General features: G+C 45.6%; 1 long non-coding RNA gene across 1 annotated transcript; it reads right to left on the reverse strand.

Annotated features, from left to right (window-relative positions):
* Nucleotides 1-8,990: 8,990 nt before the first annotated feature.
* On the reverse strand, nucleotides 8,991-57,638 carry LOC148139521 (uncharacterized). The gene is made up of 3 exons (XR_015753671.1): nucleotides 57,511-57,638; nucleotides 37,387-37,486; nucleotides 8,991-9,118 (listed from the first exon to the last, which is right to left on the reverse strand). It is a non-coding gene; the product is annotated as an uncharacterized LOC148139521 (long non-coding RNA).
* Between the last annotated feature and the right edge of the window lie 14,451 nt (nucleotides 57,639-72,089).

Below are 72,089 nucleotides of genomic sequence, written 5' to 3' on the forward strand. Positions count from 1 at the left end.
TGAGATTGATTAAAGTTATATGGAGAGTTACAGAAACTGATGGGGTTACAAATTGAAAAAGGGAGAGATTTTAAGTGATCAGAAGTTTAAACAAGAATAAAGAAGTTTGAGACATTTCTAACACAGAGGGAATGGAGGAGGCAAGATATTGGGAGGAACTAAAAGAGTTATAAGTCGGGGAGGATGTGAGGTATAAAAGGGAGAGCTGCATTATATGTATGCAGTTATAGACGTGAAAAGTGTTGTAGCACCTGCTGGAGGGGACACAGATAACAACAGTTATCTGGTGCAGTGGCTCAGGAAGGCAGCTCACTACCACCTTCTCAGGGACAACTCCAAATCACCAATAAATGCTGGCTCAGCCAACAAAGCTCATGTTCATGAATGAATGAAGGAATAAAAGATCTACAAGTAGCACTGAGGTCACTCAGGAAGGCCCTTTCAGCAGCCCTTCACAACCCCGGAACCACTATAACCTGGAAAGACAGGAGCTCCAGGTGCACGGGAACACCAGCGTTTCCAAGGTGCCCTTCAAGCCACGCTCCATCCTCCCAGCACTGTGTCTGTCCCTACACCCAAAGGACTGCAATGGGTCAGGAAGGCAGCTCACCACCACCTTCTCCAGGGAATTACAGATGGGAAGGTAATGGTGAAACTCTGCTGTTTACAACCAGACAGAAAAATAAATCCAGCAGTGTGTGATAAATGAAATGTCCCTGTCAGAACAACATGCTGAACATGGATAGAGGATTTGTCTGATTGGCACAAGGTTGAGAGTGTGAAGACAGGGGTCTTTTTCACGGTGGGAACTGGTGATGAGGGGAGCTCTACAAGGGTCAGTGTTGGGACTACACGCTACATGTTATTCATTCAGAGTCTGGACAAAGGATGTGAAGGGGAACGAGAAATGGGCTTCCAAGAAAGATCCCAGGGATGAATTTTGTGTCATATGAGGAGCAGGTGAAGTCTCTGGGTCTGCACCTGATGAAGTTTAGGTGGCTGTGGCAGAATCTCATTCAAACTTTCAGAATACTGAGGGGCCTGGATTGAGTGGACGGGGGGAAGATGTTTCCACGAGCAAGAGAGACTAGGGACCAAGGGCACAGCTTCAGACATAAGAGATGTGAATAGAGATGTGGAGGAAGTTATTCAGCCAGAGGATGATGGATCAGTGGAACTCACTGCATCATGGGCTGTGGATGCTATGTAATTCAATGTATCTAACTCAGAGATAGCTAGGTTCTTGATGAGTAAGGAGTAAGTGAGAGATTGGGGTTGAGAAACAAATCAGCCATAATCAAATAGTGGAATAGACCCGATGGACCGACTGGCCTAATTCTGCTCCTATACATGACGGTCTTATGAGCTGCCTTTTTCTGTAGGTTTCCAAGTGTGCAGTTATCATTTCTGGCATATTGTTTGCCATACAGCACTTTCCTGATTATTGCTGTCACCTCTTGATTTCAGATCAACTGCAAAAAGCTACACCACGGAGAAACTTGAGAATCATTGTGTATAAATCTCAGGAAGGTGGCAAACAGGGCCAGCAGGACATAGAGAAGGCAAATGGAATGCTGGCATTGATTCCAAAGGGAATGGAGAATAAAAATAGGGAAGGCTTGTAACAACTATAGAGGACTCCTGTCAGCTCAGATTGAGAATACAGTGAACAGGATTGGTCCCCTATCTGGAGGGAAAATGCCCAGAGAAGGTTCACCTTGCTGGTCTTCAAAATGGAGGGTTATTGATGAGAAGAGGTGGAGAAAGTTGAACTTGCAGTCGTTAAAATTTAGAAAATGAGGCAAATTTATTGATACACCGAAGATTCTTGTGTTCCTACAGATTCGTTGTTTCCCTGAGCAAGGATCTGTAACTGGAGATAAAGGGGAATATAGACACAAGAGAAGTTAATAGAGAAAAGTTGGATTGTAGAAACTGGAGAATGTTACAGAGTTCGGGTGGTTTGAGATCACTGTTGGTGGTTAGAGATCAGATGGTTGTCGGGCTGAAAGATGTCAAGGATAGTTACAGGATTACCAGTCCTGAAGGAGTTATGGAGATCAGGAGGAATATAGGGACTAGAGATTACTCAGATAGGGGTGGTCGTTGGAGCTTCAGGAGATACAGAGACTGGGAAGGTTTTCGGGACTGGAGATTACACAGATATTGGTGGTAGTTTGAGCTAAAGAAGCTTTTAAAGAAAGGGAAGGTTATAGGCACTGGAGATTAGACAGATTGGGTGGTATTTGGAGCTACAGGATTTTACAGAGAAAGGGAGGTTTGGACGGACTGGATATTACACAGATAGGGGTGGTAGTTGGAGCTGCAGGAGTTTATAGAGACCGGGAGGATTGTTGGTGCCGGGAATTACACTAACATTGGCAATAGTTGGAGTTGCAGGAGTGAGTGAGATAGGGAGGATTGAAGGGGCTGGATCAGTTTCCACAGCCAGGGAGAAGTGTAGGGATTGGAGGAGCTAGAGATACTGAGGGTTGTAGGGCTTCAGGAGTTCAGAGATTAGTGAGGACTGTGAAGGCAGGTTTGCAGCATTCCCATCAGTTACACAGAGATGTGGAGTGCTGTTCTGGAGGAGGTTACAGAAATCAATAGAGTTGCAGACACTGGAAGATATTACAAAGACAGTGAGCTGTCGTAATTGAGGAGGTTACAGCAACAGAATGCATTGAGGAGTTGGAGGCTGCTACAAGTGTTAAACATGCTGCAAGGGATCAATAACCTAACATCGATCAGGGGAATTTGAAACTCTGGAGATAAAGAATGAGAATTGCAGCGACTGAAGAATATCACAGAGATGGGGAGTAACATATGAGTTAGAAGAGTTATAACAGATGAGCTGCAGGCAATGGAGTCGCGGGAGATACAGGTAGATCTGAATGGACTACAGGTGATCAAAAGGACAGTGAGCCTTCTCAATGTAGGATTTACACAGACAGGGAGTATTTTATGGAATGTTCCTAATTACAGAGATTATGACGTTGTATAGAATTGAGGAACGAACAGAGAGATGGAAGGCTGTAGTTAATGAAGACTTTTATTGATGTCGGATGCTGAGGCTCTGGAAATTATATGGACCAGAAAGCTGGACAATCTGTCAGAGCTGACAGAGCCAGGACCAGCAATAGAGCCTGGAGACACTAACACAGATAGGGAGTATTGCACTCACTGGAGGACGTTTCTGTTTTAGGGATGGTTGTAGGGGAGTGTAACGTTTACACAGATAGGGGTGTAAGAGCTGGAAAAGGTTATGGAGATGATTAGATTATTGGGGAGACTGGAGGAGCTTACCTTGACAGGGTTGGTGATAGTGACGGGAGGATGTTACATAGATAGTAAGTCTTGTAAAAACTGATCGGGAGAGTCACAAGCATTGGAGTTGGTTCCACAGATCAGGGGTGTTGCAGGGACCTGAGAGGATTACGCAGATCAGGAGGATTGTAGGATGTCCACATTTTCAGAGTGTTCCAGGACTGGAAGAGGTTATACAGTTAAGGAGGGATGTTGGAGCTGTGGGAGTTCATAGAGACTCAGAGGTTTGAATGGTTTAGGGTTGTTTATGGATAGAGGGATATATTTAGGGACAGTAATATGGAATGCAGAGGGAGAGTTTAGATTAGATTCCCTAGAGCATTGGAACAGGCTCAACAAGTTCACACCAACTCTCCAAAGAGTAATCCGTTCAACCCCACTTCTCTCCGACAATGCACCTAACACGATGGGCAATTTAGAATGGCCAATTCACCTGACCTGCACAACTTTGGACTGTGGGAGGAAACTGGAACACCCGGAGGAAACCCACGCATAAACAAGGAGAAAGTGCAAACTCCACACAGACAATCACCCAACGCTGGAATCGAACCTGTGTCCCTGGCACTGTGAAATACCATTGCTCACCACTGAGCCACCGTGCTGCCCCAAATTGCAGAATTACACAAGAGACAATGTTTGAGGTGCTGGGAGCACTGTAGGGACTGGAGGAGCAAACCGGAGCTGTTGTGGTTTGAAAAGGATCTCGAGGTGTTTATATAGATAAGGAGCTCGGTAGGAATGGGAGAAGGTTACTGTGGTCGTGTGGTGCTGTAGGTCAGGAACAGGAGTGTGATCGGACCCGCAGAAGGTTACAGTGATATCATGTTCTCCTGGGGCTTGAGGAAGGTACACAGGTGGGTCTTTTGGTCCGGGCTGGAGGATTTTACACAGACGGGGGCACTGTAAGTATTGTGCAAAACGACAGAAATAGGGATAATTGTACTGAGTGCAGGATGGCATTATTGTACTGAGTGCAGGATGGGATTATTGTACTGAGGGCGGGATGGGATTATTGTACTGAGTACGGGATGGGATTATTGTACTGAGTGCGGGATGGGATTATTGTACTGAGTGCGGGATGGGATTATTGTACTGAGTGCGGGATGGGATTATTGTACTGAGGGCAGGATGGGATTATTGTACTGAGTGCGGGATGGGATTATTGTACTGGATGCGGGATGGGATTATTGTACTGAGGGCAGGATGGGATTATTGTACTGAGTACGGGATGGGATTATTGTACTGAGTGCGGGATTGGATTATTGTACTGAGTGCGGGATGGGATTATTGTACTGAGTGCGGGATGGGATTATTGTACTGAGTGCGGGATGGGATTATTGTACTGAGGGCAGGATGGGATTATTGACCTGGGTGCGGGATGGGATTATTGTACTGAGGGCAGGATGGGATTATTGTACTGAGCACGGGATGGGATTATTGTACTGAGGGCAGGGTGGGATTATTGTACTGGGTGCGGGATGGGATTATTGTACAGAGTGCGGGATGGGATTATTGTACTAAGGGCAGGATGGGATTATTGTACTGAGTGTGGGATGGGATTATTGTACTGAGGGCAGGATGGGATTATTGTACTGAGTGCGGGATGGGATTATTGTACTGAGTGCGGGATGGGATTATTGTACTGAGTGCAGGATGGGATTATTGTACAGAGTGCGGGATGGGATTATTGTACTGAGTGCGGGATGGGATTATTGTACTGAGTGCGGGATGGGATTATTGTACTGAGGGCAGGATGGGATTATTGTACTGAGTGCGGGATGGGATTATTGTACTGAGGGCAGGATGGGATTATTGTACTGAGTGCGGGATGGGATTATTGTACTGAGTGCAGGATGAGATTATTGTACTGAGTGCGGGATGGGATTATTGTACTGAGTGCGGGATGGGATTATTGTACTGAGTGCGGGATGAGATTATTGTACTGAGGGCAGGATGGGATTATTGTACTCAGTGCGGGATGGGATTATTGTACTGAGGGCAGGATGGGATTATTGTACTGAGGGCGGGATGGGATTATTGTACTGAGTGCGGGATGGTATTATTGTACTGAGTGCGTGATGGGATTATTGTACTGAGTGCGGGTTGGGATTATTGTACTGAGGGCAGGATGAGATTATTGTACTGAGTGCGGGATGGGATTATTGTACTGAGTGCGGGATGGGATTATTGTACTGAGTGCGGGATGGGATTATTGTACTGAGTGTGGGATGGGATTATTGTACTGAGGGCAGGATGGGATTATTGTACTGAGTGCGGGATGGGATTATTGTACTGAGTGCGGGATGGGATTATTGTACTGAGGGCAGGATGGGATTATTGTACTGAGTGCGGGATGGGATTATTGTACTGAGTGCGGGATGGGATTATTGTACTGAGGGCAGGATGGGATTATTGTACTGAGTGCGGGATGGGATTATTGTACTGAGTGCGGGATGGGATTATTATACTGAGTGCGGGATGGGATTATTGTACTGAGGGCAGGATGGGATTATTGTACTGAGTGCGGGATGGGATTATTGTACTGGGTGCAGGATGGGATTATTGTACTGAGTACGGGATGGGATTATTGTACTGAGTGCGGGATGGGATTATTGTACTGAGTGCGGGATGGGATTACTGTACTGACGGCAGGATGGGATTATTGTACTGGGTGCAGGATGGGATTATTGTACTGAGTGCGGGATGGGATTATTGTACTGAGTGCGGGATGGGATTATTGTACTGAGGGCAGGATGGGATTATTGTACTGAGTGCGGGATGGGATTATTGTACTGAGTGCAGGATGAGATTATTGTACTGAGTGCGGGATGGGATTATTGTACTGAGTGCGGGATGCGATTATTGTACTGAGGGCAGGATGGGATTATTGTACTGAGTGCGGGATGGGATTATTGTACTGAGTGCAGGATGAGATTATTGTACTGAGTGCGGGATGGGATTATTGTACTGAGTGCGGGATGGGATTATTGTACTGAGTGCGGGATGGGATTATTGTACTGAGGGCAGGATGGGATTATTGTACTGAGTGCGGGATGGGATTATTGTACTGAGTGCGGGATGGGATTATTGTACTGAGTGCGGGATGGGATTATTGTACTGAGTGCGGGATGGGATTATTGTACTGAGTGCGGGTTGGGATTATTGTACTGAGGGCAGGATGGGATTATTGTACTGAGTGCGGGATGGGATTATTGTACTGAGTGCGGGATGGGATTATTGTACTGAGGGCGGGATGGGATTATTGTACTGAGTGCGGGATGGGATTATTGTACTGGGTGCAATATGGGATTATTGTACTGCGTGCAGGATGAGATTATTGTACTGAGTGCGGGATGGGATTATTGTACTGAGTGCGGGATGGGATTATTGTACTGAGTGCGGGATGGGATTATTGTACTGAGGGCAGGATGGGATTATTGTACTGAGTGCGGGATGGGATTATTGTACTGAGTGCGGGATGGGATTATTGTACTGAGTGCGGGATGGGATTATTGTACTGAGTGCGGGTTGGGATTATTGTACTGAGGGCAGGATGGGATTATTGTACTGAGTGCGGGATGGGATTATTGTACTGAGTGCGGGATGGGATTATTGTACTGAGGGCGGGATGGGATTATTGTACTGAGTGCGGGATGGGATTATTGTACTGGGTGCAATATGGGATTATTGTACTGCGTGCGGGATGGGATTATTCTACTGAGGGCAGGATGGGTTTATTGTACTGAGTGCGGGATGGGATTATTGTACTCAGTGCGGGATGGGATTATTGTACTGAGGGCAGGATGGGATTATTGTACTGAGTGCTGGATGGGATTATTGTACTGAGTGCGGGATGGGATTATTGTACTGGGTGCGGGATGGGATTATTGTACAGAGGGCAGGATGGGATTATTGTACTGAGTGCGGGATGGGATTATTGTACTGAGTGCGGGATGCGATTATTGTACTGAGTGCGGGATGGGATTATTGTACTGAGGGCAGGATGGGAATATTGTACTGAGTGGAGGATGGGATTATTGTACTGAGTGCGGGATGGGATTATTGTACTGGGTGCGGGATGGGATTATTGTACTGAGTACGGGATGGGATTATTGTACTGAGGGCAGGATGGGATTATTGTACTGAGGGCAGGATGGGATTATTGTACTGAGTGCGGGATGGGATTATTGTACAGAGGGCAGGATGGGATTGTTGTACTGAGGGCAGGATGGGATTGTTGTACTGAGTGCGGGATGGGATTGTTGTACTGAGTGCGGGGTGGGATTATTGTACTGGGTGCGGGATGGGATTATTGTACTGAGTGCAGGATGGGATTATTGTACAGAGGGCAGGATGGGATTATTGTACTGAGTGCGGAATGGGATTATTGTACTGAGGGCGGGATGGGATTATTATACTGGGTGCGGGATGGGATTATTGTACTGAGTGCGGGATGGGATTATTGTACTGAGGGCAGGATGGGATTATTGTACTGAGTGCGGGATGGAATTATTGTATTGAGTGCGGGATGGGATTATTGTACTGAGTGCGGGATGGGATTATTGTACTGAGGGCAGGATGGGATTATTGTACTGAGTGCGGGATGCGATTATTGTACTGAGTGCGGGATGGGATTATTGTACTGAGTGCGGGATGGGATTATTGTACTGAGGGCAGGATGGGATTATTGTACTGAGTGCGGGATGCGATTATTGTACTGAGTGCGGGATGGGATTATTGTACTGGGTGCGGGATGGGATTATTGTACTGAGGGCAGGATGGGATTATTGTACTGAGTGCGGGATGGGATTATTGTACTGAGTGCGGGATGGGATTATTTTACTGAATGCAGGATGGGATTATTGTACTGAGGGCAGGATAGGATTATTGTACTGAGGGCAGGATGGGATTATTGTACTGAGTGCGGGATGGGATTATTGTACTGAGTGCGGGTTGGGATTATTGTACTGAGGGCAGGATGGGATTATTGTACTGAGTGCGGGATGGGACTATTGTACTGAGTGCGGGATGGGATTATTGTACTGAGTGCGGGTTGGGATTATTGTACTGAGGGCAGGATGGGATTATTGTACTGAGGGCAGGATGGGATTATTGTACTGAGGGCAGGATGGGATTATTGAGATTGGGCATGTTATCGACACTGGGGCAATTTACACACAGGGAGAGATGTCAGCATTGGAGTCGGTTTCAAATATCCAGCGGTAATATGGGAGGGGTGGAGGTTAGAGAAACAGGAAATTTTCTGGGAATTACAAGCATTTACTGGCACAAATGAGTTGGACCGAAAGGTATGTCTCCTTGCTGTATAACTGTATCACACGACAAGAGACAGTGTGAGGAGGGACTATAGAACAGAATGATCCCAGGTTTCAATGCAATCTCCTTGAGGGAGACCTGCTTTCCCCTCTGTTGTACTGATCCTCACTAAGACAGCACAGGCCTGGATTGATAACTGTCAACTTCCTATATTGACGTAGAAAGGCTCAGTACAGCAATGATGAATGTAAACAAGAGGGTGGGGATTGAGCCTGGGACCATCATGCTCTGTGTTCGTGCTTCAACACTGTATCGATGTCATGTTTTCTGGACCAATGTTCGCTTCCTTAAATACACTCTGCTCTGTTCACTGTGAGTGATTTTACCTCACTGCAGGATTTACTGAACGCTGCAGATCTCTCTCTCCATCTCTCTGGCTGACCGACCGTCTTCAGTGTGGTGGTGGATGAAACAGGAACTGGGAATTCTGCTGAGTCAGGAGCATCCTGAGTACCTACAGGAGACAGAGAAACAGATAGAATGGGAAACTAGCAATGGGATGCAGCAAGGGTTATACATGGAGAATGGCACTGAGTCCCATAGAGATCTGGAAAATCCCAGTTTCCATCCCTGGCTTGTGCGACTGCGTCTCCCTGGAGTGGAGAATTCTGTTGGCTCAGGACCTTGAGTAGCTGAAAAAGGTGCAGTCACCGACATCAATTAAACCCTCACAGTGACACTTATCACATGGAGAGAGACTGCGTGATATCACCAGTGTCCAGGAAGGTATCAGGATCGAACTACGGTCAGGAGTAAGGTGCACTGGGATCAGTACTCAGGGATGAGTGAGCAATCAATGGGCCAGGCAATGACCTCGTGTTACTCTCACTAGACTGTCAGGGATACTCATCTAACTGCTTAATACTCTCTCAGGCAGGATGTCTGTTATAGGCTGCCGGTCTAGCTTACAAATGAATTCAGACCCAGAGCAATGGGATTGATGCTCAAATGCCCTCTGTAATGATCTGGCAAGCCACTCAGCTCTAAGTCTGGTCAGGGTGGGCCTGAGATGCTGGCCAGCCAGAGACAGCAATATCTCACGAGTGAATTAAAATTAACACTGCTGGGAGCAGTGTCCTGGCCAATCCTGTCGGTAGGTTTATGGACAGGGCTTTAAACTGACAGAGAGGATGCAGGGACAGGGTTCAGCAGAAAGGAGCTTTCCAAATCCAGAGAAAATGTGCAGCCTCGGAACCGCATGGGAATGTGGCTGAAGACAAGCAGAAAGGAACAGGAAGGGACGGAGTTTAACGAAAACTGTTTATCAATGAATCGGTTTGTAACAGGACATTGTGGAAATGAGGAGAAAGTGAGGACTGCAGATGCTGGTATACAGAAGAAGCTAGCTGAAAATGTGTTGCTGGAAAAGCGCAGCAGGTCAGGCAGCATCCAAGGAACAGGAAAATCGACGTTTTGGGCATAAGCCCTCCTTCAGGAATGAGGAAAGCGTGTCCAGCAGGCTAAGATAAAAGGTAGGGAGGAGGGACCTGGGAGAGGGGCGTTGGAAATGCGATCAGTGGAAGGAGGTAAAGGTGAGGGTGATAGGCCGGAGTGGGGGTGGGGGCAGAGAGGTCAGGAAGAAGATTGCAGGTTAGGAAGGCGGTGCTGAGTTCGAGGGATTTGACTGAGACAAGGTGGGGGGAGGGGAAATGAGGAAACTGGAGAAATCAGAGTTTATCCCTTGAGTTTGGAGGATTCCCTGGCGGAAGAAGAGGCGCTCTTCCTCCAACTGTCGTGTTGCCATGGTCTCGTGATGGAGGAGTCAAAGGACCTGCATGTCCTTGGTGGAGTGGGAGTGGGAGTAGAAGTGTTGAGCCACGGGTTGGTTGGTCTGGGTGGCCCAGAGGTGTTCTCTGAAACGTTCCGCAAGTAGACAGTCTATCTCCCCAATATAGAGGAGGCCACATCGGGTGCAGCGGATGCAATAGATGATGTGTGTGGAGGTGCAGGTGAATTTGTGGCGGATATGGAAGTGTCCCTTGGGGCCTTGGAGGGAAGTAAGGGGGGAGGTGTGGGCGCAAGTTTTGCATGAGGAAATTATAATTTTTTTTTTGGAATGGACAAAATATCTACAAAAAAGTAATAGACTTGTGACACAGAGAAAAATGAGATTTAGTTACCGGACAGACGTGATTATAGGGTGAACAAAAGGTGGAATATAAATATTCAACAGTAAACAACCTAGTATGATCTCAGGCAGAATGGAAAAGCAAGATGGGAACCCTGACACTAATGGATAACAAAGGCATTACAGAGAAAGCATTTGGCCTCAGATTATGCAGCTGAATCAGCCTGAATACAAATTCTGGGTGCAATGTGTCAAAAACACAAGCAGGAGAACAGTTTTTTTATGCTGCCCAGCAGGATTCCATTGCTCATCCCTACATTAAACATGAATTCGTTAGAATTTGTAGCAAAGGTGGTGAGATATTTTTTGGAGACTTCAATCTTTGTATAATCTGGGACAGACATATTGGCAAGAGTGGTATTATCCGAGATCCTCCTTGAATGGTTTTGTCAGTGTTTCATTGAATAACACATTGTGCAAAAGCTAGGGAAGAAGATCGACCGTTGGGTGACGAAGCCGAGTGAATGAGTAATATCACACCGAGATACTCCAAGAAATTATACCGGAATTCAAAGAGATTATGACATTTTAAAGTGACCATAAAGCACACCTGAGCATCAGTAACAAAGACCGTTTTTGAGAGAGAACTGACCAAGGTAAACAGGGGAAACAGACTGAAATGTCAGGCTGTAAATGAACAGTGGAAACCATTTAGAGCCAGAGAGACCTAGAGACATACAGCACATAAACGGACCATTCGGTCCAACTCATCCACATCGACCAGATATCCTTTCCTAATCTCGTCCCATCTGCCAGCAGTTGGCCCATATCCCACGAAACCCTTTTTTATTCATATACCAATCCAGATGCTTTTTGTATGCTGCAATTGTACCAGCCTCCACCACTTCCTCTGGCAGTACATTCCATACATAACCACACTCTGCGTGAAAATGTTGTCCCTTAGGTCCCTTTTAAATCTTTCACCTCTCACACTAAATCTATGCCCTCCAGCTCTGGTCTCCACAACCCAGGGAAAATACCTTGCCTGTTTATCCTATCCATGCCCCTCATGATTTTATAAACCACAAGAATGTCACCCCTTAGCCTCTGATGCTCCATGAAAACAGTCGTTTCAGCCTCTCCCGATAGCTCAAATCCTCCAACCCTGGCTACATCCTTGTAAAACTTTTCTAAACACTTTCAAGTTTCACAACATCCTTCCAATAGGAAAAAGACCAGAACTGCACGCAATATTCCAAAAGTGTCATAACCAGTGTGCTGTACAGCTGCAACATGACCTCCAAACTCCTATAATCAATGCTCTGACCAATAGAGGAAAGCATACCAAACACCTTCTTCACTATCCGCTTACCTGCGACTCTACTTTCAATTAGTTATGAACTCCAAGGTCTCCTTGTTCAGCAACATTCCCTAGTACCTTCCCATTAAGTGTACAAGTTATGCTCAGATGTGCTTTCCCAAAATGTAGCACCTCACATTATCTAAATCAAATTCCATCTGTCACTCCTCAGCCCATTTGCACATCTGATCCAGATCCCATTGTAATCTGTGGTAACCGTCTTCACTGTCCACTATATCTCACTTTTTGGCGTCATCTGCAAACTTGTTAACTGTACCTCCTATCTTCACGTCCACATCATTCATATAATGACAAAAAGTAGTGGCACCAGCACCGATCTTTGTGGCACACCATCGGCCTCCAGTGTGAAAAGCAACCCTCCGCCACCACCCTCTGTCTTCTACCTTCGAGCCAGGTCTGTATCCAAACAGCTAGTTCTCCCTGTATTCCATGAGATCTAACCTTGCTAACCAATCTCCCATGAGGAACCATTTCAAACATCTCCCTGAAGTCCATAGAAATCACATCCAAAGATCGGCCCTCATTAATCCTTTTCGGCACTTCTTCAAAAAACGCACTCACTTTCTTGAGGCATGATTTCCCACACACAAAGCCATGCTGTCTATCCCTAGTCACGCCTTGTCTTACCAAATATATGTAAATCCTATCTCGCAGGATTCCCTTCAACAATTTACCCACTACTGATGTCAGGCTCACTGGTCTATAGTTTGCTAGCTTTCCCTCACTACCTTTCTTAAATGGTGAAAACACGTTAGACAACCTCCAGTCTTCTAGCACCTCACCTGTGATGGTCGATGATACAAGTTTCTCAGCAAAGGGCCCATCAATCACTTCCTAGCTTCGCACAGATTCCAAGTTACACCTGATCAGATCCTGGGGATTTATGCGCTTTTATGCATTTCAAGACATCCAGCACCTCCTCCTTTTTAATATGGACGCTTTTCAAGACATCACCATCTATTTCCCCACATTCTGTATCCTCCATTTCCTTCGCCACAGTAAACACTGATGCAAAATACTCATTTAGTATCACCCCCATCTCCTCCAGCTGCACACAAAGGCTGCCTTGCTGATCTTTGAGGGGCCCAATTTTCTCGCTAATTACAATCTTGTCCTTTATGTATTTATAAAAAAATCCTTCCATTCTCCTGAACACTATTTGTCAAAGCTATCTCATGTCCCCTTTTTACCCTCCTGATTTCCCTCTTAAGTATACTCCTCCTGCCTTTATAGTCTAAGGATTCACTTGATTTCTCGTGTCTATACCTGACAAATTTTCCTTCTTTTCTTAAACAAAACCTTCATTCTCTCGTCATCCAGAATACCCTACACCCATCAGCATTTCCTTCCACCCTAACAGGAATACTATATACTGTCGCTGGAAAGCCGTTATCTCATTTTGGAAGGCTTCCCAATCTCCAATGATAAAGGTTTCATTCTCTCAAAATGGAATCACCCCAATTCCTGCATCTCATGAAACTATCACTTGAAAATATTTTGTAAAAAATGAACATTCTAAACGAAAGCTTTGATGAGGTGAGCTCTAGTCAGTCCTGTAGATCTGGCGGTTACCAAATGCACGGAGAGTGCTTTCTACTAGAGCAGCACCAGGTCAGTGTCAGGCACACGGACAGAATGGGCAAACAGATTCACATCTGAACTCACTCGCCCAACGTGGGAATCTGCAGCTGTGTACAGCCAATTCTGGTAAACATCTGCAAAATTAGGTCATCAAGTTCAGCCCAATAGTCTAATCAAAAACAAATGAGCCATTCAGACTCAAATATCCTTCAGGTTCCACAACGCAGTCTCGGTCCCATCCTGCAGGTTCTATGAATCCCGCTACCTCAAACCTCCTGCAGGATCCACGTCCCTTTATACATTTGTACCATCCTCCAGGTTCTGCGGCCCTTCCTACCTCCGTAACATGACCCAGACTCTACAACTCTTCCTTCCTCTGCAATGTTCCCCAGAAGGGTACTAGAGGACGGTGGGGTTTACAGAGTTAGGGAGGAATATCAGGATTGGAGGAGTTTGCAGTTATTAGTAATATTGAAGTGGCTAAAATTGGCTTCGGTAGTTTTAAGGGTTCACGTCAATAAAGGAGGTTACAGAGCTAAGGAGGATTGTAGGGACGGGAAGACGTTTCACAGTCTATGAGTTTTGTGGGGACTGGAGGAAGATACCAAAATAGGGCGGGTTTAAGATTGAATGATTCTGCAGAAAACCTCTACTGGGTTAAAGGCAGGATTCTTCGTAGTGTGGAGGAACAGAAGAACCTTGGGGTCCACATCCATCGATCCTTCAAAGATGCCAGCCAAGTTGATAGGGATGGTACGAAGGCGTGTGATGTGTTCGCTTTCATTAACCGGGGGATTGAGTTTAAGACTTGTGAGGTTATACTGCAGCTCCATACAACCCTGGTTAGTCCACATTTGGAATATTGTGTTATGTTCTGGTCGCCTCATTATAGGAAAGATGTGGAAGCTTTGAAGAGGGTGCAGAGATTTGTAAGGATGTTTTCTGGATTGGAGGGCAGGTCGAATGAAAAAAAAATTGGGGAAACCAGGGGCTTTTCTCATTGGAATGAAAAAGGATCAGAGCTGACTTGATTGAGGTGTACGAGATGATAAGAGACGTACAAGATGATGAGAGGCATACAGAGTGGATGGCCCGAGAATTTTCCCATTGTGAAAATGGCTATAACGATGGGGCATAATTTTAAGGTATCTGGAGGAAGGTTTATGGGAGATATCAGATGTATGTATGTTACACAGAGAGTGGTGGTTATGTAGAGCGCACTGCTAGCGTTGGTAGTAGAGTTACATTAGGGACATTTATTTAACTTTTGGAAATGTACATGGATCACAGTAAAATGAATTTCTCAAAATGGAGACCTGTGCCCTGTGGTGTTCCACGGGGATCCGTGCTGGGTCCACTGCTGTTTGTCATATACATAAATGATTTGGAGGAAGGTATCAGTTGCCTGATTAGCAAGTTTGCAGATGACTCTAAGATTAGTGGAGTAGCAGGCAGTGATGGGGACAGTCAGAGAACACAGCAGTGTATAGATCGATTGGAGAGATGGGCAGAGAAATGGCAGATGGGGAGTTCAATCCAGGCAAATGCGAGGGGATGCATTTCGCAAGATCCAATTCAAAAGTGAACTATATAGTAAATGGGGAAAATTGACATACAGAGAGACCTAGGTATTCAGGTACATTGTTCCTTGAAGGTGACAACGCAGGTCAGTAAAGTGGTCAAGGCGGCATACAGCATGCTTTCCTTCATTGGACGGGCTAGAGTAAAAAAGTTGGCAGGTCATGTTACAGTTGTATTGGATTTTGGTTCGGCCACATTTGGAATGTTACATACAGTACTGATCACCACATTACCAAAAGGATATGGATGCTTTGGAGAGGGTGCAGAAGAAGTTCACCCAGATGTTGTCTGGTATGGAAGGGGCTAGCTATAAAGAGAGGTTGAATAGATTTTATTGGAAAGACAAAGGTTGACTGGGAACCTGATTGATGTCTACAAACTCATGAGATGTGTAGACATGGTGGATAGCAAGAAGCTTTTTTTCCTCAGAGTGTGGAATGCACTTATTGGGGGTCACAAGCTCAAAGTGAGAGGGAAAAGATTTAGGACAGGCATACGTGGAATGGTCTTTATGCAGCGGGTGATGGGGTCTGGAACACATTGCCAGCGGAGGTGGCAGAGGCAGGAATGATGACGTCATTTAAGATGTATCTAGACAGATGCGTGAATGGGCAGGAAGCAAAAGGATACAGATCCTTAGAAAATAGGCAGCAGGTTTAGACAGAGGGTCTGGATCAGCACAGGCATGGAGGGCCGAAGGGCCTGTTCCATGCTGGAATTGTCTTTGTTCTTTTCTTCTTTGAATGGTCTGCAGGATAGAGTAGAACATAGAACATCGAAGAATACAGCGCAGTACAGGCCCTTTAGCCCTCGATGTTGCGCCAATCCAAGCCCACCTAACCTACACTAGCCCACTATCCTCCATATACCTAACCAATGCCCGGTTAAATGCCCATAAAGAGGGAGAGTCCAACACTGCTACTGGCAGGGCATTCCATGAACTCACGACTCGCTGAGTAAAGAACCTACCCCTAACATCTGTCCTATACCTACCACCCCTTAATTTAAAGCTATGCCCCTTGTAATATCTGACTCCATACGTAGAAAAAGGTTCTCACGGTCAACCCTATCTAAACCCCTAATCATCTTGTACACCTCTATCAAGTCACCCCTAAACCTTCTTTTCTCCAATGAAAACAACCCCAAGTGCCTCAGCCTTTCCTCATACGATCTTCCTACCATACCAGGCAACATCCTGGTAAACCTCCTCTGCACCCGTTCCAGTGCCTCCACATCCTTCCTATAGTATGGCGACCAAATCTGCACACAATACTCCAGATGCGGCCGCACCAGAGTCTTATACAACTGCAACATGACCTCAGGACTCCGGAACTCAATTCCTCTACCAATAAAAGCCAGTACGCCATATGCCTTCTTCACCGCACTATTTACCTGGGTGGCAACTTTCAGAGATCTGTGTACATGGACACCAAGATCCCTCTGCTCATCCACACTATCAAGTATCCGACCATTAGCCCAGTACCCCACCTTTTTGTTACTCTTACCAAAGTGAATCACCTCACACTTAGCTACATTGAACTCCATTTGCCATCTTTCTGCCCAGATCTGCAGCTTATCTATATCCCGCTGTAACCTGTAGGATAAAAGATCGGCACATTATCAAGGGCCGAAGGGCCTGTACTGTGCTGTACTGTTCTGTGTTCTAAATAGGGAGGGTCACAATGGCAGGAAGGTGTTTCGGGAGGCTGGGATCTGAATGAATAGATACAATTAGGAAGGTTTGCTCGGAGTGCCACAGGTAACAGAAACACCAATGGTCTCATCTGGAACAGGCGACCCAGAGTGGGAGGGCTCTGGGGACTGGAAGTCTGTCACAGGGAGGGAGGACCATAGAACCACGAGGGTGTTAAAGAAATATGGAGGGCTGTCGGACCTGCAGGAGTTCATGGAGCTGGGGAGGTTGGGAGGGATGGAGCAGTTTACACAGATATGGATGTTGGTAGGATGGAGTGGTTTAGGTGAATGGAGAAGTTTCGAGAGAAAGTGGGTTGTATAGACTGGAGGACCAAGCAGAGATATGGAGGGTAGTCATGGATGATGTTTATAGATACAGGAAGGTTTAGGTTCTGCAGGTTAGTTAGATACAGAGGGTGTGGAGTCTGACAGATTTTCCAGAAGGGCAGTAATTTTGGTTGGAGACAGTTTCACAGATAAGGGAGCATTAATAACCTCCTTCAGAATGGTAAAATTGGGAAGGGTTGTAGGGGAGGGTGACGTTTACACAGATAGAGGTGTAAGTGCTGGAGAAGGATATGGAGATGAGTAGTGGATAGAGAGACTGGAGGAGATTACATTAATAGTGGGGTGCTAGTGATGGGAGGATGTTACACAGATAGTGAGTCTTAGAGGAACTGAAAGTCACATGATTTGGGTTGGGTTCTACAGTATGGGAGTGCTGCAGGGACCTGAGAGGCCTTTTGTGTCTCCCCAGATTGATCGTGTCTTTGGGACTGTCAGAGGTTACATAGATACGGAAACATTAAAGGCAATGTGTGTCTTCCCCTTTTTCCTGAACAGAGTGATGACACCTCTCATCGACTAGGGATTCCTAAACCTGCCAGCTTTTCCCTTCACCCTGACAGGGACATACTGGATGCTTGAGATCACACTTTTAAAAGCCTCCCATTTGCCAGTCATTCCTTTTCATTCAAACAGACCGACCCAATCGATTTTAGTCATGATTTGGACGTGCCGGTATTGGACTGGGGTGGGCAAAGTTAATAATCACACAACACCAGGTTATAATCCAGCAGGTTTATTGCAAGCACGAGCTTTCAAAGCACTGCTTCTTCATCAGGTGGATATGGAGCACAATCCTAAGGCACTGAACCTAGAGCAACAGTAATGCAGTGTCATGGAATGAAATATTAAACAAGCTTAGATGAAGTCTTTCATCTTTTTAGAATGATCACCAGAGCTTCTAAATCTAGCGCTTTCAAATACAAAGGGACCTCGATTATCCAAATATCAATTAACCCAATATCAGATTATCCAAAGGAGATCTCGAGGTCCCGCTAGAAATATTACATCTAAAGAGCCGTTTCAACCCTGATTGTATTTTGTTTTTGTTTACACTGATTAAAACCGATCTCGGCTGACTGAAATGCTGCCGAGAACAGTCCTGGACATCGAGCCCAGGGACCATCTCCTGACCTCTCACCCTCACCCCACACTTAGCCGAGAGTTATATATAAGGGTAAATCCTAAACCCCCCTTCCCCAGATATTCTCTGGAACGTTGTCTTGAATAAGGCAGAGGTGAAACTTTTTGAGATGTTGCAGTAATAAGTTATGTGTGGCTGTCTGTACGTGTGTGTGTGTGTGTGCATGTGCGCTATTTGGAAACTTACCCCCGCAAAGGCAGTAGATATCTTACTGTTGGTGTCCACTCCAGCTGCCCAGAAGGGGGAGGGGATGAAGGGGGCAGGGGGCAGGGGGCACGGGCGTGGACATGGATTGGACAGTGGGTGTGGTAGGCAGAGGGTGGTGTTGGACAGGTTTGGGGACGGGCTGAAGTTGATGTCGACGTATTTGGGAAGTGAGGGCAGGCGGCGGGTGGAGAGTGGTGTCGACGGTTTTGGCGGCAGAAGCCGCTTTTTGGGACAGCTGGGGGGGGCGACGAAGAGGGGCGGGTGGTGGCGGTATTGGATGGGTTGGGAGACGAGCGGGATGTGTTTTGGGGTCTGGCAGGGTGTGGGGGCTCGCTCATGGCTTGCTGCTGCCTAGTCACCTGAACAGGGAGCAGACTGGACTGAAAACTGAGAGCCCCAGAGGAAAGGCATTGAATCGATTAACCGAACAATCAATTATCCAAATGAAATGCTGCCCGCCATCTCATTGAGATAATCGAGGTTCCTCTGTAAACCATCTGGACTATAGCCTGGTATTGTGTGATTTTTACGTTCATCCAATCAACTCCTGCTCAATCCTGCTGAATGGCCCCAACATTGGCCCAGTTCCAGTTTAAGACCTAAATCTGACAACCTGTCTGATCTTTTTCCACAACTATGTTAAAACAAAGACAGTTGTGGTCACTGGACGCAATGTGTTCTCCGACTTGAAGTGTGTATACTTCAATGCAAGAAGTATACGAAATAAGGTAGGTGAACTTGCAGCGTTGGTTGGTACCTGGGACTTCGATGTTGTGGCTATTACGGAGACATGGCTAGAACAGGGACAGGATTGGCTGTTGCAGGTTCCGGGATTTAAATGTTTTAGTCGGGTCAGAGGTGGGGGTAAAAGAGGGGGAGGTGTGGCATTGCTTGTCAAAGATAGTATTACAGCGGTGGAAAGGACGATGGATGAGGACTTGCCATCTGAGGTAGTTTGGGCTGAGGTTAGGAATAGGAAAGGTGAGGTCACCCTGTTAGGAGTCTTTTACAGGCCTCCTAATAGTCCTAGAATCATTGAAGAAAGGATTGGGAAGGTGATTCAGGAGATGAGTGACAGTAATAGGGTGGTTGTTATGGGGGACTTTAACTTTCCTGATATTGATTGGGAAAGCTATAGCTCAAGTTCGTTAGATGGGTCAGTGTTTGTTCAATGTGTGCAGGAGAGTTTCCTGACACAATATGTAGACAGGCCAACAAGAGGTGAGGCCATACTGGATTTGGTTCTGGGTAACGAACCAGGCCAGGTGTTAGAATTAGAGGTAGGTGAGCACTTTGGGGATAGTGACCATAATTCGGTGATTTTTACACTCGTGATGGAGAGGGATAAGTGTGTACTACAGGGCAAGAATTATAGCTGGGGTAAGGGAAATTATGATGCGGTGAGGCATGACTTAGGATGTGTGGCTTGGAAAAGTAGACTCCAAGGCAAGAGTGTAAATGATATGTGGAACTTGTTCAAGGGGCAACTATTGAGTGTCCTTGATAATTATGTACCTGTCAGGCAGGAAGGAAAGGGTCGTGCGAGGGAGCCGTGGTTTAATAAGGAATTGGAATCCCTTGTTAAATGGAAGAGGGCGGCCTATCTCAAGATGAGACGTGAAGGTTCAATTGGGGCGATTGAGAGTTATAGGGTAGCCAGGAAGGACCTGAAGAGAGAGCTAAAAGCAGCAAGGAGGGGACATGAAAGGTCCTTAGTAGATAGGATTAGGGAAAACCCTAAGGCTTTCTATAGGTATGTTAGGAATAAAAGAATGACTAGGGTAGGAATAGGTCCAGTCAAGGATAGTAGGGGGAAGTTGCGTGTGGAGGCGGAAGAGATTGGGGAGACACTGAATGAATACTTTTCTTCAGTATTCACTCAGGAACAGGGCATTGTTGTCGATGAGAATACTGAGGAACAAATAAGTAGAATGGATGGCTTTGAGGTATGTAGAGAAGAGGTGTTGGAAATCCTGGAAAAGGTGAAAATAGATAAGTCCCCTGGGCCTGATGGCATTTATCCTAGGATTCTCTGGGAAGCAAGGGAGGAGATTGCAGAGCCATTGGCCTTGATTTTTATGTCCTCTTTGTCTACAGGAGTAGTCCCAGAAGACTGGAGGATAGCAAATGTGGTTCCCTTGTTCAAAAAGGGGAGTAGGGATAGCCCTAGTAACTATAGGCCGGTGAGTCTCACTTCTGTTGTGGGCAAAGTCTTAGAGAGAATTGTAAGGGATAGGATTTATGCACATCTGGATAGGAATAATGTGATCAAGGATAGTCAGCATGGTTTTGTGAAGGGCAAGTCGTGCCTCACAAACCTTATTGAATTCTTTGAAAAGGTGACGAAGGAGGTTGATGAGGGGAAAGCGGTAGATGTGGTATATATGGATTTTAGTAAGGCGTTTGATAAGGTTCCCCATGGTAGGCTACTGCAGAAAATACGGAGATATGGCATTGAGGGTGAGTTGGAGGTTTGGATTAGGAATTGGCTGGATGGAAGAAGACAGAGGGTAGTAGTTGATGGCAAAGTTTCTTCATGGAGTGCCGTCACTAGCGGTGTTCCGCAAGGATCTGTTTTGGGACCATTGCTGTTTGTCATTTTTATAAATGACCTGGAAGAGGGGTTAGAAGGTTGGGTGAGCAAGTTTGCGGATGATACGAAAGTCGGAGGAGTTGTTGACAGTGAGGAAGCATGTGGCAGGTTACAGCAGGATATAGAGAAGCTGCAGAGCTGGGCAGAAAGGTGGCAGATGGAATTCAATGTAGCTAAGTGCGAGGTGATTCACTTTGGGAAGAATAACAAAAAGATGGGGTACTGGGCTAATGGTCGGATACTTGGTAGTGTGGATGAGCAGAGGGATCTTGGTGTCCATGTACACAGATCTCTGAAAGTTGCCACCCAGGTAAATAGTGCGGTGAAGAAGGCATATGGCGTACTGGCTTTTATTGGTAGAGGAATTGAGTTCCGGAGTCCTGAGGTCATGATGCAGTTGTATAAGACTCTGGTACGGCCGCATCTGGAATATTGTGTGCAGTTTTGGTCGCCATACTATAGGAAGGATGTGGAGGCATTGGAACGGGTGCAGAGGAGGTTTACCAGGATGTTGCCTGGTATGGAAGGAAAATCGTATGAGGAAAGACTGAGGCACTTGGGGCTGTTTTCACTAGAGAAAAGAAGGTTTAGGGGTGACTTGATTGAGGTGTACAAGATGATTAGGGGGTTAGATAGGGTCGACAGTATGAACCTTTTCCCGCGTATTGAGTCGGGTATTACAAGGGGGCATAGCTTTAAATTAAGGGGGGGTAGATATAGGACTGATGTTAGGGGTAGGTTCTTCACTCAGCGAGTCGTTAGTTCATGGAATGCCCTGCCAGTAGCAGTGGTGGACTCTCCCTCTTTATGGGCATTTAAGAGGGCATTGGATAGGTATATGGAGGATAGTGGGTTAGTGTAGTTTAGGTGGGCTTGGATCGGCGCAACATCAAGGGCCCAAGGGCCTGTACTGCGCTGTATTCTTCTATGTTCTATGTTCTATGATACTTCAGTCACTTGCCTGACCTCGTTTTCTGAGGAGAGGTCTCGTGTTGCATCCGCCTGAGTAGCGTAGAGCCATCTACGTCTTGATTTCGGAAACTTTCTTGGACACATTTTACAAATTCCACCCAGTACAGGCCTTTTACACTCTGGGTGACCCAGTCAATCCAGGGGAAGTTAAAATCTCCATCTAATGCTATTCTATTATTTTTATAGATACCTGCAAACTCACGACGCATTTTCTCCTCTCGTACCTACTGGCCATTTGAGGGTCTAGAACACCATCCCAGCAGACAGACCATCCCCTTTTTGTTTCTAACTTTTAAATATATGGCCTCATTTGATGACTGCTTAACAGTATTATCTCTAAGCTCTGTTGTTATGTCCTTCCTAATCAAAGGGGCAGCTCCGCCCCCTCATTTACTTGTCCTTCTGTCATACCTGTAGCTTCTGTATCCTGCAACACTGAGCTGCCAGTCCTGCCCTCTCTCCGCCATGTTTCTGTTACAGCTATAACATCCCAGTTCCAAGAGCTAATCCATGCTCTGAGCTCGTCTGCCTTACCAGTCAGGTCCCGTATGTTGAAATAAATGCCCTTTAAACCGGAAGTCTTTTCCCTCCCTCGACTATGCCCTGGATATCCTTGCTCTTGATGGCTGATGTACTGTCCTCTGACTTTCCGATGGTCCCTCTCTTACTCAGAGTCACAACTCCCTGGCAAACTAGTTTAAATCCTCCTGGGTAACTCGAGAAAATTTCCTCCCTGGGATACTAGTGCCCCTCTGCTTCAAGTACAAACGATCCCTTTGTACAGGTCACCTCTACCCCAGAAGAGATCTCAATGGCCCAAGAACTGAAAACCCTGCCCGCTACACTAGCTCCTCAGGCACACATATATCCGGCCTACCTTTCTATTTCTATCCTCACTGGCACGTGGCACTGGGAGTAATCTGGAGATCAGTAATATCAATAGCCTCCTTTTTTAACTTCTCAACTAACACCCTGTACTCATCCCTTTGTCTACCTCTGTCATATGGGCCGATGTGCACAATGACCTCTGGCTGTTCACCCTCCCCTTCAGAATGTTCAGTAACCGCTCAGCGACATCATTGACCCTGGTGCCTGGGAGGCAGCACACCACCCTGGGGTCTCTTGTGCAGCCACACAGTCTCCTGTCTGTCCCCCTCACAACTGAGTCTCCCATCAGTATCACGATCATTACAGAGGATCTGGCAAACAGAGACAGGGAGGAACTCCCTGCAGTTGGGTCCATGTTAGGAAAGTGGAGTATTTTAAAGTGATGCAGTGAGAACGCAGGGCCAGTGTGCCCCTTGAAGAGTGAATAGTAAAGGCAGCAAGTCCAGGGAATACTGATCAAGTGATAACGTGAGTTTGATAAAGAAAATACAGTGCAATAAAATCAGGTGACACCCTTCACAAGTGTAGAGAGTGCAAGAGGATTGTGGAAAATGAGGGACAAACAATAATCATGAAATATATTTGGCAGATACGATTGCGGAAAAGCCACAGGTATTTTATCAACATCGTGAGAGTAAGAGGATTCCCAGTGAAAGAGGGAGGCCTGTGAGAAACCAAAGGGATAATCTGTGCATGGAGCCAGAGGAAGTAGGCGAGGTCTTCAATGAATACTTCCCATCTGTATTCACACAGGACAAAGACATTGCAGGCAGGGATTTCAGTCAGGATGGTGAGGTTCCAGAATATGTTAAGATCAATAAAGAGGAGGTGTTAAATATTTTCACAGGCATAAAGGTGGAGAAATCCCCAGTACCCACTGAAATGTATCACAGGCTGCTATGGGAGGTAAGGGAGGAGATTGCTAGTGTTTAATACTTTGTTTAATACTTTGCTGGCCACAGGTGAAGTGCTGAATGACTGGAGGATCACTAATGTGGTTCCTTTATTCAAAAAGGGCAGCAGGGATAGGCCAAGCAATTACAGAGCAGATAGTCTGACAGCAGGGGGAGGGTAATTGGGAACAAATCTGAGGGACAGGTTGGATCAATAACTGGAAAGGCAGGGATCGATTAGTGATAGTCAGCACGGATTTAGAAGAGGAAGATAATGTCTGATGAAATCAGCTGAGATTACTTTGAAATTACGATTGAAGATATTGATGAGGGCAGTGCAGATGTTGTGGATTCCATGGAATTCATTAAGGCCTTTGACAAGGTCCCACGTAGAAGGCTGGTTCAAAAGGGAAGAGCCCATGGGATCCAAGGCAAGTTGGCAAACTGGATCCAAAATTGTTGTGTGGGTTGGTTTTGTGATTGAAAGCCTTTGCCCAGCGGGTGTATCACAGGTATCTGTGCAAGAATCATTGCTGTTCCTTATGGGCATTAATCACTTGGATGTGAAAGCAGAAGGTATCAAGAGTAGGTTTGCAGATGATATGAAAGGTCAGGGTGTTGTCCACAGTGAGGGGGGAGTCTCAGGCTACAGTCTGAAGGTTGGGGCTGGGACAGAATTTCAAGAGAGTCATTTCAATTGACAAGGCAGGCATGAGCACAGCAGGCAATGAGGGAAAACTGATCCATTAAGCTGCATTTACTTGAATGTAAAAGACCTAACAGGTTATACAGATGAATGCATGGCATGGATGGGAACATGGGACAGGGATATCACAGGAATTACAGAAACACAGCTGAGGGAGGGGCAGGACAGGCAGCTCAATGTTCCCGGGACAGATGCTACAGGATGGATAGAAGGGAAGGCAAGAGAGGAGAGGGATTGGTGTTTTTGATCAGTGAAAACATCACTGCAGCGCTTAGAGGGGATATTCCTGGGGATCGCTCAGTGAAGCTGTATTAGTAGAACTGAGAAATACAGCTGGATAATCAGTTTGATATGTCGGAACGACAAGCCCGCAGTAGTCAGCGGGAAACTGAGCAGCAAATACGTCGGAGATCTCAGATATCTGTAAGAATGATAGGATTGTAATGGTCGGGGATTTTAACTTTCTAAACCTAGACTGGGATTGCCATAATGTTCACAGCTTGGACATTTGTTCGGTGGAATTTGTTCAATGTGTTCAAGTAAACTGGTCCGACTGGAGAAAGGGATGAAACCTGACCTCCCTTCGGGAAACAAGGGAGAGAAACTGGCTGAAATGTTTGTGGGGGAGCACTTTAGCAAAGTCACCACAATTCTATTAGTTTAAAAATAGTGATGGAAAAGGACAGGCCTGGTCCACAAGTTAGAGTTCAAAACTGGCCTTGCCCCAGGCCAGAAGGTATTAGGTAAGACTGTCCAAACGTTGATGAATGGAGGCTATTTGAAAGAAAAGGGACGTCGGGCAAGTGGGATTCTTTCAAAAGAGAGATAAATTAAGATTTCAGGGCCAGCATATTCCTGTTAGTGTGAAGGACAGTGCTGACACAAGTGGGAAACATTGGATGACTTGGGATATTGAGGTTCTGGTCAAGACAAAAGGGAGCACATGTCCCATATAGCCAGCTCGATTAAGGGAATCCATTGAAGAACATTGTGGGTGTAGTAACACTCTGTCCGCCGAGCTGGAAGTTTTTGTTGCAAACGTTTCGTCCCCTGGCTAGGCGACATCATCAGTGTTTGGGAGCCTCCTGCGGAGCGCTTCTTTGATGTTTCCTCCGGTGTTTATAGTGGTCTGTCCCTGCCGCTTCCGGTTGTCAGTTCCAGCTGTCCGCTGTAGTGGTTGGTATATTGGGTCCAGGTCGATGTGTTTGTTGATGGAGTTTGTGGATGAATGCCATGCCTCTAGGATTTCCCTGGCTGTTCTCTGTCTGGCTTGCCCTATGATAGTAGTGTTGTCCCAGTCAAATTCATGTTGCTTGTTGTCTGCGTGTGTGGCTACTAAGGATAGCTGGTCGTGTCGTTTCGTGGCTGGTTGATGTTCATGTATGCGGATTGTTAGCTGTCTTCCTGTTTGTCCTGTATAGTGTTTTGTGCAGTGTACAAAATACCATGCAAGGAACTGACAGAGCTTTGGCAGATAAGGCTCATGAAAATCCAGAGAGATTCTACAAGTATATTAACAACAGAAGATTAACTCGGGACAGAATGTGACCCCTTAAAGCCATCCGTGTGTGAACCCACAGGAAATGGGTGAGATCCGAAACAAAAATTTCAAGTCAGAACTTACTGTGGAACAAAACACTGGGGAAACAGAGAAATAAACAATGATGCATTCAAAGGAGTCCACATTGGAGAACAGGAGGTGCTGAAGGTTTTAAAACGCATTAAAATTTGACAACTCCCTGGGAACTAATCAAGTATATCCCAGGATATTGGGATAAGTTAGGGAAGAAACCTACAACGATACTTCTATCACTGACAGCCACGGGTGGTGAGCTGGGAGCCTGGAGGGTGGCTAATGTTGTGCCAGTGTTTAGGAAAGGCTGCGACTGAAAGCTTGGGACATAAACACCAATTAGCTTGATGTCAGTGGTGCTAATGTTGTTGGGAGCAATTCCGTGGGACAGGACTTGCATGCATTTGGAAAGGCAACGATTGATTAGGGATAGTCAGCATAGCTTTGTGCATACAAAGTCGTGTCTCTCAAACTTGATAGAGTTTGTTGAAGAGGAGAAAGTGAGGTCTGCAGATGCTGGAGATCAGAGATGGAAATGTGTTGCTGGAAAAGCGCAGCAGGTCAGGCAGCATCTAGGGAACAGGAGAATCGACGTTTCGGGCATTAGCCCTTCTTCAGTTTGTTGAAGAGGTGACCAAGAAGATGGATGAAGGCAGAGCAGTAGACGTTGTCAATCTTGACTTCAGCAAGGCCTTTGACAGGGTTCAGCGTGGTGCACTGGTTACTAAGGTTAGATCACATGGGATCTGGGAGAGCGAGACAAAATAAGCTTGACAGTAAGAGACAGAGGGTAGTGGGAGAGGGTTGTTGTGCAGACTGGGGGCCTCTGACCAGCGGTGTGCCATAAGCATTGATGCTGGGTCCACGCATGTGCATTATTAACATAAACAAGAATATATGAAATATTGTTAGTAAGTTTGTGGATAGTAAAGTAAGTGTTATAGTGGGCAGTGAATACAGTTATCGAAAGTGATCTAAACCTACTGAGCCAGTGGGTTAAGAAATGAAAGATGGAGCTGAATTCAGGTGTTGGATTCTGTTAAGACTAATCAGGGAACGACTAATACAATTAATGATAGAGCTCTGGACAGTGTTGTCAAACGGAGAGAGACCAAGTGATGCAGTTACATTGTTCCTTGGAAGTGGCATCACAGGTGGATAGGATGGGGAAAGCGGATTTGGCACACTAGCCCTCATGGGTCAGAGCATTGAGTACATGAGTTGGTCCATCATGATACGGCTGTATCACACATTGCTGGGTCTCCAGTTGGAGTACTGTGTAGAATTCTGAACCTCCTGCTTTAGGAAGCATATTTTGAAACTGCAAATGGAGCAAATATTGACGAAGATTTTACTGATACTGGAGCGTTTGAAAGAAACAGAGAGGCTGGATAAGCTGGAAAGCAACATGGGTGAAATGAGATAGATTTGGCAGATAAGGTTAAGGAGCATCCAAAGAGATTCTACAGTATACAAGTACAAATAAGCTAATAGAGAGTCAATAGAGCCCCTCAAAGATTAAAAAGGCTTTCCATGCCTGGACACGACCTGAAATGAATATTTCATGTCAGAACATACTGTAGACAAAGACTAGGAAACGAAATCAAAGAAATAGTGCTGCCTTGTAAAGAGTCCCCATTACAGAAAAGGTGGTGCTGGAGATCTTCGAACACAAAGGTAGAGAAAGCCCAAGGTCCTGAACAAGTGTATCCCACAACATTGCGGCAAAGTCGCAGTGGAGACCGTGGCAGAGATATTTTTATAATTATCCTTCGTATTTCCATTGGGTGTAGGTGGCTGAGGGGTGACCTTATAAAGGTTTATAAAAACATGAGGGGTATGCGTAGGGTGAATAGTGAAGGTCTCTACCCCAGGGTACGGGAATCCATAACTAGAGGGCAAAGATATGAGGGTGGAGGGGAAATACATAAAATCGACCAGAGGAGCACATTTCCACACGGAGAATGGTGCACATATTGAATGAGCTGCTACTGAAGTGGTAGAGAAAAGTACAATTACATCATGGAAAAGACATTTGGGCAGGTACTTGGAGAGGAGAAGGTTTGACGGGATCGGGACCAAACGCAGGCAAATGCGACTCATTCAGGAACTGGGCTGAAAATGTGTTGCTGGTAAAGCACAGCAGGTCAGGGCTTATGCCCGAAACGTCGATTCTCCTGCTCCTTGGATGCTGCCTGACCTGCTGTGCTTTACCAGCAACACATTTTCAGCTCTGATCTCCAGCATCTGCAGACCTCAATTTCTCCTCATTCAGGAACTGGTCAGCGTGGACTGGTTGGATCGAAGGAACCGTTTCTGTTCTGCATGGCTCTTTCTCAAGTTATTGGAGGAGGAGACTACTGAGATCAGGCATGTTGTAGGCACTGAAGCAAGTTACAGCGATAGGGATGGTAGTCTGGAATGCAGCATAGTTCAAATATGTGGAGGGACTATTAGGAAGGGAGGAGGTTACAGGGACAGGAACTGTTATATGAGTTAAAAAATATTTAAGACACTGGTCCACGAGACATGGTATATGTACAGTATTGGAGGGGGAACACAGAACAGAAAGATCCCAGGCAGTATTCCCATACACTCATGGGAAACCTGCTTTCCCCTCTGTTATATTGATGTTCACTAAGATAACTGTGACACTCCCGATGCTGTCTCAGGACAACAAAACTTACAGTCGGGGTGGTGATTGACCTGGAGTGTGTCCGTACTGTGCTCCCCCTCCAGCACTGTATCTAAGTCATGTCTTGTTAACCGATGTTTGGAGCCCTCTCATTGCTCTCTGCTCTGTGCACTGTGAGTGACTTCACCTGACTGCAGGATTTATTGAAGGCTCCAGATCTCCCTGCCCTTTGTCTCTCTGGCTGACCAACCATCTTCAATGAAGTGATGGATGAGACACTCAGCAGTTGGAAAGTCTACTGAGTCAGGAACTTCCTGATTACTTGCAGGAGACAGAGATATAGATAGGATTGGAAATTAGACTAATGTAGTGAGGATTACACGTGGAGAATGGCAGTGAGTCCCACAGAGATCTGTAAAATCCCTGTCTCCATTCCTGGCCTGTGCTGTTGTGTCTCTCTGGAGTGGAGAATTCTGTTGACTCAGGATCTGGCGTAGCTGTAAGAGTGAGACACACTGACAGAGGCAGAAATTGTACCCACACAATGAGGAATACCACATGGAGAGATACTGAGTGATATCACCAGATTGCAGGAAGGTATCAGGATCAAACAATCATGAAGAAAAAACAGGTTTAGCTCCATGATGCTATGGTATCAGTGTTCAGGGATGAATAGCCTGCGAGCAGGCGAAGTGATGGCCTAGTGGTGTTATTGCTAGAGCATGTATCCACAACCTCAGCTAATGTTCAGGGGAGGAAGGTTTGAACCGCATCATCAGATATGGGGGAATTTGAAATAAATTACTTCAAATATAGTAATTGACAATCCATCAATACTATTACTGATGTACAATAAATCCAAACAATTCTCCTTTCAAGAAGGACATCTGCCCATCTTCACGTGGTCTGTACGATATACCAACAGCAAAGTGTTTGCCTCTTAATTACCCTCGGAAATGGCCGAGCATGTTACTCAGCTGAATTGCAGTTAGGGCTGGGCAAGAAAGATTGGTCAACCAGAGACACCCATATCCCATACCTGATTTTTTAAAAAATCCATTCCGATGTTTCCACTGGAACTGTGCTGGGGACAGTGTCCTGGCCAATCACGTCGGTAGGTTTATGGACAGGGCTTTAAATTGACAGAGAGGATGCAGGGACAGGGTTCAGGTGAAAGGAGCTTTCCAAATCCAATGTGAAAGGTGACGCATCAGAACAGCATGGGGAATGTGGCTGAAGACCAGCAGAAAGGAACAGAATGGGACAGAGTTTAACTAAAACTGTACATCAGTGAATCAATTTGTGACAGGAAATTGTGGGAAAGAGTAAATTATGTTTTGTTTTGGAATGGACAAAGTCTCTTCAATAAGATGGATGGATTTGTGACACAGAGATGAAAGAGATTTAAACATCAGAGATACGTGGTTACAGGGCGACAAAAGGTGAAAAATACATATTCAATAGTTCACAAACTTACAGAAACTCAGGCAAAATGGGTAACACTAACAATAATGGATAACAAAGGCATTACAGGGAAAGCATTTGGTCTCAGATCATGAAGTAGAGTCAGTCTGAATGTAAATACTGGCTACTACTTGCCAAGGACACAAGCAGCAAAACAGTTTTAGCCACCGAACAGCACTTCATTGCTCATCACTGCATTAAACAGGAACTCATTGGAACTTTGAATAAACGTAGTATGATAATTTAGTGAAACTTCAACATTCATATAATCTTGACAATCGTACTGACAAGAGTGATATTCGAAGAGGAGATTGTAGAATTCTTTTTCAGTGTTTCTTTGAAAAACACATTGTGCAACTGGCTAGGGACGTAACTATCTCAGACCGACTAGTGTGTGATTAAACTTAGTGAATGAGTAATGTCACCTGGGGAGATCCTCCAAGAAATTGTGATTAAGTGCAGTTTAAAGAAATATAAAGTTTTAAAGTGAATTATAGAGAGGACAAGCTACAACTAGAAATAAAAACATCCAATTACATGAGTTTGAGAGGAGAACTGGCCAAGGTAAATAGGCGAAACAGACTGAAGTATGTGTCTGCAAATGAACAGTGGAAAACATTTGAAGGAACTGTGCAAAATACTCAACAAAAGGAAATTCCATTGAAACAGACAAAACCTCAGCAAGAAATTCCCACCAGTCCCTCATTCACGACAAAATGGATCATATTAGATTATGAGGCTTAGAAGATCACCACAAAGTACTTAAAATCCTGAAATGAGAGAGAGTTTAAGCAGTAAGTATAAGAGGGATTGCGAAGGGTCTGCTAGCAGGAGGAGGGCAGTGGGAAGGGGTATCATTGTCAGGGTTTAATGACACGATATGGACAGGTACTGGAGGTGACAAGAGTGTTATAGAGAGTGGTCAGAGCCTGAACTGTGTTACAAAGCCAGGAAGGGTTGCTGCAGATGGAGGTGTTTTACAGAGTTCGGGAGGGACATCTGCATTTTTATTTTCATGCATGGGATGTGGGATCACTGATTGGACCAATATTCTTTGCCCCCACTGCTAATTGCCCAGAGGGCAGATCAGAGTCAGCTATATTGCTGTGGGTCTGGAGTCACATGTCGGCCAGACCAGGTTAGAATGTCAGATGTCCTTCACCAAATGAGGTCAGTGAACCTAATGAATTCTTCTGACTAATCAACAATGCTTTTATGGTGGCCTCACGAATGTCTTTTACAGCCACAACATGACATCCCAACTCCTACTCTCAGTGTTCTAACCAATGAAGGTAACCATCCCAAACGCCTGCTTCACCAGCCTGTCTATCTGTGACACCACTTTCAAAGAACTGTGTACCTGCATCCCTGGTCACTGACTGACAACACTACCCAGGGCCCGAACATTAACTGTACAAGTCCCACCCTGGTTTGTTTCACCAAAATGAAACACTTCACATTTATCTAATAAAACTCCATCTCTTATTCTTCAGCCCACTATCCCAGCAGGACTGTTCATCCTGTTGTATAATAGATAACCTTCTTCACTGTCCACTTTACCACCAATTTCAGTGACACCCAAAATCCTTACTTACCAGGAAACCAATATTCCCATCCAACCCATTTATCGAAATGACAAACAACAGTGGGCCCACTACACCGCTGGTCACATGTCTCCAGTCAGAAAAACAACATGCCTCCCATCGCCCTCTATCTCCTACCATCAAACCAATTTTGTATCCAGTTCACTAGCTCCTCTCGAATGCCATATCCTTTTACATTGATCTGAGCTTATTACCCTGTTTACCATACAGACACAGAACAGTACAGCACAAGACCCTTCGGCCATGATACCATACCAACCTTTTATCCGACTGCAAGATCAAACTAACCTACATACCCTTCATTTTACTGCCATTCATGTATCTATCCACGAGTGTATTAAATGTCCCTAATGTATCTGACTCTCCCAGCACTGCTGCAGTGCATTCCACCCCCACCCCCGCACAAACACACACTTTGTGTAAATAAACTGCATCTGAAATCTCTCCTTAACCATCCACCAATCACCTTAAAATTATGTCTGCTCAGAATAGTCATGTATGCCATGATATAAATAAATCATTCACTATTCACTCTCTCTGTGCCTCACATCATCTTGTTCACCTCTACCAACTCGCCCCTCACCCTTCTTCACTCCAATGAGATAAACCGAACCTCTTTCAACCTTTCTTCATAAGACTTGCCCTCCAGCACAGGAAGCATCCTGGTAAATCTCCAATTTACCCTCCCTAAGCTTCCACTGCCTTCCTGTAATGAGGGGTCAGAACTGAACACAATATCACAAGGGCGGTCTAACCCAGGCTCTATAGAGCTGCAGTATAACTTCACTGCTTTAAAACTCAATCCCCCAGCAATTTAAAGCCAACACAACATATTCCTTCATAACAACCCTATCAGCTTGCGTGGCAACTTTGAGGGATCGATGGACGTGAATCCCAAGATCCATCTGTTCCACAAAACTACCAAGTATTCTGCCTTTAACCTTGTATTCTGCATTCAAGTTCGACCTTCCAAAATGAATCATTTCACACTTTTCCAGATTGAACTCCATCTGTCACTTCTCAGCCCAGTTCTGCATCCTGTCAATACCCTACTGCAACCTACAACAGACCTCCACACTATCCACCACTCCACCAACCTCCATGTCATTGACAAAATTACTAACTCATTCTTCCACACCCACATTGAAGTCGTTTATTAAAAAAAACACAAAGAGCAGAGTTCCTGCAACCGATCCCTGCAGAACACCACTGTTCACTGAGCTCCATGCTGAATGCTTCCTATCTATCACCACCGTCTGTCTTCTATGAGCCAGGAATTCTGTATCCAGACAGACAGGTTTCCCTGTATCCCATGCCTCTGTACTTTCTGAATGAGCCATAAAAGTGTTTTGTCACATTCTCAAAGGATTCAATAAGATTTGTGAGGGAGAGACCTGTCCCTTACAAAGCCATGTTGACTATCTCAAATCAAAGTATGACTTTCTACGGAGTCAAAAATCAGCTCTCACAGAATCCTCTCCAATAATTTGCATACCACAGACATAAGAAAGTGAGGTCTGTAATTCCAAGGATTACCCCTATTCACTTTCTTGAACAAGGGAACAAGGGAATCACCTGGTACGACTCCGGTGGACAGTGTGGGTACAACGGTCATCACCAAAGGCGCAGCAATCGTTTCCTGTAGTAACTTTGGGCATATCCCGTCTGGTCCAATAGACTATCTATCTTTATGTTTTACACAATTCTCAGCACATCCTCCTTCTTAACATCAACCTGTTCATATATATCAGTCCTTTTCATGCTGTCCTCACAAATGACAAGGTCCCTCTCAGTAGTGAATACTGAAGCACATTATGCTTTAAGGATCTTCCCTACCTCCTGTGACTCCAGGCACATGTTCCCTCCACTATCCTTGACCGGCCCTACCCTCACTCTGACCATCCTCTTGTTCCTCACATAAGTGGAGAATGCCTTATGGTTTTCCTTAATCTTTCCCAAAAAAGCTTTTTCATGTCCCATTCTAGCTGTCCTAAGTCCATTCTTCAGTTCCTCCCTGGCTACCTTCAGAGAGTCTCCAGAATGTGGAAACAGGCCATTTGGCCCAACAACTCCATACAGACCCTCTGAAGAACATCCTGCCGAAAACCATTCCCCCACCCTATTACTCTCCATTTAGCTGACTAATGTGTCAATTCTGCACTTCCCTGAACACTATGGGTAATGTAGCATGGCGGAATCACCTAATCTACACATCTTTGGACGGTGGGTGGAAACTGGGGCACCTGAAGGAACCCCACGCAGAAATGGGGAGAACGTGTAAACTGCACACAGATAATCGCCCGGAACTGGAATCGAAATCGGGTCACTGGTGCTCTTAGGCAGCCATGCTAACCACAGAGCCATAGTGCCGCCCCCATATAACTTTATAGAGGTCTAACGATCCTTGCGTCCTCATCCTTATGGAAGCGTCGTTCTTCCTCTGGACGAGATGTTGTACATCGCTTGGAACCTTATCAAATGCTTTGCTAAAGTCCATGTTGACAACATTGACTGCTCTGCCTTCATCTATCTCTTGGCCACCTCTTCGAAGAGTCAATCCGGTTTGTGAAACACGGTTTCCCACTCACAAAGCCAAGCTGACTATCTCTAATCAGCCCGAGCCTTTCCAAATATATGTAGCTCCTTTCACTCAGAATCTCCTCCAACAACTTACCCAGCACTGGGCTCACTGGACTGTAATTTCCTGGCTTTTCCCTGCAGCCCTTACAGCATTAACCACCCTCCAGTCTTCCGGCACCTCACTGTGTCTGTTGATAATATAAATATCTCTGTTCGCGACACTGCAATCTCTTCCCTAGCTTCCCACAATGTTCTAGGATAAGCCTCATAAGCTACTGAGGATTGCTCTACCTTTATTTGTTTTAAGATTCCAGCACTTTCTCTTCTCTGTTGAGGATTCTTTCCAAGACATCACTATTTATTTCCCCAAGCTCCCGATCCTCCATGTCTTTCTACATAGTAAATTCAGACAAGATTTTTTTTTTTGTTTAAGATCTCACCCATCTCCTTTGGTTCCATACATAGGCGACCTTATTGATATTGAAGGGGCCCTATTCTCTTCCAAGTTATTCTTTAGTCCTTACTGAAACATGCCCCTCAAGGCTTCTGAAAATTCAAATAGTACATTTCCCCCATACCACCACATCCTCACACCCTTATCTATTCTGCCATTCACATTCACACCAACAAATAAAATCCAACAGGCTCAAAAACACATTCTCCTTTATAAAATGTGTTTCTAAGGTTTCAGTTATTTTTTTATTGATAGGTCCTTTCTCACTCATTTCAGTATGTTCCCGACTTACTGTCAGGCTAACACTATTTGGTTTCAGACAGGCAGCAGAAAGGGTTGAGGGAGTTCTTGTTTATCAATCTGAAAAAGGTAGCTTAGAGTCATCAGGTAATAGAGAAGACAAATCAAATGCTGCGACTTATTACAAAGGGAATGGAGTCTAAAAATAGGAAGGTCTTGCTAAAACTATACGAGATATGATTCAAACCACACCCAGAATACTATGAACAGTGTGAGTGCCCGAAGAAAAGATATGCTTATATTGGAGGCAGGTCAGAGAAGGGTCCTTTGGTTGATCCTGGGAATGGATGAATTTCCCAATAAGAGGTGGAGTAGGTTGAGGTTGAACCCATTGAAGTTTAGAAAACATGAGAGAAGAAGTGAATGTAAGATTCAAGATTCAGAAGAGCTTTGATCAGGTAGATGCTGGGAAGTAGGAAATTAGAAAGTACAGCACAGCAATAGGCCCTTCGGCCCACCATGGCTGTGCCGACCATGATGATATTCTCAACACATGCCATCTGCCCCGATATGGTCCATATCCCTCTATTCTCTGTCTGTTCAATGATGTTATTGAAAACCATCTAGTATACAATCCAGGATCCTAGCACTGATACTCATTAGTTATCTCGTGCGGATGGAGACCACTGTCACATACAGATACTGTACTGCCCTTGCTGCAAGAATATTCAGTGTCCTGACTGTAGCCATATTTGCATTCCTATCACTGGTTGGTCCCTATAAAAGAATTCCGCCCAATGATTGCTGCTGTTTGTTCATTCCCAGCTCCATCCAAATCGCCTCCAAATTTTGGACTTCAGTTCCACGTGGCAATTTCATTAATGCATTAACCTCATCCTTTCTTCACACCTTGTTGCCTTTTTGCCTAGCCTGCCTCGATCCCAACGAACCTTCAATATTCCCTTTCCAGCGATGGTTATTCTGCAGCTACATCTCCGGAAAGACCGTTCCATCATATCTGTTCACTGTCATTGCATCTGCCTTATGCCTTATGTCGAATGCAGGGAGTCCTCAGCAGGGGGAGGGGGGGGGGGGGGGGGGAGGTTGAAAAAATGGTACAGATTACAGGAGATATGGAGGCTTACAGTAGCTCGAGGATATTAGCGTTAAACAGAGTTACATCTTGTTAAGAATGTCAGAAGGACAAAGGGGTTTGGGTAATTGGAGGAATTTATAGAGATAGAGGGAGCTGGATTAGCTTCTGGAGATAGGGATAGGGATGGATACAGGGAGAGGCAGGCAGACTGAGAGGCACATACAGGGGGTGTTTCAGGGAGAAGATTATTGTGTGTACTAACAGAGATATGGAAAGTTGTCGCGACTGAACACGTTCACAGATATAAGAAGGCTTCTAGGTTCAGGAAGACTACATAGACAGGAAGTCAATGGAGAATGCCAGGTTACTGGTATGGAGGCAGTAACACAGATGGGGAGGGTTGCACAAATTGGAAGAGGTTCCTGTGGTCAGGTGGGTTGGTGGGGACAGCGTGAAGTTTAAATAGATTAAGACTGAAGGTTTGGAGAACGATAAGGAAGTTCCGATTTTTTCACAGAAAGGAAGGGTTGTCGGAGCTGGAGAAGTTTACCCAGATAGGGACGGATGGAGAGGTTTAAGGCAAATGCATTGACATAGAGAGTGGTGTTGTTAGGAGGGGCTCACAGGGACAGACAAGACTGTGGGGTTTACAGGGATGAAGGAATTTAGTATCCACTGGAGAAGTTTCGGGATTAGGGTGCTAGGGATTGGAGAACCTGACAGAGACAGAGAGCATTGTGTGGACAAGAGAAGCTTCCAAACAGAGGAAGGATTATCGAGACTGGAGGATATTACAGAGATTGCTAATACAGCATGGGCCAGGATTGATGCTTGGGACTTCTGTGCTGTCTCAGTGAGGACCAGTACAGCAAAGGTGAAAGCAGGACCTTTACAAGATGGTGGGAATGAAGCCTAGAATGTTGCTGTTCCTTGCCCAGCTCTGTATCTATGTCCGGTCTTCCGTGTCTGAAAACAGAAGGCCACAAATTCCTCCATGTGCTGTTTACTGTGAGTGATCTTACCGGCTGCAGACTCCAGACCTCGCTCTCCATCTCTCTCTGGCTGACCAAGCATCTTCAATGAGGTGATGAAAGAGACAGGATTTAGCAACATCCTGATTACCTGCATGAGAGAGAAATAGACACAATGGAAAATTAGACTGATGCAGCGAGGATGACTCATGTAGAGTAGGAGAAAGTGAGGACTGCAGATGCTGGAGATCAGAGCTGAAAATGTGTTGCTGGAAAAGTGCAGCAGGTCAGGCAGCATCCAGGGAACAGGAGATTCCTGAAGAAGGGCTTATGCCTGAAACGTCGATTCTCCTGTTCCCTGGATGCTGCCTGACTTGCTGCGCTTTTCCAGCAACACATTTTCAGCTCATGTAGAATAGCACTGAGTCCAGCAGAGATCACAAAAACCTTAGTCTCTGTCCCTGGTCTGTGCTATTGTTGATCAGAGGATTATTTTGGCTCAGGATCTCAGACCAGCTGCAAGAGTGAGAGAAGCTGACAAAGGCAGCAATTAGACCCACACAGTGAGGGATACCACATGGAGAGATAATGAGTGCTATCACCAGAGTGCAGGAAAGTGTCAGGATCAAACAACGGTCATGGTGAAAGGGTTTCGATTCATGGTGCACGGGGATCAGTACTCAGTGACGGGTGAACTACGAGTGGGACAGATGATGACCTCAGGTTATTCTCACCAGACTGTTCATCCAGAATTTAATGCCGGTGTCAGCTAAACCCATCTAATGGCTTAATAGCCTTTAAGGAAGGAAATCGGTTATCGACAGCAGGTCTGGCCTACATGTGACTCCAGACGCAGAGCAAGGAGGTTGACTCTCCACTGCCCCCTGAAATGACCTGGCAAGCAACTCAGCTCAAGTGCAGCTTGGAGGTGGACATGAAATGCTGACCAGAAAGAGACAGCAACATCTCACGAGTGAATTGAAAACAACCATACTGGGAGCAGTGTCCTGGCCAATCGTGTCAGTAGGTTTATGGACAGGGCTTTAAACTGACAGAGAGAATGCAGAGAAAAGTTCAGGTGAAAGGAGCTTTCCAAATACAAAGAGAAAAGGTGAAGCATTGGAACAGCATGGGAATGTGGTTGAAGACAAGCAGAAAGGAACAGGATGGGACAGAGTTTAACTATAACTGTACATCAGTGAATTAGGCTGTGACAGGCAATTCTGGGAAAAAGTTAGTTTCAATATTCTTTCTTTGGAATGGACGAAGCATCTGCATTAAGGTAATAGACTTGTGACGCAGATTAAATAATATTCGGTCACCAGAAAGATGTGGTTACAGGAGAAACAAAAGGTGGAACATAAATATTCTATTGTACACATCCTTGAGGGGTGTCAGGGAGTGCAGGATGGGTAACCCTGACAGTAATGGGTAACAAAGGCATTACAGAGAAAGCATTTGGCCTCAGATGATGCAGCTGGATCAGTGTGAATGCAGATTATGAGGAATGCATGTCAAAAACACAAGCAGGAGAGAACAGTTTTTAGGCTGCCTAACAATATTTCATTGCTCAACACTGTTACACATTCCAATGAATTCCTGTGTAATGCAAAGGCACTGTGATAATTTTGGGAGACTTCAATCTTTGTCTAAAATGATATTCTCCGAACTCCTCTCCGAATGTTTGTGTCAGTGTTTCTTTGAACAACATATTAAGTAAATGGCCTGGGATGTGACTGTCTCAGATCGATCATTGGGTGATGAAGCTGAGTGAAAGGTGCTGGAAGCAGAGTTTTTGAATATTTTTATAGCAGAAGGAGGTGGACAGTTATCAGGATTTGTGGTTGCAATTAGACCAGCTAAGATCTAATTGTCGTGTAGTGGAATTCAAAGAGATGAAGAATTTTAAAGTGACCATAAAGCACATCCTACAATCACAACCAAAGCCATTGATATGTATTTGAGAGGGGAACTGACCAAGGTAAACAGAGGAAACAGGGAAGGGTGTGGCTGGTAATGGACAGTGGAAAACATTTACAGTCATAGAGATGTACAGCACAGAAACAGGGCCTTTGGTGTCCAATTCGTACACGCCACCCACATATCCTAACATAATATCATCTTATTTGCCAACACTTGGCCCAAAACCCCCTCAACCCTTCCTGTTTGTATACCCATCCAGATGCCTTTTAAATGCAATAATTGTACTAGTCTCCACCACTTCCTCTGGCAGTTCATTCCATACATGCATCACCCTCTGCCTTTTGTATCTTTCTCCTCTCACCCTGAAGCTAGGCTGTTCAGTTGTGGACTCCACTACCTCAGGTAAAAGCCCTTCTTTGTTAAACCTATCCACGCCTCTCATGATTTTATAAATCTCTGTATGGTCACCCATCAGCCTCAAATACCCCAGCCCATTTAACCTCTCGCTGTAGCTCAAATCTTCCAATCCTGGCAACATCCTTGTAAATCTTTTCTGAAACCTTTAAATTTACACAATATCCTTCCGATCGGAAGGAGACAAGTATTGCACGCAATATTCCAAAAGTGACTTATCCAATGTCCTGTACAGCCAGAACGTGACCTCCTAACTCCTCTACTCAATGCTCTGATCAGTAAATGCAAGCATACCAAACACCTTCTTCACTATCCTATCTACCTGCAACTCCACTTTCAAGGAGCTATGAACCTGCACTCCAAAGTTTCTTTGTTCAGCAACACTCCCCAGGAACAAACTATTAAGTGCATAAGTCCTGCTGGGATTCGCTTTCTCAAAATGCAGCACCTCACATTTATCTAAATTAAACTCCATCTACCACACCTCAGCCCATTGACCCACCCGATCCAGATCCCGTTGTAATCTGAGGTAACATTCTTCGCTATCATAACACCTCCAATTTTGGTGTCATCTGCAAACTTACTAACTACACTTCCTATGTTCACATCCAAATCATTTATATAAATAACAAAAATAGTGGATCCAGCACCGATCCATGTGGTACTCCACTGGTTACAGGCCTCCAGTCTGAAAAACACCATCACCACACTCTGTCTTCTAGCTTCGAACCAGTTCTGGAACCAAATGGCTGGTTTTCCCTGTATGCCCTGAGATTTAACCTTGCTCACCAATTTCCCATGTGGAAACTTTGCGAACACCTCACTGAAGTCCATACCACTCACATTGACAGCTCTGCCCTCATCAATCCTTTTTGTTATTTCCTCAAAAACCTCAATTCAATTTCTTGAGACATGATTTCCCACGCACAAAGCAATGCTGACTATCCCTAATTAGACACTGCCTTTCCAAATACATGCAAACCATGATTCCCTCCTTGAAAGTGCCCACCACTGATGTCAGGCGAACGGGTCTGTAGTTCCCTGGCTTTTCCTTACCATCTTGTTTAAATAGTGGCACCACACTAGCCAACCTCCAGTCTTCTGTCATCTCACCAGGGACTATCGATGATACAAATATTTCAGCAAGGGGCCCAGCAATCACTTCCCAAGCTTGCCACAGAGTTCGAGGGTACACCTGATCAGATCCTGGTAAGGTCCGAGGGAGTGTTGCTGAACAAAGTGACCTTGGAGTGCAGGTTCATAGCTCCCCGAAGATAGGGCCTACAGGTGTTCATGGAGATGGGGAGATTGGAAGGGATGGAGCAGTTTACAGGTGAAGGATGTTGGTAGGAGGGGGAGTTTCACACAGACAGCAGTGGTTTTGGTGAATGGAGCAGATTATGGAAATCAAGACGGTTTTATAGATTAGAAGAACACACAGCTATGTGGAGGGCAGTCGCAACTGAAGATGTTTATAGTTAAAGAAAGAATAAAATTCTGCAGGTTATTTAGATATAGAGGATGTGGAGTCGGACATTTTTACCAGGAAGAAAGGACAGTAATTTTGGTTAGAGACAGTTTCACGGATAAGGGAGCATTAGTAACCTCCTGCAGTTTTGTCAAATTGGGAAGGGTTGTCGGGGAGGGTTACCTTTCCACAGATAGGGGTGTAAGAGCTGGAGAAGGTTATGGAGATGAGTGGACTGATTGAGAGACTGGAACAGCTTGCATTGACAGGATGGGAGATAGCCACGGGAGGATGTTACACATATAGTGAGTCTTTTCGGAAGTGGATCAGATAGTCACAGGCATTGGAGTGAGTTCTACAGATCAGGGGTACTGCACGGACCTGAGAGGATTGGACGGTCTCCACAGATTGATTGTATCTTTCGGACGGGAAAAAGATACAAATAGCTTAAAGTCAATGTATGCTGCTTTCTTTCTCCTGAACAGAGCCTCAATATCCCTCAGCAGCCAGGGATCTCTGAATCTGCCAGATTTTCCCTTCACTCAAACACACTGGCCTTGGATTCTTGAGATCACACTTTTAAAAGCCTCCCATTTGTCAGTCATTCCTTTTCCTTCAAACAGACTCACCCAATCGATTGTCCCCAAATGTGGAGGAGATGTTGTTGGACTGGGGTGGACAATGTTTAAAATCACACAACACCAGCTTCCAGTCCAGCAGGTTTATTCGGAGGCACGAGGTTTCAGAGCGCTGCTGTTTCATCAGGTGGTTGTGGAGGACAATCATAGGGCTCAGAATTTATAGCAACAGGATTGCTGTATCGTGGAATGTAATACCAAACACATTTAGTTTCAGCCTTTCACCTTTTAGGATGATCACCTGCGCTTTGAAAGCTGGTGCTTCAAAATAAACTTGTTGGACTTAAACCTGCTGTTGTGCGATTTTTTATTCACCCAATCAACCTCGCCTCAATTCTACCAAACAGCCCCAAAGTTGGCCCTGCTCCAGTTTCACACTTTAATCTGTGGACCTGTTTGATCTTTTTCCATAACTATGTTAAAATCAGGACAGTTGTGGTCACTGGATCAAAAGTGCTCTCTGACTGACTATTCAGTCACTTGCCTGACCACGTTGTCTGAGGGGCGGTACAGTGTTGCACCCGCCTGAGTAGAGTTAGGCCTTGTTTGAGTTACATCTTGATTTAAAAATATTTCTTGGACACATTTGACAAATTGCACTCCTTACGGGCCTTTTAGTCTGTGGGGTGGCCCAGTCCATCCAGGGGAAGTTAAAATCTACAACCAATACTACATTATTATTTCATTAGGTACCTGCAATCTCTCTACACATCTGCTCCTCTCACATCTGCTGGCTATTTCGGAATCTTGAACACTGTCACAACAGAGTGCACATCCCCTTTTTGTTTCTAACGTCTCAACATATGGCCTCATTTGATGACTCTTAAAGAGTATCCTCTCGATGCGCTGTTGTTCTGACCTCCCTCATCAAAATGGCAGCTCCCCCTCCTCACTTACTTGTCCTTTTGACACACCTGTAGCTTCTCTATCCTGGAACACTGAGTTGCCAGTCCTGCCCTTCTCTCAGCCATGTTTCTGTTATGGTTATAATATCCCAGTCCCCAGAGCAAATCCATGCTCTGAGCTCGTCTTCCTTACCAGTCAGGCCTCGTGCATTGAAATAAATGCATGTTAAACCAAAAGTCTTTACCCTCCCTTGACTGTGCCCTTGGATATCCTAAATAGCAAACTTGTTCTTGATAGGTGATGCATTTTTCTGCTGATTGGTGGATGGGCCCTCCCTTATTGAGAGTCCCTGCCAAACCTTTTTAAACCCTCCCCGAATAACACTAACAAATTTCCACGCCGGGATACTGGCGTCCCTCTGGTTCAAGTCAAACCCGTCATCTTGTATAGGTCACCTCTACCTCAAAAGAGATCTCAATGATCCAAACCTTATCCCCCCCCCCCCTCCCTCCCCAGCTCCTCAGCCACACATTTATCCGTCCTATCTGTCTATTTCTATCCTCACTGGGGCAAGTGGCACTGGGTGCAATCTGGAGATCACTTCCCTTGAGGTCCTGCTTTTTAACTTCTTACCTAACTCCTGATACTCATTTCACAGGACTCCATCCCATTGTCTACCTCTGTCATATGGGCCGATGTGCACAATGACCTCTGGCTATTCACCCTCCCCTTCAGAATGTTCAGTAACCGCTCAGAGACATCCTTGACCCTGGTTCCCAGGAGGCAGCACACCACCCTGGGGTCTCTTCTGCAGCCACACAGTCTCATGTCTGTCCCCCTCACAACTGAATATCCTATCAGTATCACTTTCATAGGAGAGGATCTGACAAACATACACTGGGAAGACTATCTGCAGTTTGTCCATATTCGGAAAGTGGGAGTATGTTAAAGTGATACAGTGAGAATTCAGGGCCAGTATGTTCCTGACGAGGGAATAGTGAAGGCAGCAAATCCAATGAATACTGATCAAGCGACATCGTGAGTTTGATAAAGATACCACAGTGCAATAAAACCAGGTGAAGACATTCAAAAGTGTAGGGACTGCAAGGATATCTTTAGAAATGAGGGACACACAATGACCATAAAATATCCTTGTCAGATACTATTACGGAAAAGTCACAAGGTATTTTATCAGTATGTTTAGAATAAGAGGATTACTGAGGAAATAGTGAGGCCTGTTAGAAACCAAAGAGACAATCTGTGCATGAAGCCATAGGAAGTAGGTGAGGTCTTCGATGCATAATTCTCATCTGTATTCACACAGGAGCCAGGGATTTTCGTTGGGATGGTGAGGTTCGAGAACATGTTAAGATCAATACGGAGGAGGTATTAAATGTTTTCATAGGCATAAAGCTGGAGAAATCCCCAGTGCCCAATAAAATGTATCCCAGGCTGTTATGGGAGGTAAGGGAGGAGGTTGCTGGGGCCCTGGTGGATATATTTAATAGTTTTCTGGCCACCCGAGTAAAGGCGAACCCGGGAGACTACAGCTAAGGTAAAACAGTTTGTTTCAAAATTACTTACCTGTAGCGGGCAGCGGTGTTTTTTATTCTCTCTTCACAAAAAGAGCGGGAGCAGCAGAGGAAGTGACGGCAAGCAGAGGGGCAGCCGGGAAGGAGAACTGTGAGTATAAATACTCACCCTTTAATCACCAACGGTCATTTGAGTGGGAGCAGCGGAAGTGAGGTTGGAGCGCATAGCTGGGCGGGAAGGTAAGTGATTAGTATTTGAGTGGGGGTGACCACCGATACTCCTGCCGACTTCGTCTGCAGGAAATGCAGTCAGATCCTGATCCTCACCGAACGAGTTAGGGAACTGGAACTGGAGTTGGATGAACTGAGGATTATTCGAGAGGCTGAGAGGGTGATTGATAGAAGCTACAGGGACATAGTTACGCCGGAGAACAGAGGTAGCTGGGTAACAGTTAGAGGTGGGAAGGGGAAGAAGCAGGCAGTGCAGGGTTCCCCTGTGGTCGTTCCCCTAAAAAATAAATATACAGCTTTGGAAACTGTTGGGGGGGACAGCGTTGCAGGTGTAAGCTGCAGTGAAGGGGTCTGTGGCTCTGAGACTCAGAAGGGAAAGGGGGAGAGGAGGAGAGCGCTAGTTATAGGGGACTCTCTAGTTAGAGGGACGGACAGGCGGTTCTGTGGACATGGGCGAGACTCACGGATGGTTTGTTGCCTCCCGGGTGCTAGGGTCCGAGACGTCTCAGACCGTGTCTTCAGAATCCTTAAGGGGGAGGGTGTGAAGCCAGAAGTCGTGGTGCACATTGGCACCAACGACATAGGTAGGAAGAGGGGCGGGGAGGTCATTCAAGAGCTCAAGGAGTTAGGCTGGAAGCTAAAAGCTAGGACAGACAGAGTCGTCATCTCTGGGTTGTTGCCGGTGCCACGTGACAGTGAGGCAAAGAATAGGGAGAGAGTGCAGTTGAACACGTGGCTGCAAGGCTGGTGTAGGAGGGAGGGCTTCAGATATTTGGACAATTGGACTGCATTCTGGGGAAGGTGGGACCTGTACAAACAGGACGGGTTGCACCTGAACCAGAAGGGCACCAATATCCTGGGGGGTAGGTTTGCTAGCACTCTTCGGGGGGAGTTTAAACTAATTTGGCAGGGGGATGGGATCCGGACTTGTAGTCCAGCAAGTAGGTTAGCTGTTTGTCAGGATGCCCAAGACTGTAGGGGGGCTGTGGAGAAGGTAGCACTGACAGGGACTACTAGCGGACACAGAGATGGGCTCAAGTGCGTATACTTCAACGCAAGGAGTATCAGAAATAAGGTGGGTGAACTTAAGGCGTGGATCGGTACCTGGGACTACGATGTTGTGGCCATCACGGAAACGTGGATAGAAGAGGGACAGGAATGGTTGTTGGAGGTTCCTGGTTACAGGTGTTTCAGTAAGATTAGGGAGGGTGGGAAAAAAGGAGGGGGGGTGGCATTGCTAATTAGAAATGGTATAACGGCTGCAGAAAGGAAGTTTGAGGGGGATCTGCCTCTGGAGGTAGTATGGGCTGAAGTCAGAAATAGGAAAGGTGCAGTCACCTTGTTGGGTGTTTACGATAGGCCCCCCAATAGCAGCAGAGATGTGGAGAAACAGATTGGGAAACAGATTTTGGAAAGGTGCAGAAGCCACAGGGTCGTAGTCATGGGCGACTTCAACTTCCCAAATATTGATTGGAAGCTCTTTCGATCAAGTAGATTGGATGGGGCGGTGTTTGTGCAGTGTGTCCAGGAAGCTTTTCTAACGCAGTATGTAGATTGTCCAACCAGAGGGGAGGCCATATTGGATTTGGTACTCGGTAATGAACCGGGACAAGTGGTGGGCTTGTTAGTGGGTGAACATTTTGGTGATGGTGACCACAATTCTGTGACTTTCACCTTGGTTATGGAGAGAGATAGGTGCGCACAACAAGGTAGATTTTATAATTGGGGGAAGGGAAATTACGATGCTGTAAGGCAGGATTTGAGGAGCATACGTTGGGAGCATAGGCTGTCAGGGAAGGATGTGGTGGAAATGTGGAACTTTTTCAAAGAGCAGATACGACGTGTCCATGATATGTATGTACCTATCAGGCAGGAAAGAAATGGTCGTGTGAGAGAGCCTTGGTTGACGAGAGAGGTTGAATGTCTGGTAAAGAGGAAGAAGGAGGCTTACATAAGGTTGAGGAAACAGGATTCAGACAGAGCAGTGGAGGGATACAGGATAGCCAGAAGGGACCTGAAGAAAGGGATTAGGAGAGCTAAGAGAGGGCATGAAAAATCGTTGGCGGATAGGATCAAGGATAACCCCAAGGCATTTTATGCGTATGTGAGAAACCAGAGAATGACGAGAATGAGGGTAGGTCCGATCAAGGACAGTAGTGGGAGACTGTGTATTGAGTCGGAAGAGATAGGAGAGGTCTTGAATGAGTACTTCTCTTCAGTATTTACGAACGAGAGGGACCGTATTGTAGAAGAGGAGAGTGTGAAATGGACTGGTAAGCTAGAAGAGATACCTGTTAGAAAGGAAGATGTGTTGGACATTTTGAACAACTTGAGGATAGACAAGTCCCCCGGGCCTGACGGGATATATCCTAGGATTATGTGGGAAGCAAGAGAGGAAATTGCAGTACCGTTGGCAATGATCTTCTCGTCTTCACTGGCAAAGGGGGTGGTACCAGGGGACTGGAGAGTAGCGAATGTTGTGCCCCTGTTCAAAAAAGGGAATAAGGATAACCCCGGGAATTACAGGCCTGTTAGTCTTACTTCTGTAGTAGGCAAAGTAATGGAAAGGGTACTGAGGGATAGGATTTATGAGTATCTGGAAAGACACTGCTTGATTAGGGACAGCCAGCACGGATTTGTGAAGGGTAGGTCTTGCCTTACAAGTCTTATTGAATTCTTCGAGGAGGTGACCAAGCATGTGGATGAGGGAAGAGCAGTGGATGTAGTGTACATGGATTTCAGTAAGGCATTTGATAAGGTTCCCCATGGTAGGCTTATGCGGAAAGTCAGGAGGCATGGGATAGAAGGAAATTTGGCCAATTGGATAGAAAACTGGCTAACCGGTCGAAGGCAGAGAGTGGTGGTAGATGGTAAATACTCAGCCTGGAGCCCAGTTACAAGTGGAGTTCCGCAGGGATCAGTTCTGGGTCCTCTGCTGTTTGTAATTTTTATTAATGACTTAGATGAGGGAGTCGAAGGGTGGGTCAGTAAATTTGCAGATGATACGAAGATAGGTGGAGTTGTGGACAGTGAGGAGGGCTGTTGTCGGCTGCAGAGGGACTTAGATATGATGCAGAGCTGGGCTGAGGAGTGGCAGATGGAGTTCAACCCTGCCAAGTGTGAGGTTGTCCATTTTGGAAGAACAAATAAGAATGCGGAATACAGGGTTAATGGTAGGGTTCTTAGTCAGGTGGAGGAACAGAGGGATCTTGGGGTCTATGTACATAGATCTTTGAAGGTTGCCACTCAGGTGGATAGAGTTTGTAAGAAGGCCTATGGAGTATTATCGTTCATTAGCAGAGGGATTGAATTCAAGAGTCGTGAAGTGATGTTGCAGCTGTACAGGACTTTGGTTAGGCCACAGTTGGAGTACTGTGTGCAGTTCTGGTCGCCTCACTATAGGAAAGATGTGGAAGCTTTGGAGAGGGTGCAGAGAAGATTTACCAGGATGTTGCCTGGAATGGAGAGGAAGTCGTACGAGGATAGGTTGAGAGTTCTCGGCCTTTTCTCGTTGGAACGGCGAAGGATGAGGGGTGACTTGATAGAGGTTTATAAGATGATCAGAGGAATAGATAGAGTAGACAGTCAGAAACTTTTTCCCCAGGTACAGCAGAGTGTTACAAGGGGACATAAACTTAAGGTGAAGGGTGGAAGGTATAGGGGAGATGTCAGGGGTGGGTTCTTTACCCAGAGAGTGGTGGGGGCATGGAATGCGCTGCCCGTGGGAGTGGTGGAGTCGGAATCATTGGCGACCTTTAAGCGGCATTTGGATAGGTACATGGATGGGTACTTAATCTAGGTTAGAAGTTCGGCACAACATCGTGGGCCGAAGGGCCTGTTCTGTGTTGTATTGTTCTATGTTCTATGTTCTATGTTCTATGTGAAGTGCCGAATGACTGGAGGCTCGCTAATGTAGTTCCTTTGTTTAAGAAGGGCAGCAGGGATAGGCCAGGTAATTACAGAGCAGATAGTCTGATAACAGGCGGAGGGAAATTATTGGAAACAATTCTGAGGATGAATCAACACTTACAAAGGTAAGGATCATCTCAGCTCAATCCTCACGGATTTGGGAGAGGAAGATACTGTCTGAGAAATTCAGTGGAGTTTTTTGAAATGATGTCTAAAAGTATTGATGAGGGCAGTGCAGATGTTACATGGAATTGAATAAGGCCTTTGACAAGTTCACACATGGCAGGCTGGTCCAAATGTAAAGAGCCATTGGGTTCCAAGGCAAGTTGGTAAATTGGATCCACAATTGGTGGACAGACTGCTTCGTGTTTGAAATTCCTTCACCAGTGGGTGTACCACAGGGATCTGTGCAGGAATCATTGCTGTTTATTATGTGCATTAACAACTCGGATGTGAAAACAGAATGAACCATTAGTAGGCTCGCAAATGACATGAAAGGTGAGGTTTTGTCCACAGTGCGGCGGTTGATCTCAGTCTGCAGTTCAATGTCTTTCAGATGATAATTTGAGCAGGGTTTAGTAGTGATCGAAGTGAGATAATACCCTGTGGGAGGAATGATAAGCGACGGACAGACATAATGAACGGTAGGTCCTTGTGGAGTATTGAGGAACACAGGGACCTTGGTGGACAAGTCCATAGATCCCTGAAGGTATCAGCACAGGGAGACAGGGTGGGGAATGGACCTGACCTGGGGGTGGGATGAGCACCAACATTCTGGTGGGGCAAATTACCGGAGCGGCTTGAGAGTGTATAAACTAGTCTGGCAGGGTGTTGGACCTTAAACTGTCATAAAGACAGAAAGAAGATTGAGCCTGGTACACAAGTTAAAGAGAGGAATTTCAACAGACAAGGCAGGCAAGAACAAAGCAGGGAATAGGGAACAACTGATGATTAACCTGCATTTATTTCAATGCAAGGGGGCTTACAGCTAAGGAAGATGAACGCGGGGATGGATGGGAATATGGGACTGGGAGATTATAGTTATCATTGTGCTACTATCTGTGTGGAATATGCACATTCTCCCCGTGTCTGCGTGGGTTTCCTCCGGGTGCTCTGGTTTCCTCCCACAGTCACAAAGATGTGCAGTTTAGGTGAATTGGCCGTGCTAAATTGCCTGTAGTGTTAGGTGAAGATGTAAATGTAAGGGAATGGGTCTGGGTGGGTTGCTCTTCAGTGTAGACTTTTTGGACCAAAGAGCCTGTTTCCACACTGTAAGTAATCTAATCTAATCAAATCATTACAGAAACACTGCTGAGGGAGGGACAGGACCAACAAATCATTGTTTCAAGATAGAGAGACCACAGGAAGCATAGAAGGGTTGACAAGAGAGGAAGGACACGCGGTGGTGGGTTTTGAGTGCATGAAACATCACAGCAATACTTAGAGAGGACATTCCTATGGGATCGGCTACTGTGTTAGTGGAACTGTGAAATAAGAATGGGTCATCACTTTGATACGAGTGTACGGACCCTGAATAACCTGTGGCAGACTGAGGAACAAATATGTCGGGAGATCTCCTGTCTGTATCTGACATATGTTTACTTCTTTTTCTGAACTAAAACCTCAAATTTTCTAATCATCCAGCATTCCCTACACCTTACCAGCCTTTCCTTTCACCCTAACAGGAATACTGTATACTGTCTCTGGACTGCCGTTATCTCATTTTGGAAGGCTTCCCAATTTCCAATGGTAAAGGTTTCATTCTCTCAAAATGGAAACTCCCCAATTACTGCATCTCGTGGAATTGCCAATTGAAAATAATGAAAAAAATTAAAGAACATTCCAAACAAACGCTTTGATGTGATGAGCTCTGATCACTCACTTAGATATACACGGAGAGTGCTTTCTACCTGAGCAGCACCAGGTCAGTGTCAGGCACACAGACAGAATAGGCAAATAGATTCACATCTGAGCTCACATCTACCAGCCTGGCAATCTGAAGCTGTGCACAGCCATTATGATAAATATCTGCAGAAATAGGACAGCGAGATCAGCCCAATAGTCCGATCAAAAAGAATCAGTCATTCAAATTGTAATATCCTTCAGGTTCCACAACCCATTCTCGGTCCCATCCTGCAGGCTCTATGAATCCCGCTCCCTCTAGCCTCAAGCAGGATCCACGTCCCTTCCTACATTTGTACCATCCTCCAGGTTCTGCGGCCCTTCCTACCTCCGTAACATGACCCAGACTCTACAACCCTTCCTTCCTCTGCAATGTTCCCCAGAGGGGACTGGTGGGTGATGGGGGTTACAGAGACAGTGAATGAGATCAGGATGAGACGGTATTGCAGATATTAGGAATACTGCTGTGGTTAAAAAAAAGAAGAGGCTTCAGGACTTTTGAGGGTTGATGCTAATAAAGGAGGTTACAGAACGAAGGAGGATTGTCGGGACATGAAGAGGTTTCACTGTTTACGAGAGTTGTAGGGATCAGAGGAAGTTACCAAGATAGGGAGGGTTTAAGATTGCAGGATTCCACAGACAACCTTTACAGGGTGAAAGGCAGGATTCTTGACAGTGTGGAGGAACAGAAGAATCTTGATGTCAACGTCCATAGATCCCTCAATGTTATCACTCAAGGTGATTGCCTTGTTCAGAAGGTGTTTGGTGTGTTGGCTTTCATTAGCAGGGGGATTGAGTTTAAGTTCCACGAAGTTATGCTGCAGCTGTATGGAGCCCTGGTTAGAGAACATTTGGTATATTGTGTTCAGTTCTGGTTGCCTCATTATCAGAAAGATGTGGAAGCTTTAGAGAGGGTGCAGAGGAGATTTATCAGGAGTGGAAATCTAATGAAGAAAAGTTGAGGGAATTAGGGCTTTTCTCATTGGAATGAAAAAGGATGAGAAATGACTTGATAGAAGTGAACAAGATGATTTGAGGCCTCGATAGAGAGGATAACCAGATACTTTTCCCATTGCAAAAATGGCTATAACGAGAGGACATAAATGGAAGATGATTGGAGAAAGTTTTACGGGAGATGTCAAAGGGTTTTTTTTTACACATAGAGTGGCAGATGCATGGAATGCACCGCCAACATTTGTAGTGGAGTCCAATACATTAGGGACATTTAAGCAACACTTAGATAGGCACATGGATGATAGTAAAATGTAAAGTCTGTAGTTTAGTTTAATCTGAGAGTCGGATAATAGGTCAGTGCAACGTCGAAGGCCGAAGGGCCTGCACTGTGCTGTACTGCTCTATATTCTAAATAAGGAGGCTTACAATGGCACAAAGAAGTTTCAAAAAGCTGGAGAGATGGGATATGAATGAAGACACACAAATAGGATGGATTGCTAGGATTGTCAGCAATAGTCTGATCTGGAGCAGACGACCCAGACTGGGAGGGGTGTGGGGACTGGAGGTGGTTTCACAGGGAGGGAGGACCATAGAGGCACCTGGTGTTACAGAAATGTAGAGAGCTGTAAGGTCTACAGGAGTTCATGGAGATGGGGAGGTGGGGAGGGATGCAGCAGTTACAGGCATAAGAATGTTAGTAGGATGGGGTGGTTTGCACAGACAAGAGTGTTTTATGTGCATGGAGCAGATTACAGAAATCTCGACGGTTTTATAGATTAGAAGAACAAACAGATATGTGGAGGAGAGTCGGGACTGAAGATTTTTATAGTTATTGAAAGGCTTAGGTTCTGCAGGTTATTTAGATAAAGAGGGTGTGGTGTCTTACAATTTTACCGGGAGATAAGGACATCCTTTTTGGTTGGAGACAGTTTCACAGATAAGGGAGCATTAGTAACGTCCTGCAGTTTGGTCAAAGTGGGAAAGATTAGATTAGATTAGATTAGATTTCTTACAGTGTGGAAACAGGCCCTTCGGCCCAACAAGTCCACACCGCCCCGCCGAAGCTCAACCCATCCATACCCCTACATTTACCCCTTACCTAACACTACGGGCAATTTAGCATAGCCAATTCACCTGACCCTGCACATCTTTGGACTGTGGGAGGAAACCGGAGCACCCGGAGGAAACCCACGCAGACACGGGGAGAATGTGCAAACTCCACACAGTCAGTCGCCTGAGTCGGGAATTGAACCTGGGTCTCTGGCGCTGTGAGGCAGCAGTGCTAACCACTGTGCCACCGTGCCGCTGGTGGATGGTAAAATTACCACACTTCTATCAGTTTGAACATAAATGTCACGTCAGAACTTACTGTGGAGAAACTCTGGGGAAGTCAGGGAAATAAACAGTGTTGTCTTCACAAGAGTCCACATTGGCGAACAGGAAGTGCTGAAAGTTTGTAGGGGAAGGTGACATTTACACAGATAGGGGTGTAAGAGATGGAGAAGGTTACGGAGATGAGTAGATGATGGACAGATTGGAAGACCTGACATTGACAGGATGGGTGATAGGCAAGGGAGGATGTTACACAGATAGTGAGTCTTTTCGGAACTGGATCAGATAGTCACAGGCATTGCAGTGAGTTCTACAGATCAGGAATGCTGCAGGGACGGGAGAGGATTGTACCGTCTCCACAGATTGATCATGTCTTTCGGACTGGAAGAAGATACGAATAGCTTAAACTCTATGTACGCTGTTTTCTTTTTCCCGAACAGAGCCACAATATCCCTCATCAGCCAGGGATCCCCGAACCTGCCAGATTTTCCCTTCACTCTAACAGGGACATACTGGCCCTGGATTCTTGAGATCACACTTTTAAAAGCTTCCCGTTTGCCAGTCATTACTTTCCCTTTAAACAGATGGTAGTAATAATGTAGAGGAGCCGGTGTTGGACTGGGGTGTACAAAGTTAAAAATCACACAACACCAGCTTACCATCCACCAGGTTTATCTGGAGGCACTAGGCTTTGGAGCGCTACTTCATCAGGTAGTTGTGGAGCACAATCATAAGGCTCAGAATTTATAGCAACATGATAGCAGTGTCATGGAATGTAATATCAAACACATTTAGTTTAAGCCTTTCATCTTTAAGGATGATCACCTGCGCTTCAAAAGCTAGTGCTTCAAAATAAATCTGTTGGACTATAAACTGGTGTTGTGTGATTTTTAATTCCCCCCAATCTACCTTTGCTCGATCCTGCCTAATGGCCCCAAATCTGGCCCTGCTCCAGTTTCACACCTTAATCTGTCAACCTGTCTGATCTTTTTCCATAACAATGTTAAAACGAAGACAGTTGTGGTCACTGGATCCAAAGGATAGGCCAGGTAATTACACAGCAGACAGTCTGACAGCAGGGGGCGGGAAATTATTGGGAACAATTCTGAGGGACAATTTGAAGCAATACCTGGAAAGACAGGAAACAATTAGGGATAGTCAGCACGGATTTGGTAAAGGAAGATCCTGTCTGATGAATTCAGCTGAGTTTTCTTTGAAATTGCGATTGAAAATGTTGATGAGGGCAGTGCAGATGTTGTGGGTTCCATGGAGTTCATAAGGCCTTTGACAAGGTCCCACATGGAAGGCTGGTCCAAAAGGGAAGAGCCACTAGGATCCAAGGCAAGTTGGCAAATTGGATCCAAAACTGGTGGAGGGTTGTTTCTGTGATGAGAAGTCTTTCACCATCGAATGTACCACAGGGATCTGTGCAGGCACCATCGCTGTTTATTATGTACAATAATGAGTTGGATGTGATAGCAGAAGATTTACAGATGACATGAAGGGTGAGGGTGTTGTCCACAGTGAGGGGGATGGTCTCAGGCTACAGTCTGAAGGTTGAGGTTGGGACTGAATTTCAAAGAGTAATTTCAATCGATAAGGCAGGCAAGAGCACAGCAGGCAATGAGGGAAAACCGATCAATACAACTGCACTTACTTTGATGTAAAAGGCCTGACAGATAAGGCAGATGAGTGCATGGCATGGATGGGAACATGGGACTGAAATATCACAGGTATTACAGAACAACAGCTGAGGGAGGGACAGGACCGGCAGCTCAATGTTCCAGAGACAGATGCTAGAGGAAGGACAGAATAGGAAGCAAAAGTGGAGTGAGAGTGGAGTTCTTAATTAGTGAAAAAAATCACTGCGGCACTTACAGAGGATATGCCTGGGGATCGCCCAGTGAAATTCTCTTAGTGGAACTGAGAAATAAGAATGAGTCATCACTTTGATATGACTGTATTACAGGCCCCCAGTAGTCAACGGGAAATAGAGCAGCAAATATATCAGGAGATCTCAAATATCTAAGAATAATAGGGTTGCAAAGGTCGGGAATTTTAACTTTCCATAACTAGACTGGGACTGCCATAATGTGTACAGCTTGGATAGGAGGAATTTGTTCAGTATGTTCAAGAAAACTGTCTCAGTCAATATGGAAATGGCCTGACTGCAGAAAGGGATAAAACCTGACCTCCCCTTGGGAAACAAAAGTAGGGAAAGGGACTGAGGTGTCTGTAGGGGAGCACTTTGGCAAAATTACCACACTTCTATCAGTTTGAACATAAATGTCACGTCAGAACTTACTGTGGAGAAACTCTGGGGAAGTCAGGGAAATAAACAGTGTTGTCTTCACAAGAGTCCACATTGGCGAACAGGAAGTGCTGAAGGTTTTAAAATGCATAAAAATTAGACAACTCTCTCGGAACTAATCAGGTGTATCCCATGACATTGGGGAGGGAGGTGGTTAGGGAAGAAATTGCGGGGTCCCTTAGAGAGATATTTCTATCAAAGACAGCTACAGGTAATGAGCTGGGAGTCTGGAGGGTCACTAATGTTGTGCCAGTATTTAAGAAAGGCGGCGAGTGGAAGCCAGGGACCTAAACACTAGTTAGCTTGATGTCAGTGGTGCGAATGTTGTTGGAAGCGATTCTGTGGGACAGGAGTTACATGCATTTGGAAAGGCAAGGATTGATTAGGGATAGTCAGCACAGCTTTGTGATTACGAAGTAGTGTCTCGCAAACTTGACTGAGTTTGTTGAAGAGGTGATTAACAAGATAGATGAAGACAGAGCAGTAGACACTGTCTATCCTGACTTCAGCAAGGCCTTAGGCAGGGTTTATCCTGGTGCATTGGTTAGTAAGGTTAGATCACATGGGATCAGGGAGAGCGAGACAAACGGACACAACATGGGCTTGACAGTAGGAGACAGAGGGTAGTGGGAGAGGGTTGTTGTGTGGACTGGAGGCTCTGACCAGCGGTGTGCCATAAGGATTGGTGCTGGGGCCACATGTGCATTATTTACATAAACGAGAATATAGGAATCATCGTTAGTAAACAAAATAAGTGTTACAGTGGGGAGTGAAGACAGTTACCGAAGAGGCTCTTGATCAACTGGACAAGTGGGTCAAGGAATGAAAGATGGATTTTAATTAATGGATTTTGTTAAGACAAAACCGGGACGACTAACACTGTTAATGGTAGGGCCCTGTTCAATACTGTCGAACAGACAGAGAGACCAAGGGGTGCAGTGACATTGTTCCTTCTAAGTGGCATCACAGGTGGACAGGGTGGTGAAAGCAGATTAGGTACACTTGCCCTCATGGGTCAGAGCATTGAGTTGGTACATAATGCTACGGCTGTACAAGACATTGCTGGGTCCCCAGTTGGAGTACTGTGTAGAATCCTGATTTTCCCGATTTAGGAAGCATTTTCTGAAACTGTACACAGAGCAAAGACTGACGAAGATGTTACTGATACTGGAGGGTTTGACTTACAAGGATAGGGTGGATAAGCTGGAAAGCACAACAGTGGGAATGAGATAGCTTTGGCAGATAAGGATAAGGAGAATGCAAGGAAATTCTACAGCATACAAGTACAAAAAAGCAAAGAGAGACAATAAGGCCCCTCAGGTGTGGAACCACAGGAGATGGGCGAGACCCTAAATGAATATTTCATGTCAGAACATACTGTGGACAAAGACTAGAAAACAAAGGAAAAGAAACAGTGATGTCTTGTAAACAGTCCCCATTACAGAAGAGGTGGTGCTGGATGTCTTAGAACACAAACGTAGAAAAAGCCCTAGGTCCTGAACAACTGTATCCCAGGCTTATGCCCGAAACGTCGATTCTCCTGTTCCTTGGATGCTGACTGACCTGCTGTACTTCACCAGCAACACATTTTCAGCTCTGATTCTCCAGCATCTGCAGACCTCACCTTCTCCTCGAAGATTTCAGCCTACTGCGAATCCTCTTACAAGGATGCCTTCCTTGAAGAAGCTCTCTTCCTCCCTCTACAAAGATTTCAGTGAGTCCCTCTCTCACTGCACACCCCAGGTCATCTCCTCTGCACAGAAGCTCTTCAAAATTCCTGATGAAGGGCTTATGCCTGAAACGTCGATTCTCCTGTTCCTTGGATGCTGACCTACCTGCTGTGCTTCACCAGCAACACATTTTCAAAACCATGAGGGGTACAGGTAAGGTGAATAGTGAAGGTCTCTACCCCAGGGTAGGGGAGTCCATAACTAGAGGGCAGAAATGTGAGGTGGGAGAGGGAAGACTTAAGAGTGATCAGAGGAGAACATTGTTCACAGAGAGCATGGTGCACAACTTGAATGGGCTGCCAGGGGAAGTGATGGAGAGAAGCACAATGACAACATGGAAAAGGCATTTGGGTGGATACATGGAGAGGAGAAGGTTTGAAGGGATACGGGCCAATTGCAGGGAAACGCGACTCGTTCAGGAACCGTGTTCAGCATCGACTAGTTGGATCAAAGCAAAGGTTCTGTTTCTGTGCTGCATGACTCTGCCATTGGAGGAGGAGACGACCGAGATAAGGCATGTTGTAGACACTGAAGCAAGTTACAGAGATAGGGATGGTAGGCTGGAATGCAGTACATTTCAAACATGTGGAGGGACGACAGAGAAGGGAGGAGGTTACAGGGTCAGGAACTGTTATAGGAGTTAAAAATTATTGAAGACACCAGTCCACGCGACATGCCATAGATACAATGTTGGAGAGGGAAATACAGAAGAGAAATCCCAGGCAGCATTCCCACCCTCTCTTGGGAAGCCTGCTTTCCCCTCTGTTATACTGATGCTCACTAAGACAGCACAGGCCTGGATTGACAACTATGACACTCCCGATACTGTCTCAGTACAACAAAACTTACAGCAGGGGTGGTGGTTGAGCCTGAGGTGTGTCTGTACTCTGCTCCCCCTCCAGCACTGTATCTATGTCATGTCTTGTTAGCCATTATATGGAGCCCTCTCATTGCTCTCTGCTCTGTGCACTGTGAGTGATCTTACCTCACTGCAGGATTTATTGAAGGATCCAGCTCTCCCTGCCCTTGGTCTCTCTGTCGGACCAACCATCTTCAATGTGGTGATGGACGAGACACCCAGCAGCTGTGAAGTCTGTTGAGTCAGGACCTTCCTGAGCACCTACAGGAGACAGACAAATAGACAGAATGGGAATTTATACTGATGTAGTGAGAGTTACACATGCCGAATGGTCCTGGAAAGTCCCAGACTGCGTCCCTGACCTGTGCTGCTGCGTCTCTCTGGAGTGGAGAATTCTGTTGACTCAGGATCTGGAGTAACTATAAGAGCGAGGGGCATTGACAGAGGCAGCAATTAGACCCACACAGTGAGGGATACCACATGGAGAGATACTGTGTGATATCACCCGAGTGCTGGAAGGCATCAGGCTCAAACAATCATGTCAGAAGGCTTCAGAATCAAACAATTGTGTGGGAAGAAGGGGTTCTGCTTCATGATGGTATAACTGGTCAGGAATGACCAACCAGTGAGCAAGCGAAGTGATGGCCGAGTGGCATTATTGCTAGAGCATGTATCCAAAACCTCAGCTAATGTTCAGGGGAGACAAGTTTGAATCCCACCATCAGAGATGGGAGAATTTGAAAACAATACTTTTAAAGATAATAATTAATAATCCATAAATAAATATGAGACAATTGCTGATGTACAGAAAATACAAACACTTGTCATTTCGAGAAGGACATCTGCCTATCCTCACATGGTCTGCACAACATCCCCACAGCAAAGTGTTTGTCTCTCAATGACCCTCTGAAATGGCCGAGCAAGTTACTCAGTTAAAGGGCAGCTAGGGGTGGGCAAGAAAAGCTGGTCAGACAGAGATACCAACATCCCACGAGTTAATAAAAACAATCCCGTTCACTGGGCCCCACTGGACCCATGATGGGACCAGTGTCCTGGCCAATCATGTCGGTAGGTTTATGGACAGGGCTGTAAACTGACCGAGAGGATGCAGAGACAGGATTCAGGTGAAAGGACCTTTCCAAATCCAAATAGAAACGGGAAGCATCGGAACAGCATGGGAATGTGCCTGAAGACAAGCAGAAAGGAACAGGATGGGAAAAAGTTTAGTTAAAACTGTACATCAGTGAATCGGTTTGTGACAGGAAATTGTGGGAAAGAGTACGTTACGTGTTGTTTGGAATGGACAAAGTCTCTGCAATAGGGTAGATGGATTTGTGACACAGAGATAAAACGAGATTGAAACAGCAGTGAGACATGGTTCCAGGGTGAACAAAAGGTGGAACATGAATATTCAATGTTTCACAACCTTGTGCAAACTCAGGCAAAATGGATGACGCTAACAATAATGGGGAAGAAAGGCATTACAGAGAAAGCATTTGGCATCAGATCATGAAGTAGAGTCAGTCTGAATGCAAATTCTAGCTACTACTTGCCAAGGACACAAGCAGCAGAACAGTTTTAGCCACTGAACAGCATTTCATTGCTCATCACTGCAATAAACAAGAATCAATTAGAATTTTTAATAAAAGCATTGTGATAATTTTGGGAAACTTCAATATTCCCAAAATCTGGGACATTCACACTGACAAGAGTGATATTGGAAGAGGAGTTCAGAGATTTTTTTTTTCAGTGTTTCTTTGAATAACACATTGTGCAACTGGCTAGAGATGTAACTATCTCAGAGCGACTGTTGTGTGATGAAACTTAGTGAATGAGTAATGTCACCTGGAGAGATCCTCTGGGAAATTGTGATAAAGTGCAGTTTAAAGAAATATAAAGTTTTAAAGTGAATCACAGAAAGGGCAAGCTACAACTAGAAACAAAAATAGCCAATGACATGAGTTTGAAAGGAGAACTGACCAAGGTAAACAAGCTAAACAGACTGAAATATGTGACTGTAAATGGACAGTGGAAAATATTTGAAGGAACAGTGTAAATCATTCAAATAAAGGACATTCCATTGAAATAGACATAACTTCAACAAGAAATCCCCACTGGTCCCTCACTCAGGACAAAAGGGATCATACTAGATTATGGGGCTGAGAAGATCACCACAAAGTACTTAAAATTCTGAAGTGAGAAAGTGTTTTCGTCGTAAGTGCAAAAGGGATTGCAACGGGTCTGCTAGCATGGGGAGGGCATTGGGAAGGGGAAACATTGTCAGGGCATATTGAAACGATAGGAACAGGGAGAGGTGAAGGTGCTGGAGGTGGTGAGAGTGTTACAGAGAGTGGTCAGGGCCTGAACGGTGTTACAAAGCCAGTACGGATTGCTGCAGCTGGAGGGGTTTGCAGAGGTAGGGAGGGATATATGTATTTTTATTTATTCATTCATGGGATGAGGATGCTACTGATTGGACCATCAATATTTGCCCCCACTGCTAATTACCCAGAGGGTAGGTCAGAGTCAGACTAATTGTTGTGGGTCTGGAGTCACGTGTAGGCCAGACCAGGTTAGAATGTCAGATGTCCTTCCCTAAAGGAGGTAAGTGAACTAGATGAGTTCATCCTGCTGATCAACAATGGTTTCATGGTGGTCTCACCAATGTCTTGTACAGATACAACATGACATCCTTCTCCTACTTTCAATGCTCTCCCCAGTGAAAGTAACCATCCCAAACGCCTGCTTCACCAGCCTGTCTACCTGGGATAACACTTTCAAAGAACTGTGTACCTGCATCCCTGGGTCTCTGACTGACAACACTACCCAGGGTCCGAACATTAACTGTACAAAGTCCCGCCCTGGTTTGTTTCACCAAAATGGAAGACTTCACATTTATCTAATTAAACTCCATCTCTTATTCTTCAGCCCACTATCCCAGCAGTACTGTTCATCCTTTGAACCACAGATAACATTCTTCACTATCCACTTTACCACCAGTTTCAATGCCACCCAAAAAACTTACTTACCAGGAAACCAATATTCCCATCCAAACCATTTATCCAAATGACAAACAACAGTGGGCCCACTACACCGCTGGTCACATGCCTCCAGTCAGAAAAACTAAATGTCTCTCATCACCCTCTGTCTCCGACCATCAAGCCCAATTTTGCATCCAGTTCCCTCGGTCCTCCTGAATGCCATATCCTTTTACATTGATCTGAGCTTATTACCCAGTTTATCATACAGACACAGAACACAGAACAGTACAGCACAAGACCCTTAGGCCATGATGCCATGCCAACCCTTTATCTGACTGTATGATCAAACTAACCTACATACCCTTCATTTTACTACCATCCATGTGCCTACCCAGAAGTATATTAAATGACCCGAATGCATCTAATTTTACTGCCACCACTGGCAGTGCATTCCACTCACCCACCACTCTATATGTAACGAACCTACCTCTGAAATCTCCCCTTAATCTTCCGCAAATCACCTGAAAATTATACTCCCTTGGAGTAGCTATTTACGTCAGAGTAAAAAATGTCTCTCACTATTCACTCTCTCTGTGCCTCTCATCATCGTGTTCACCTCTACCAAGTCACCCCGCACCCTTCTTCACTCCAATGAGAAAAGCCTTAGCTCCCTCAAACTTTCTTCATAAGACATGCTCTACAGTCCAGGCAGCATCCTGGTAAATCTCCTCTTTACCCTCTCTATAGCTTTCACATCCATCCTGTAATGAGGGGACCAAAACTGAACACAATATTCCAAGGGTTCTATAGAGCTGCAGCATAACTTCACGGCTTTAAAACTCAATCCCCCAGCTAATGAAATCCAGCACAATATATTCTTTCTTAACAAGCTTATCAGCTTGTGTGGCAACTTTGAGGGATCTATGGACTTGGAACCCAAGATCCTTCTGTTCCTCCACACTGTCAAGGATCCTACCTTTAACCCTGCATTCTGCATTCAAATTCAGTCTTCCAAAATGAATGACTTCACACTTTTGCAAATTCAACTCGATCTGCCACTTCTCAGCCCAGCTCTGCATCCTGTCATTGCCCCGTTGCAACCTACACCAGCCACTCCACCAACCTTCATGGCATTGCCAAACTTATTAACCCACTCTTCCACTCACATCCAAGTCATTTATAAACCCAGAGAGAGCAGAGGTCCTGTAAACCCTCCCTGCAGAAAACCACTGGTCACCGAGCTCCAGGATGAATGCTTTCCATTCATCATCACCCTCGATCTTCTTTGGGCCAAGAATTCTGTATCCAGACAGACAGGTTTCCCTGTATCCCATATCTCCGTACTTTCTGAATGAACCATAAAGGTGTTTTGTCACATCGTCAAAGGACTCAATAAGATTTGTAAGGCATGACCTGCCCCTTACAAAGCCATGCTGACTATCTCTAATCAAACTATGGTTTTCCAAGGAATTATAAAGCCTGTCTTGGAGTCCTCTCCAATAATCTGCACACCACAGACACAAGACTGACAGGTCTGAAATTCCCAGCGTTATCGGTATTCCCTTTCCTGAACAAGGGAATAACATTTGCCGCCCTCCAACCATCTGGTACAACTCCAGTGGACAGTGAGGGCACAAAGGTCATTGCCAAGTGCACAGCAATCTCTTCCCTCACTTCGTGTAGTAACTTTGGGCACATCCCGTCTGGTCCAATAGATTTATCTATCCTTATGTTTTACACAATACCCAGCAGATTCTCATTCTTAACATCCACCTGTTCACATATATCAGCCTGTTTCACGCTGTCCTCACAAATGACAAGGTCCCTATCACTAGTGAATACTGAAGGACAGTCTGCATTAAGGAAATCCCCTACCTCCTGTGACTCCAGGCACAAGTTGCCTCCACTATCCCTGATCGGCCCTACCCCCACTCTGACCATCCTCTTGTTCCTCCCATAAGTGGAGAATGCCTTACAGTTTTCCTTAATCCTTCCCAACAAAGCTTTTTCATACCCCCTTCTCGCTGTCCTAAGTCCATTCTTCAGTTCGTTCCTGGTACCTTCAGAGAGTCCCTACAGTGTGGAAACAGGCCATTTGGCCCAACAACTCCATATCAACCCTCCAAACTGTACCCCAACCAGAACCATTCCCCCAACCTAATTCTCTCCATTTGCCCCGACTTATGCACCAAACCTACACATCCGTGAACACTATGGGTAAATTAGCATGGCTGAGTCACCTGACCTGCACATCTTTGGACTGTGGGAGGAAACCGGAGCACCTGGAGGAAACCATGCTGACACGGGGAGAACGTGCAAACTCCACACAGACAGTCACCTGAGGCTGGAATCGAAATAGAGTGCGTGGTGCTATGAGGTAGCAGTGTTAACCACTGGGCCATCGTGCTATTCCATGTTACCCTCTGGAAACCTATCTGATCCTTGTTTCCTCAACCTTAAAGAAGCTTCCTTCCTCCCCTTGACTAGATGTTCTACAACCCTTTCAACCTTGTTAAATGCTTCGCTGTCCATGTGGACAATGTTGACTGCTCTGCCTTCATCGATCTCTTGGCCACCTGCTTGAAGAGTCAATTCAGTTTGTGAAACACGGTTTTCCACTCACAAAGCCATGCTGACTATCTCTAATCAGCCCTTGCTTTTCCAAATACACATAGCTCCTTTCTCTCAGAATCTCCTCCAACAACTTCCCCACCACTGGGCTCACTGGGCTGTAATTTCCTGGCTTTTCCCTGCAGCCCTTATGTGATGGAACAGCATAATGTTCCTTCCAGTCTTCCGACACCTCACTGCGTCTGTTGATAATATAAATATCTCTGTAAGGGACACTGCAACCTCTTCCCTAGCTTCCCACAATGTTCTAGGATAAACCTAATGAGCTACTGAGGATTGCTCTACCTTTATTTGTTTTAAGATTCCAGCACTTTCTCTTCTCTGGTGAGGATTCTTTCCACAACATCACTATTTATTTCCCCAAGTTCCCGAGCTTCTATGTCTTTCTCCACAGTAAATACTGACAGGACTATTTTGTCTAATATCTCACCCATCTCCTCGGGTTCCACACATAGACGACCTTACTGATCTTTAAGGGGCCCTATTCCCTACCAAGTTACTCTTTAGTCCTTATTGAAACTTGCGTAAAGGCTTCTGATATTTCAAATACACCATATCCCCTATACCACTCCACTCCTTCTACACCCTTTCAAACCTGCCATTTATATTCACACCAACAAATTAAACCCAACAGGCTCAAAAACAAATTCTCTTTTATCAAATGTGTTTCCAAGTGGCCAGTTATTGCATATTGACATATCCTTTCTAACAATGTCAATATGCTCCCGACTTAGTATCAGGCTAACACTATTTGGTTTCAGACTGACAGCAGAAAGGGCTGAGGGAGATCTTGTTTATCAATCTGAAAAAGGTAGCCCACAGGTTCAGCAGGTAATAGAGAAGGCAAATGAAATGCTGACATTTATTAGAGACGGAATGGAGTCTAAAAATAGGCAGGTCAAGCTAAGACTATGCAAGGTACAAGTCAGACCACACCTCGAATATTATGAACAGTGTGAGTGCCCAAAGGAAAGATATTGTCGCATTGGACGCAGTCCAGAGAAGGGTCACTTGGCTGATCCTGGGAATGGAGGGAGTTTCTAATGAGAAGAGGTGGAGTAGGTTGAGGTTGAACCCATTGAAGTTTAGATAATGAGAGAGAAATGGAATGAACCATCCAAGATTCTGAGGGGCTCTGATCAGGCAGATGCTGGGAAGTTAGAAAATAGAACAGTAGAGCACAGCAACAGGCTCTTCGGCCCACCACGTCTATGCTGTCCATGATGCTATTCTAACTTATACCATCTGCCTGCACATGGGTCCATAACCCTCTATTCTCTGCCCGTTCATGTCTAAATGCCACTTCAAAACTTTACTCACATTTCGGTTTCTATGACCTTGCTTGGCAACTTCCACTCTCTGTTAAAAAAAACTTGCCTCACAAATCTCATTTAAACTTTCTCTTTCTCACCTTAAATCTCTGGGCTCTAGTATTTGAAAGTTACACATTGGAAAAGAGATTCTGACTATCCACATCATCTATCCCTGTCCTAATGTTATATCCCTGTACCTGGTCGCCTGTCAGCCTCTGATACTCTCACAAAGCAATCCAACTTTGTTTAATTTCCTCTTTACACCTAAGACACCCTTAAAAACATAACACAGGTAACGTGCTGATTAACCACTTTTGTACCCTGTCCAAAGACTCCACATCCTTCCTGTTTTGTGGAGATGAGAACTGGGCACAGTACTCCAAATGTGACCAAACAAACATTTGATACAATTACAGCATCAGATGCAAACCACTTTACCCAACGTTGTGACCAATGAAGGCCAGTGCTCCATTTGCTTTCCTTCCCATCTGAAACACTTCTGTTGCCATTTTCTGGGAGTTACTGACTTGCACCAAGATCCTTCTGTATATCAATATCCCTCAGTATGCTAACTTTTTTCTTGAATTTGACATCAGCTCACACTTGTCCAGATTAAACTCAATTTGCTATTTCTGTCTACCTCTCCAATTGTTCTGTAAACTCCTGCAGGTTTTAATGAATCAGGAAAACAAGGGTTTTGTGGAAAAGGCAGGAAAGTAGAGTTGAACAGTATCAGATCAGTCATGATTTGATTGAAGGACAGAGCATACCCAATTGGCCAAATGGCCTCATTCCCCTCCTACATGTCATGGTCTGAGCACAGACTCAATATGTCCTGCATTATATTATGGGTCTCTGCTCACAAAACTCCTTTATAATGGGATTACTGGATATTTATTAGTACACAGCTTTTGATCTACAAATATGATATGATTTTATAGAAAACCATCTCACATACAATCCAGGATTCTATCCGTTACAGCACTGATAGTCATTGCTGTATCAGTCGGCATGGAGACCACTGTCTCACACAGTTACTGTACTGCCCTTGCCAAAGTACATTCAGTGTCCTGACTGTAACCATATTGACATTCCCATCACTGGTTGGTGCCTACAAAAGAATTCCTGCTAACGGTTGCTGCTGTTTGCTTATTCTCAGCTCCACTTTTCATATTCAGATCCACATGACTGTCTCATTAATGCATTAACTGCATGCTTCCTTCACAACTTGTTGGCTTTTTACCTAGTCTGCCGATTGGGACTAGATTGGGTTGGGATATCTGCTCAGCATGGATGGGTTGGATCGAAGGGTCGGTTTCCATGCTGTACATCTCTCTGACTCTATGGCTCTATCCCAACAAACCTTCAGCATTCACCTCCCAGCGATGGTCATTCTGCAGCTAACAGATAGTTCCATCATATCTGTTCACTGTCATTCCATCTGCCTTATGGCGAATACAGGGAGTCATTCCTCAGTAGTGGGGAGGTTGAACAGATGGGTACAGGTTACAGAGATAGGGTGGCTTACAGGGATGAAAATGTGTTGCTGGAAAAGCGCAGCATGTCAGGCAGCATCCAGGGAACAGGAGAATCGACGTTTCGGGCATAAGCCCTTCTTCATAAGCCTGGCTTACAGGGACTCAAGGATGTTAGAGTTAAACAGAGTTACATCTGGTCAAGAATGTCAGAAGGACAAAGGGGTTTGGGGATTGGAGGAATTTACAGAGATAGAGGGAGCTAGATTAGATTCTGGAGATAGGGATAGGGATGGAGAAAGGAAGAGGTTGGCAGGCTGAGAGGCACAGACAGGGAGCTGTTTCATCTGGGAGAGTATTGTGTATACTAACAGAGATATGGAAGGTTGTCGTGACTGAAGACGTTTACAGATATAAGGCGGTTTCTAGGCTCTGGAGGCTACATAGATAGGAAGGCAATGGAGAATGCCAGGTTACTGGGTTGGAGACAGTTACACAAATGGGGGCGTTGCACAAACTGAAAGAGGTTCCTGTGGTCGGGAGGGGTATGGTGTTGGGAATGAGGGTGAAATTTAACAAGATAAAGATCAAAGAATTGGAGAAGGATAAGCAGATTACAATTTTTTCACAGCTAAGGAAGTGTTGTAGGAACTGGAGAAGATTACCTAGGTAGGGACCGATGGAGAGGCTAAAGACAAATACAGTGACATGGAGGGTGGTATTGGTGGGAGGAGCTACAGGGATAGACAGGACTGTCAGGGTTTACAGACATGAAGGAATTTAGTATCTACTGCAGAAGTTTAGGAATTAGGGTGTTAGGGATTGGAGAACCTGACAGAGACAGAGATAGAGAGAATGGTGTGGAGATTCCAAACAGAGGAAGGATTATCGGGACTGGAGAATATTACAGAGATCACTAACACAGCATGGGCCAGGATTGATGCCTGTGATCCCCTGTGCTGTCGCATTGAGGACCAGTACAGCAGAGGTGAAGGCAGGACCCTCACAAGATGGTGGAATGAAACCTAGAATGTTGCTGTTCCTTGCCCAGCTCTGTATCCATGTCCTGTCTTCTGGGTCTGAATATAGAAGTCTACTACCTCCACCCTGTACTGTTTACTGTGAGTGATCTTACCGGCTGCAGGATTTACTGAAGGCTCCAGATCTCCCTCTCCATCTCTCTCTGGCTGACTAACCAGCTTCAATGAGGCGATGGATGAGACAGGAGTTAGGAACATCCTGATTACTTGCATGGGACAGAAATAGACAGAATGGGAAATTAGACTGATGTAGTGAGGATAACACATGCAGAGTGGCACTGAGTCCAGCAGAGATCTCGGAAATCCCAGTCTCCATCCCTTGCCTGTGCTGCTGCATCTCTCTGGAGTGGACAATTCTGTTGACTCAGGATCTCAGACCATCTGTAAGAGGGAGAAATGCTGACAGAGGCAGCAAATAGACCGACACAGCGAGGGATGCCACATGGAGAGATACTGAGTGATATCACATTATTAGACACTGCATTAGCAGGGAATTGTTTGAATTTGTAACAAAGGCACTGGGATAATTGTGAGGGGATACAACCTTGGTATCTTATCATCTCTTTGGCGGTGGGTCACAGACAAGGCTGACTCTCTCCCACTCTCAGTTGGGGGGTGGGGGAGGAGTCTGGAGTTGGTTGTACAGACCAGTGTGGCCTTCCACAGACTCTGTTACACTTGGGGCAGAAGGTGGACATGGAAAGGGGGGGGGGTGGGGCATTGGTGTGGTCACACGCTCCTTTTGCTGTTTTTCTCCTGGATTCCCATTTTCCCCACAGCAAGTCTCGAGGAGCTCAACACCTTCCCAATTCTCCTTCCCCACTTCGGATGGTCTTGGCCCAGGACTTAACAGATTTGATTAAGAGATGTGGAGTTGTGGAGGCAGGGTCATTGGGGACATTTAAGAGACTCCTGGACATGCATATGGTCACAGACATTTAAGGGTACATACATGAGGATCAGTGGTCGGCACAACATCGTGGGCTGAAGGGCCTGTTCTGCTGTACTGTTCTATGTTCTATGAAAAAAAAAACAATCAATTCTGAAGAAGCTAATGTTTAGAAACGTGGACACATTTGTTAAAGAGATCGCTAGGGATTCTCCTAGCAGGAGTACAGTAGAAAGAGGAAACATTGTCAGCATTTAATCAGATGATCGGAACAGGGAGAGGTGAAGGTGCCGGAGGTGGTGAGAGTGTTACAGAGAGGGGCAAAGGCCTGATCAATGTTACAAGACCAGAATTGCTGCAGCTAGAGCTGTTTGCAGAGGTCGGGATGGACATATGTATTTTTCATTGATTCATTCATGGCCTGAGGATGTCATCGGATGGACCAGCATACATTGCCCTCCTGCTGATTTCCCAGAGGCAGCTCAGAGTCAGCCATATTGCTGAGAGTCTGGAGTCACATGTGAGCCAGACCAGGTAAGAATGTCAGATGTCCCTCCCTAAAGGACATACATGAACAAGTTGATTTTACCAGATAATCAACAATGTTTATACAGTGGCCTCACTAATGTCCTGTACAGATACACCATGACATCCCAACTCCTACTCTCAATGCTCTGCCCAATGAAGGGTAACCATCCCAAATGCCTGCTTCACCAGCCTGTCTACCCGTGACGCTACTTTCATAGAACTGTCTACCTGCATCCCTGGGTCACTGACTGACAACACGGCCCAGGGCCCGAACATTAACTGTACAAGTCCAGCCTGGTCTGCTTTACCACAATACAACATCTTGCATTTCTCCACCTGCTATTCCTAACCTCACTGGCCCGGCAGTACTGTTGATCACATTGTACTCTTCGATAATGTTTTTTTTTCTCTTTCACTCTCTCTTCACAGAAAGAGCGGGAGCACCAGGGGGAAATGACGACGACCAGAGGGGCAGCCGGGAAGGAAAGCGGTGAGTATTTATACTCACCCTTCGAAGCCGTCGGTCATTTCCAGTGCGAGCAGCAGCGAAGGTAAGACCGTTTGGTTTTAAAAGTACTTACCGGTAGCGGGCAGCGGTGTTTTTTTTTCTCTTTCACTCTCTCTTCACAGAAAGAGCGGGAGCACCAGGGGGAAGTGACGACGACCAGAGGGGCAGCCGAGACCCGGAAGCAGTTAGTGTAAGCTTACCTGGGTAGGTTTTTTCCCCCTTTAAAAGCGCGAAGGAGATTACACTTGCAGGAAGTGCACCCATCTCCAGCTCCTCCAAGACCGTGTTAGGGAACTGGAGCTGGAGTTGGATGAACTTCGGATCATTCGGGAGGCAGAGGGGGTCATAGATCAGAGTTATAGGGAAGTAGTAACTCCAAAGATGGCAGATAGATGGGTGACAGTGAGGGGGACTGGGAGGAAGCAGCCAGTGCAGGGACCCCCTGCGGCCGTTCCCCTCAAGAACAAGTATACCGTTTTGGATACTTGTGGGGGGGATGACTTACCAGGGGTAAGTAACGGGGCTCAGGTCTCTGGCACGGAGCCTGTCCCCGTTACTCAGAAGGGAAGGGTGAAGAAGAGCAGAGCAGTAGTAATTGGGGACTCGATAGTTCGGGGCACAGATAGGCGGTTTTGTGGGAACGAGAGAGACTCACGTTTGGTATGTTGCCTCCCAGGTGCAAGGGTACGTGATGTCTCTGATCGTGTTTTCCGGGTCCTGGAGGGGGAGGGGGAGCAGCCCGAAGTCGTGGTCCATATTGGCACCAACGACATAGGTAGGAGGAGTGCCGAGGATGTTAGACAGGCTTTCAGGGAGCTAGGTTGGAAGCTCAGAGTTAGAACGAACAGAGTTGTTGTCTCTGGTTTGTTACCCGTGCCACGTGATAGAGATTCGAGGAATAGGGAAAGAGAACAGTTAAATGCGTGGCTACAGGGATGGTGCAGGAGGGAGGGATTCCGGTTTTTGGATAACTGGGGTTCTTTCTGGGGACGGTGGGACCTCTATAAACAGGATGGTCTACACCTGAACCTGAGGGGCACCAGTATCCTTGGGGGGAGGTTTGCTAGTGCTCTTGGGGGGGGTTTAAACTAACTCTGCAGGGGCATGGGAACCCAGATTGTAGCTTCAGGGTGCAGGGCCTGGAGTGTAGGGAGGTTAGGAACATGGCATCAATTTCCAAGGAGGGTGCCTGTAAACAGGAAAGTGGCTTGAAGTGTGTATACTTCAATGCAAGAAGTATACGAAATAAGGTAGGTGAACTTGCAGCGTGGGTTGGTACCTGGGACTTCGATGTTGTGGCTATTACGGAGACATGGCTAGAACAGGGACAGGATTGGCTGTTGCAGGTTCCAGGATTTAAATGTTTTAGTAGGGTCAGAGGTGGGGGTAAAAGAGGGGGAGGTGTGGCATTGCTTGTCAAAGATAGTATTACAGTGGTGGAAAGGACGATGGATGAGGACTTGCCATCTGAGGTAGTTTGGGCTGAGGTTAGGAATAGGAAAGGTGAGGTCACCCTATTAGGAGTTTTTTTACAGGCCTCCTAATAGTCCTAGAATCGTAGAAGAAAGGATAGGGAAGGTGATTCAGGAGATGAGTGACAGTAATAGGGTGGTTGTTATGGGGGACTTTAACTTTCCTGATATTGATTGGGAAAGCTATAGCTCAAGTTCGTTAGATGGGTCAGTGTGTGTTCAATGTGTGCAGGAGAGTTTCCTGACACAATATGTAGACAGGCCAACAAGAGGTGAGGCCATACTGGATTTGGTTCTGGGTAACGAACCAGGCCAGGTGTTAGAATTAGAGGTAGGTGAGCACTTTGGGGATAGTGATCATAATTCGGTGATTTTTACTCTCGTGATGGAGAGGGATAAGTGTGTACTACAGGGCAAGAGTTATAGCTGGGGTCAGGGAAATTATGATGCGGTGAGGCATGACTTAGGATGTGTGGCTTGGAAAAGTAGACTCCAAGGCAAGAGTGTAAATGATATGTGGAGCTTGTTCAAGGAGCAACTATTGAGTGTCCTTGATAATTATGTACCTGTCAGGCAGGGAGGAAAGGGTCGTGCGAGGGAGCCGTGGTTTAATAAGGAATTGGAATCCCTTGTTAAATGGAAGAGGGCGGCCTATCTCAAGATGAGACGTGAAGGTTCAATTGGGGTGATTGAGAGTTATAGGGTAGCCAGGAAGGACCTGAAGAGAGAGCTAAGAGCAGCAAGGAGGGGACATGAAAGGTCCTTAGTCGGTAGAATTAGGGAAAACCCTAAGGCTTTCTGTAGGTATGTTAGGAATAAAAGAATGACTAGGGTAGGAATAGGTCCAGTCAAGGATAGTAGTGGGAAGTTGCGTGTGGAGGCAGAAGAGATTGGGGAGACACTGAATGAATACTTTTCTTCAGTATTTACTCAGGAACAGGGCATTGTCGTCGATGTGAATACTGAGTCACAAATAAGTAGAATGGATGGCTTTGAGGTATGTAGAGAAGAGGTGTTGGAAATCCTGGAAAAGGTGAAAATAGATAAGTCCCCTGGGCCTGATGGCATTTATCCTAGGATTCTCTGGGAAGCAAGGGAGGAGATTGCAGAGCCATTGGCCTTGATTTTTATGTCCTCTTTGTCTACAGGAGTAGTGCCAGAAGACTGGAGGATAGCAAATGTGGTTCACTTGTTCAAAAAGGGGAGTAGGGATAACCCTAGTAACTATAGGCCGGTGAGTCTCACTTCTGTTGTGGGCAAAGTCTTAGAGAGAATTGTAAGGGATAGGATTTATGCACATCTGGATAGGAATAATGTGATCAAGGATAGTCAGCATGGTTTTGTGAAGGGCAGGTCGTGCCTCACAAACCTTATTGAATTCTTTGAAAAGGTGACGAAGGAGGTTGATGAGGGGAAAGCGGTAGATGTGGTATATATGGATTTTAGTAAGGCGTTTGATAAGGTTCCCCATGGTAGGCTACTGCAGAAAATACGGAGATATGGCATTGAGGGTGAGTTGGAGGTTTGGATTAGGAATTGGCTGGATGGAAGAAGACAGAGGGTAGTAGTTGATGGCAAAGTTTCTTCATGGAGTGCCATCACTAGCGGTGTTCCGCAAGGATCTGTTTTGGGACCATTGCTGTTTGTCATTTTTATAAATGACCTGGAAGAGGGGTTAGAAGGTTGGGTGAGCAAGTTTGCGGATGATACGAAAGTCGGAGGAGTTGTTGACAGTGAGGAAGGATGTGGCAGGTTACAGCAGGATATAGATAAGCTGCAGAGCTGGGCAGAAAGGTGGCAAATGGAATTCAATGTAGCTAAGTGTGAGGTGATTCACTTTGGGAAGAATAACAAAAAGATGGGGTACT

This window comes from Chiloscyllium plagiosum, unplaced genomic scaffold, assembly GCF_037043375.1.
Source record: "Chiloscyllium plagiosum isolate Xiang-an unplaced genomic scaffold, Cpla_swu_hap1 HiC_scaffold_38, whole genome shotgun sequence".
Taxonomy (NCBI): domain Eukaryota; kingdom Metazoa; phylum Chordata; class Chondrichthyes; order Orectolobiformes; family Hemiscylliidae; genus Chiloscyllium; species Chiloscyllium plagiosum.